Source organism: Platalea leucorodia (assembly GCF_965183815.1).
Source record: "Platalea leucorodia genome assembly, chromosome: 2".
In the NCBI taxonomy this organism is placed as follows: Eukaryota; Metazoa; Chordata; class Aves; order Pelecaniformes; family Threskiornithidae; genus Platalea; species Platalea leucorodia.
Window position 1 is genome coordinate 23,992,071 of NC_138824.1, and position 71,820 is coordinate 24,063,890.

General features: G+C 46.8%; 1 protein-coding gene across 1 annotated transcript; it reads right to left on the reverse strand.

Moving 5' to 3' along the window:
- Positions 1 to 43,701: 43,701 nt before the first annotated feature.
- HMGB1 (high mobility group box 1) lies at positions 43,702 to 52,544 on the reverse strand. The gene is made up of 5 exons (XM_082337876.1): positions 52,365 to 52,544; positions 49,318 to 49,480; positions 48,922 to 49,067; positions 47,720 to 47,894; positions 43,702 to 45,683 (listed from the first exon to the last, which is right to left on the reverse strand). Exons 2-5 carry the CDS (start codon positions 49,465 to 49,467, stop codon positions 45,507 to 45,509), a joined length of 648 nt encoding a protein of 215 aa, XP_082194002.1. The 5' UTR covers positions 49,468 to 49,480; positions 52,365 to 52,544; the 3' UTR covers positions 43,702 to 45,506.
- Between the last annotated feature and the right edge of the window lie 19,276 nt (positions 52,545 to 71,820).

Below are 71,820 nucleotides of genomic sequence, written 5' to 3' on the forward strand. Positions count from 1 at the left end.
CAAGGCCACTCTGCAGGAAGCAAATGCTCGCCTTGGCCATATGACAAGGATACAAACTTGTTGTGCTCTCCCACTGCTGTGTGGCTTTAGCTAGGATGTTAAGCTGTGTATTTCTCACTGGAAATAAACATACTGTTTTCCTAAAGGTGGTTGGTTTTGTTTCTGTGAGACACAAAGCCTGGAAGCAACAGCGGAAAAAGTGCTTGCTTTTCCTCTCCCCCTGTGTTTCCCCTCTTCTGTACTTTGCCACTCTGTCTTCTCTCTTCTTAGAAAGATACAGCTTTGATCATAACAATTTATCATCGCCTCTTTTCATACTGCCTGGATTTGAATAAGAAAGTCGCAGACTCTAAAACTCATTGCAAACTCCTTGAGTTGCCCCATTCTTTGTAAAAAAAAATGTGGTGTTAGTGCTTTTCTGTTTAAAAAAAAAATCAAAAAATCAGAGATTATATTTGTAAAAGCCACATTGCTTTCAATGGTAATTCAAACTATCAGAAACAGCAAATTTCAGGCTTCTTATCTCAGTGCTTAAGTAGCAAATCAGAATCATAGAATTCCTTGGGCTGGAAGAGACCTTCAAAGATCATCTAGTCCACTCCCCCTGCTGTGGGCAAGGACATCTTTTGCTGGATCATCCAACCTGACTTGGAACATTTCCAGTGATCCATCCACAGCTTCTCTGGGCAACCTGTTCCAGTGTTGGGGTGCCACTCAGCATACATCACACACTCAAAATATGTCTATTTCTGGATTGTTCAGTTTTGCTGTATTCTGGCCCTTTTGGTCATGGCCTGTGTGAGGACCCAGTTGCTTCTCTGGTGTCTAGATCTCTCTCCTATGGCATGTTTGTCTGAAATTCCTTCTTCTCTCCTGAGAATCTCAGGCAGCTCATGTCTGGTTTGCATCTGAGCTCTTGTGTCTCCGACACAGGTAAGGGTCTCCATGCCCCTTTGGTTTCTTTTTGCTGAGCAGGAGCCTGCAATTTTTTAAATATCTTATTCCCATGGTTGGAGAAGGTTCTGTTTTGCCAGATCACCAAACCATCAGCATGGAAATGCCAATTATCCATATGTCCCTAAGTAATTAGCTGGATAGGGTTCAGTATGTGGTATTCAAGAGTAGTCAGTATCATTCCTTGGTTTTGGCGGATTGGTGTAGCTTGTTGTTGCTTGTTGAAAATTTTTTTCTGCTCTTAACAACCATCTCTTCTCAAAACTCTTCTTTTTCCTTAGTTTCCTTACCAGCAGGAAACACATGTATGATGGCAGATATGAATATGAATAATAGACCTTCAGCTTTCCAAATTTCAACTCAAATGTTGTCTGCTTTATACATTTCAACAAAAAGATATCTAAAATGTTGTGAGAAGGTCTGTCATTTTCTTGAGAAACTCTGTTAAAAAATAATTTTCAGTTCCTCCCTTTTCTCCATGCCAGTATTCTCTGGCAGGCGGGGTTTTTTTCTGGCAGGGGGACACAAGAGTCACCTGTTTTCTTTCTAGCCTGCAAGGCCTATGGGCCAGGGATTGCACAGACTTTTAAGCTAGCGAAGGGAGAAGCATCAAAGATGCTCCTCGGTCGTCGTCAAGATTAACCTGAAGCTGTTAGCCAGAGCTGCATTTCATGAGCCCAAAGCTTTGCCGTGCAGGAGGCTTTAGCTGCAGTGAGAGGTGCTGCTTTAGAGACAAGCTTCCAGACTCTAAACAGCAAGTCTGTTGCAACAACTCTGTTGATCAAATAGAATTTCTAGTCACAGTGCAGAGCCAAAAACAGTTTTTGATTGCAGCCTTGAGGGGTATTTCTTGGCTCGTGATCGATGTTTTAAGCAATGTGCAGCTCTACAAGTCATTACCAATGTTTGAAATCTCTTCCTTCTTCTTCTTATGCTCAGAGATGTGGAATGAAGACTATTTACCTTCCCCTCATAGTTCGTTATGATTATTAAGCCATAGGAATGAGGACATGTGCATGAGAGTTGGATATAGCAGGCCTGTTCTGGCTTTCTATCACTTTCCTCTCCTAACTGTATTTGTGTACAAAGATTTCAAGATTTCACAATGCCATGTTATATATGCACTGTTTGCTGAAGCAATAATATGAAGTTTCTCATTGCCACAGTACCAAGAGGCTTAAACAAGTCCCTTCCTTAATAATCTGTTGCCTTATACCTTCAGATTGCAGTGTCTGGTCTCACCTCTGCTGGCTGTATCTCAGCTGCCTTCCTCTCCTCACTGGATGCAGAGCTATTTTAGTTTTCCCACCCGCCCTGCTGGGCCCTACCAGCTCCTCTGTCCATCTCTGTGAAGTAAGGAGCGACCAAGGCCCCAACATAGATGGGGTGGTATGAGCACTTGCAGATGTGTCCACACGCTGTTTCCAGCTGGTACCACCACAGGCTGCGGTGCAGTGCCATGCAGAGGTGCTAATGAGGGTAGGAAGGGGAGTATATTTGCATTAACACTGGCTTACGTGGTAGCAAAAGACCAAAGCTTGTTCAGCCAGGCTTTGACCGACCTGGCTATGCTGATCCTAGCCCCGGTGGCAGCTGGGGCCCTACAGGCCACCTTCAATTGGTGCAGTGTAGGTAGGTCCTGAAGTCCTTCGTGGCTTTCTAGCTACATGGTTGGGCCCTGTTTCCAAAACAGACTCGTTTCTGTGAGATTTCCACGCACTTACAGTGACATTCAGGCTCCTCCATGCCAAAATCTCTTTGGAAAATGCAAGTTACTGTTACAAATTGCCAGAGGCAGTAGATGGGTTATTGTCACATCTGAGGTCTGCAAGGGTTATTTCTTTTAGACCCTTTTTCAGAGGATGGGGAGGTCGCAGTGGTGAAGACGCTGCTGTAGATGGCAGTGGGAACAGAGAGCTCAAGCTGCAGTGGGTGCAGAGCCTGAACTGTCCTCTCCTTCCCAGATCCTTTTAAATTTAGGCTTGGTGGATCACCGTGGAGGAACATGGCCACCTGATACTTTTGTTCTCTAGATGGAGAGGACTGAAATTTCTTGGGCTATTTATCTGTCTCATTTCACAAACACTACATCCACCTTTAAATATAAATGAGATGTCTGCATAGCCCATGTGCGCTTTCATGCCACACAATTTTTCTCATGAAAAGCAAGGTTTTGCCTACTCTGAAGAATGTGCTTTTTTGCTGGACACATCAATTTGCACCTTCTCCCCATTGTACATATCCTTTATGCTCTGCTTCCAGGTCGCTGTGACACTACATTGGAGTCTGCAGGAGCAGGGACCGTCTCATGACTTGTTCATGTAGCACCTACAAGAATGAGGTTTTAATCTAAACGCACATCCCTAGTACATAATACGCAATAAATTGGCATAATGAAAATGGATAAACTGGGAACACAGCTCATTGTGGAAATAGTACCTAATATGGGAATAATTCCTAACTCCTCAGGGTTCCAGTGCTCCTTTCTGCTTTGCTCTGAGCATTCAAAAGCATGCTCACCGCAAGATGGTTTGTGTTAGGAATGATGACATTTGCTTAATTAAATTTCAAAAATATCTAAGTGGCAGCCGTACTGGGCCAGAGTCAAAAACTTTTCTTTTCTATGTTTTCTGGTGCTTAGACAATGTTGTTGATTGGTGGCTAGTGAGTTTTCAGTTCATAGATTTACCATTACATTGTTGACGGCAAATATAATTTAACTCTTCACTCTAGAAGCCTTATCAATATAAACCTATCATTATATCCCAGTTACGCTACACTAGCAAAAGAAAGAGCAGCATTAACTAATAATTCTATAGATATGTGGATGGCTTTTGTTAATAATATAACCAGGTGTTTTGTCAGAGGGATTCTACTAACTTTGCTAATGTCACTGCTACGGTCCCCAGGAGCCAGTACTCATAATCAGGATCATGCTGCATTGGACTCTGAACAAGGAACAAAACACACATGCTCCAAAGGAGTTGACTGTAAGAAATAACGGATGGATATGGGCAGGATAGTGGCACCAGGAGCAGGTAGAGCCAAATGTAACATATAATGCTCACTTGCTCACTACTCACTAGTAGCATTGCATTCTGACCTATCCACTGCTTTAAAAAACAATACCCAAGATCTTCTCTGTACATAAGTCAGGACTGAGTTGTCTCTTAAGCAGTAGCAGATGTTCAGATACCAGTAAGACCATGTAAAGCTGTGTGTACATATAAAATGTTGTCAGTTCCCAGCATTGACTGAGTACTTCTCCAGCTCCAAAGCATGCATACAACCCATCACGTGTAGCAGCTCCCCCCCAGCCCTCATGCTAGTCTTCCTGCCAGCTGCAAACGTGGTACATGGAGGTGGGCTTTCTAATTGGAGCACATTCCAGCGAGGTGCAGTATTTGGTGCTAGTGCAGCCCTGAGGGGACTGTTGCTGCTCTGCGTCACCCTTCCATGATGCCATCTCTTTTGTCTCCGTTCAGTTTGTTTTAATTAGGACAATCATAGCTACCACAGTACCGCTGCTGCAAAGAGCTCCTCAAAACGGCTGGCCCTATACCTGGCCCTGTACCTGGCCCTGTACCTGGGACAGTGAGCAGAGGTTGTGGGGCTGCTGTCAGCCAGGTGAGGAGAAAAAAACGGAGCTGCCAGGAGCAAGTCATTGTTGGGCTGAATATAGTTTGGGGTGAGAAGGCTAGCACAGGCACCTGGGCTGCCGGCATGCTCTTGGGTGGAGAGAAACCCCGAGGCAGCACTTTTGTGCCATATCTTCACTTTGAGGTTTGCATCTGGCCTTGAGAGCATCTCAGACCCCTGGGAGGCATTGAGGGAGGTATTGGGCCTGTGTATGCGTGTGCTGTTAGTTCAATATGGAATTCAGAAGGCAAAAGTAAAGCTTTTGGTCAAGGAAACAGCAACTAGTGAGGAAGTGCTTAAAACTGGAGAGAACAGACAGACAGAACAAGTAACCCAGATGCATCCAACTGGACAAAGCAAGTTGTGTATAAACAGTCCATAAAACTGTTTACATAGTCCAAAAGAAAGAGAAAATACAGATTTTTTTTCTGCCTGAAAGCAGAGGACACAGATGCTAGTTCTTTGTCCCCTCCACCAGCATTGGGCAGTTTGCGGCTGGTGGTGACATGGTCTGTGCCTGTGGTGCTTGGGGTGCAGGCCTCCCCATATTCTACAAACACTTCCATTAGTCATCTAGCCATTGCTGCGGTCTCTGCCAGATGCATCAGGAGAAGCATAACCAAACACAGGCACTGACTCATTTGACTGACTTCTTTCTCTTCGGCTCATTTCCCTGTATTAGGAGCACCGAATCCTCCACTGCCCTGGAGCAATCAGTCATTAACAACCACCTTGCTACTGCCAGGTGCTTCTCAAGTCATTGCAGTCAAGGATACTGCTGGGAAAGACAGAAAACAAATTTGATTTTTAGCTGCTGCAAAAAAGGATGAATAACCATTTGAAAACCCTATGTTTTTATTTTTACCCACTACCTACATAGGGCAGCACTGTAGGGCCGCAGAACTGCAGAGGGATGGCTTGTCAGAATCTCTAGCCACTGCTGTCATGAGGAGTTGACTCTGCAAATAGGTCCCCTTTTCCCAAAAGAGGGGAACTTGGCAGGGGATATCCAGAGGACGCAAGGGGCTAGCAAACATAACAAAGTTTGGGGTGTGGAGTTACTAACCTCTTGCTAAAGAGAGCAGTTGCTTCAGACAGCCAGAGGATGCTTCACGGTCCTTCTGTCAGCAGAAAAGGAGCCTGCTGAAGTGCCTGTGGAGTGGTGTGTATGGGTGGAAGCAGTAATAAAGTCACTATAACCAGGAACCTCAAGTGAACAGAAGCTGCTGCTAGGAGAAATGGTCTGGGTTAGTTGACGACAAGCAGAAATCCCTGGAGCGATTGCCTCCTGCCCTGGGATATCTCTTCTTCTACCAGTTACCTCTGAGTGAAGCAACTGGACTGTCAACACTCATGGCTAGACCATGTTCACTGGACCACAAGCCACGTTTCCGAGGTGAAGGGAGGGTTGGAGGAGAGCACAACATGCTGCTGCTGGCTGTGGGAGGCAACATGGAGGAGGGGCTCGGATTTCTTAACCTTTATTGTTAGTTTCTTGGAAGCTGCCAGCTTATTAAACCAGCAGAGGAAACCTTGCTTGCTTTTTTTTCCCCTCTGTGCATGGATAATGACGCCCATTTTAAATTAACCTCCTTAGAAAGGTAGGGGAGTATGCCAAGAAAAGAAAAATGTAGTGGAAGAGTGGGAGGTGAAGCATGCAGCATACAGCAGAGCTGCTTTGCCTTTCCTTGCTGCCCCTGATTCACTAGAACCAGCCTCAGCTTTGGTTTCTCAGGTTGCAAAGGCAGCTTTTTTGAGCTCCCTGGCTTCCCAAGGCAGGTGTAGGGCCAGCAGAGTCTTCTTTGTACTTCTCACTTGTGTCCCAGCGTCCTCCTCAGCGTGCAGCTCAGAGACACTGTTCTGGGGATCCCATGACATACCTTGCAAGGAGTCCATAATTAGGATGGGTTGGGGTGATTGTCCTCACCTCTGATAGCACATTCTGTCCTACAGGAGGAACATATGTTGGAGAATATTTGTGCCACGGGCCAATGTAGTGATACAACTGTCAGAGGTCCTTTGCTTGACTCTGCTGCTTTTTACCTAGCTTGTCCGCTTTAACTTTTGTTACAGTCTGGTCCTCACAGTCAATTCTCCCCTTGAAGTTAAAAGAGATCCTCTTGCTCTAGGTAGAAGCATGGGACTTCAGCTTGTGCATGTGCACATCTCCTGTGTAACTATGTTTGTCTTCCTGGAGCCCAAACTCACCTGGTGGGGTTCAAAATTGTGGCCACTGTGGCCCAATGCAAGATGTGGGATTGCCCTGAGAACTGGTACTGCCCGAAATGTGAGGGACTGTCCAGTCTTGCTTTCTGACCCTGGGTGACTGAGAGCTTGCATCTGCCAAGCAGATGGTGGTTCACAGCTGAGAAAAATCCTGCGCTTGCTTTTAATTTTTTGTGAAGCCAGATGTTTGAGAGAATTTGTTTCCAGAGCTTTCTGTAGCAGACCACAGCTGAATGTGTGAGCAGAAGAAAGAAGGTTTCCAAACCAATTTTCTGAAATGTTTTCTAAACATTGTTTCAGGACTTTCAGACTGCAGGACCAAATCCTTAGCTAGCATAAAAGGACACGGATCCACGGAGCTGAACAGCATTCATCTCCTTCACTAGGAAAAGCACAGAAATGTTGGTTGGGAGGGTCCTCTGAAGGCCCAAGATCATCCAGGCTCCCACTTAACAAAGGACTATTGCGCTAGGTCAGGTCAGCCTTGGCGTTGTCTGCCCAAGTCTTGAAAGCCTCCAAGGATGGAGAGTCCCACTCTCTGGGAGATGTTTTCCCTAACATCCATTCTCATCTCCCAAGCTCCAGCCTGGGCTTGTTGCCCCTCATTTTCCCATCTGTGGCTCGCAGGAGGCGTTGGGCTCTGTCAGTCATGTAACTCCCATTGAGGGAGGCGTGATTTGCAATAGGGTCCTGTTAGATCACCCCTCCACCTCCCCATCTCTGCACTAAACCCACCCAGCTCCCTCAACCTCTGCTCATAGCTTGTGTGCTCTGCCCCGACCATCTCGGTATCCCTCTTACTGGGCCTGCTCGCACCGAGGGGTGCAAAGCAACAGGGTATGTCACCGGCGGCCTCTGGGGAAGAACAGCCTCCCTTGCTCTGCCGGCTACGCACCTCCTCCTGCAGCCCGCCAGACACTTTGTCCCGTTGGCAATGCCAGCACACCCTAGGCTCAAACAAGGTGTGACCCCTAATTTGTAGCAACGTGAGTAGGAGCAGAGGTTTCATTCACTGCACTGGAGATAGTACAGTGAGCAAGCATTTTCAAAATCCAATTTCATAGACACAGAGATTACATTAATCTCTTTTAATAGCTAAACAATTCAGTTTTCAAGATAGGACAAAGCACGGGATATTCTTGACAAAACTGGTGCTTCAAAGCTGCCTACATCAGATTTAAAATCCTAGCTCCTAAGCTCCTAATGATAGAACTGATTGTATCTTTTCAGACAGTAGCACTGCAAAACTTGTGTTTAATCTCTTTTTATAACACGCTGTAGCTGCCTAGGCTTGCCTGTTGGGAAGCAAATGTAGATTGACTTTGCCTTCAAATACCATATGAGGAAACTCACTTAGCCCTCACCAACTGATCGTGGGGGCCTGTGGAATGATAAAAGCTCAAGTTATCAAAGTATCTGTAAACTGTCTTCTGATTTCTAGCTGGAGCACCTCCCTGAATCTGGACCCTTTGATTTAAGGTGGCTGCTTTCTTGCACCATGTCTCAACAGGCAGAAAAGGGCATAGCTTTAATTCCTGTTGGCTCAGTCACATTATCTCAACATGACTGAAAAGCCCTCTTCACCTCCAGAAATGCAGAACTGAATGTGGATTTACATTAGAAACTTCTGCCCATGTAGTAAGTACCTTGTAATACACTGGGATGTTTCCATACTGCCAAAAATATCGGTGTAAAAGTGCTTTTCTTGTTGACACTGTTTTGCTTGGAGAACCAAAATTAGCTCTCCTGGGGAAGGCACTATTTATTGGGCTAGACTGCATGTTTTCAGAGAATTTGCAGGTTTTGTGGTCTAGGCATATCCATTTTGGGCTGATTTTTAGTGTTTGTGTTGTGATTTAGGGCTCTGACAAATGAGCTCTAGCAAATGATGGTGAGGTGACTGAAGAGGTGACCCACCCAGCTGTTATTGCTGCTCCGATGGCAAAGATTACTGTCCCTGCAGCCGAGCTGGCTGAAGGCAACGTATGTCCAGGGCAGAGCTGCTCCAAATCGCATTTTAGTTGAAATCTCCAAGGAGGTGGGATTACACTAGACAGAAGACTGTGAACTAGAGATACTGAGATGTTGTCCGTAATGGTTTATGCCCATCAAGACCAGCACTGCTGCCATGCCTCATGTCCTTACGGCTTCTGCCCCATGTTTCTGTCCGCTCTTTGCACCAGAACTGGTGGTCGTCTGACTGGGATGTCAACCAGCCAAATGATCTCCTCATTCACCTAGAAGGAGTGTGGGGGACTAAAACACCACCAACTTCTATCAGCTTAATCATGATACCTCTGTCTTGGGCAATGGTACAAGTGTCCTTCTGGTATCTCAGCTCCACTCTAGCCTTTGGTGGTAGAGTGGTATCAAGCAACAGCAGGTGAGAATGTCTTCATCTGCTCATCTGTTTTCCAACCAAATGGTAATCTGAGGCCAGAGGCTTCCCCGATGCTCCTGTATGGCCAGCTAGCAAGGCCTCTGCTGCCAGGGAAGTTATCCCTTACCCTTCAGCTGTAACCCCCGTCTTGCTGTAGGAATGACCTGCTGTGGTAGGTGGCACTGCTGTCAGAAATAGAGCTGCCATTAGCTGTTGTCTCCTTCCTCTCCCAGCTTGGAGGGCGGCTAGGCAGAGACTGCCCTTGCACCCTGATGCCACAGCAAGCAGGATCCACCACAGGAGCGAGTCAGGACTGGCTCTGATCTGAGCAATATTGCCAGGCTAAAATGCACGAGAGTTTTCCTCTCCCTGGCCCGTTACTCACACAGAAAAAATCAGTGGGAAAAAGACTGGGCCTTAAATATACAATGAGCCTTTCCCCACCCATTACCGCCTAACTGATAAGCTACTCCAGGCTATCTTGTTTATGTTTATGCGTGTTTAATACCTCTTAGCATTTGCATTTGCCTTGAAGCTACAGGCAGCTATGTGCTGTAGTGTGCTAAATATTTGTGCCATAAGTACAAACAGATGTTTGAAGATCTGCTTTGAAGCAAATCTTTAGTCTCTAGATTCTCCCCCAACACTCCTCAGGAACAGTACCCATCACTATGTTCAGAGCAAAGCCTTGAAGGGCAGGGAGAGAGGAGATACACTGGAACAGTCAGCAGTGCAGCAGGAACACATATATCTCTATTGCATAAATCCTTCACAACAGCAGTTTGGGTATCAGAGTTTTCATAAACAATTCATTTGCAGCGCCTCATTCCTATAAAGCAGTCTCTGTGCATGCAGGTCTTTTAGGCTTCTTTTGACTCACTAGCCAGGTTCTTGTCACACTCAAGAGCTATTGCCTGCAACCTAAATAATCTCCCTAATATAAAAAATATCAGAATAAGCAGAGATGGTAAAACCTGAGCGGTGTGCACAGATGGCTCTTGCTCACACGTATTGCTTCTGTCAGCTGCTCACAGGGATGGAAAGGCTTCACAAAGCAGATACAAGTGGCATTAAATAATTTGACTCTCAGAGTCAAAAACTCAATTCAGAGTCAAAAAGTGCAAGATACCCCATGATACTGTGTGCCACATGCAAAGTAAAGGGGAAGGTTAAACAGCCTCTGCCTCAGGCAGCTCCCAATTTATGTCAAGATGCAACAGAAATCCTGAGAGGGGAAAGGTAAGATGGTAGTGGTGAAGCCAGCCAGGATTGTGCGGTGATTGCTGCGTGGGAGGTTGCAGCCAGGACTCTCAAACGACTTAAACCACTGTGGTATGGCTTTGGTTTTGTTTCTTCTTTTCTCACGTTTTGGGGGAGAAGAGGGTGTGTCTGGAAGTTCAGGTGCTAGCTTGGGACTTAGATGATCCACGTCCAGGTTTCTGCCTTGCCACTGACTCCCCGGGGTAAGCTGCTCCCATCCCCTCTGCCTTTTGCCCCTCATTCTCCAGGGAAGAACAGCACTTCCACACCCCCGAGGCGCATGAGATTAATACTTCAAAGCCTGTGAGGCGCTCAGGTATGGTATGAGACAGAACCATATCAGGCCCTGAAGAGATTCACTCTGCATTACCTTTAGACTGTACGCCTTGGACAGCAAAGGGAATCCTTCAGAGCACTCAGTGTAGCTGACTTCCACATGCAAAGCAATGTTTGACCTGAGCTACACAGGGAACTGATGTTCTGCTGTAAATCTAATTCACTGTGCAGAACGCTTTCCCTTCACTCTGCTTCGTTTCACCTCTCTCACATTTCTTGCTTCTGAACACGAAAACTATTCGTATCCATTTTTCTATCATTCCTTTTCTTTTCCTAGTAACTACTCTTTTGTCTTGCATAATTCCACTTTATCTGAAACTGTTCTTCCTCCCTTCCTCCTCTTCCTCATCCATAAGCTCAGGCAGGAGCCACCCATCGCTGGGATACCTGCTAGGACCATGTGGGCAGGTAAATCCCAGGATTTACAGACCCTTTGCAGTGAGGAGTGGCTGGCTGGGGCTGGTTGCAGGGTATACTGCAAGAGGGGACTGCTTCCCGGCTCCTGCATCCCGCTCGGTGCCCGGGTGAGGCTGAGGGGAGCGGTTGCTCTTTCCCTCTGCGCCGGGCTCGCCATGGGCAGGAGAGGCCGGTGTGTGCTGAGCAAGGAGTTGGGGAGCAGCTCCTTGATGGGCTCGGCCTCTGAGAAGTGCTACGGTGCGAAACAGGAGCTTGCTGGAAGGACAGCTGGGGAGAGAAAGGGGAAAAAAAAAAAAAAGAGCATGGGATTGCTGTGGATTCAAGCCTTTAAAGGTACTGTCTCTGCCTTCTCCTTACCTTTTTTCTTTTCCCTACTTGCAAGAAAGGAGGTCTAGCAGCTAAAAGATACTAGCGTGGTACTCAGGAGACTTACTTGGTTTACAGAGTTAGTTTTCTTACGTTTAGATCCCTGAAATGGTGTCCTCAGGGTGGGAGCCAGCAAAGTGCAAAGGCAGGAGTGGGAGCACGGGACCAGAGCCAGAGAGAAGCCCGTCCACGTCTACAGCAAGAAGCTGTTAGACTGACTCAGCTGTAACGTGAAACTGCACCTTCCAGGCGGTGGGGCCAGCCGTTTTGTCATCCTGTGCTCCTGTGCCCTCGTCTTGAGAGAGAACAAGATTTTCTTCCCGTGTAGGGATAAAGTTTGGGATGATGAGAGAGTCTAGTAAGGACCATAGCCGTGATCACAAAAGGGCCTGGCTAGGAGCCTTGCAGCCGCTCTCTGTACCCCTCTTTACTCAACATCCCCCAAAGTGGCCCGAGTGGGGAAAAAAAAGATGCCATTTTGGGGGACGGCTGACTGCTGTGCCTTCCTGTGAGGAATATGCTGCTTACATCAGTGCTGTACGTAACAAATATTGTCAGAGGTGGTGGACCCTGCAAGTCATTTACAGCAGATTTCCTTGAGGTAGCGATGAAATCCGTGATGTTTTTGTTTGACATCTGCAACCCCAGCGGAAAGAAAACAGCTTGACTCTTGCCTTGTGTTTGCAGCTGAAGCCTTATCAAGGACAGCAAAGAAGATACACCTCTTTTTTTTTTTTTTTATCTTGTGCAGGTACAAACAGTGTTTTTCTGGTGTAAATTGAGAGGCATAGGGCTCTGTGGGAGTGATCTGCTTCTAGGAATTTATTGTGAGCAGCTCAGCGAGATAGGATGGGAAAAAAGAATCGGGCCCAAACCTCCAAATAACTCTGAAAGAGTGAAAGAGCCTAGCCATGAGTCCTCACATCTCCTGCTTCCCCAAGAGAATGGAAACTTTTCCAAGGGAGCTGATATATCTACTGACACTGTTAAGTGTTTTGTGTTTTGTTTTTTAAAGAAAAGGCAAGTTGCACTAGGAAGTATCACCTGCCCAATTTTAAGTTGACACAAAAAAATAGTCTTGGGTTTTGCCTTTAATTTCCTGTCCAGTGCCAGTTTTTTGGGGCCCAACATGGGTCTTTTGTGAAATGCTCTGAGAATTTTGGGGCCGGGAAGGCAGCTCCCTGGCAGCTGATAAAACACAGAAGAGCTCCAGCAGACAACGAGCCCGCATCCAGACAGGTTGGCTCTCCTTTTTTGCCCACGCTGACTGCTCTCAGCACAGGTTTCCCTGCTCAGTCTCACCTTTCAAGGAGGGACTATGTCCAGTTCCCTTTTAGACGAGGCATTTGACGACGAGGCATGCACTGATGTGACGAGGCTGGGCCATGAGTCCCGCAAGTTTTGCTCATTTCTCTACCATGTACTAGTAAGCCGGCATGTACGGTATTTTTCCTTTACCCTAGAGCTTCCTCCCAGGACCCTGCCAGTAATTTGACCCTGCTTTGATAAACCGTCATGCAGACACAACATGGAACCTTATTCCTAATGACCTGTGTTAATTAAAAATCAAATGACACTTTCACAGGAGAAAGTTCTTTAGTTCCAGTGTTTTCCTAAGATAATTATACCAAGCCAGCCTATTACCCTCCCCTGTAGTTTCATTTATTGTTCACTACATCTGAACTACTGCATGCCGTTGCACCGCATTATTTTGTCACGTTCCACCCCATCATTTCAAAATAGGTTTCTTTGTTTAAAAGTACAGCGAAAGCTTTAAAGTCTTGAGGAGAGAGATGCCATATCTTTACTGCGATGATGTACAGTCTGCCGGTTCGATTTCACTGCCTCGTAGCACCAAATTGAGAAACGCTTTGACTCTTTGTCTCCCCTGGCTTCTAAAATAGCAAGAGATAAACAGGAAAAAGGGGAGACACCTTCTGTTTGATATTGTTTGACTCTCAAGTCAGTTCAGGCTCTGATATTAATAACTTCCTGTTTTGTTGTAAGTCCTCCGACAAGCGAAGAGCCTCCATGTGCGTTGGCATTGCAGCCTGAACTTGGGCAACTACATGACTAGCGCGTTCCTGGGCTCTGGGCTACAAATTCCAGTTTTCTGCTTACCTTCAGGCCAAAATTTTAGAATTGGAAGTCAACTTGCTAAAAATCGGGTGCCTAAAACCACAGTTAGCTGACAAAATAAAAATGACCTGACTGTCGCAACGGTTGAACACCTGCAGACCCTGTAAGTATCATGGGACTTGAGAGGGCAGAATCTATACAAATCAGACTAATTTTATGTAGGAACTCAAATAAGGATCCCGATTTGAAATTCTGGACTCCTGTTCATTGCTAAGGATGAGCTCCGTAGCTAGAAACAGAAAAGAGGATCTGGAAAAATGTGGAGAAAGGTGCATTTGTGTAATATCACTTGTGCAAGATGCTTGTGAAACGTGGTGCATGCTGCATTGCATCATTTTTCACATACGCTTAAATTAGTAAGACTCTTTCCTTTCCAGCTATCCAAATAACTTTCCCTGTGAACTGAACTATTTCCTCTGTATAATAGGCTGTTTCGCTAGCTGCTGGAGAGGTGGAGCCCCCCGGGCGCCTGATGCCTGTGTACGGCCCATGGCTGCTGCTCAGCGTAACCAGGAACCATCTCCCAGTCACGGTGTGCCACAGGACAGCTTGGACTTAGCAGTTCCATGAGATTTAAAAATCAAACTGGCTAATCGAGGTTTAAAACAGCGCTGGATTGAAAAGACTAGCAAGTGGTCCAGCCACGAGTTAATTCATTAGTTGCAGTAAATATCACTAGAAGAGCTTGTCAAAGGGAAATGTGAAGCAGCTGAAAAGAAACATCCTTAAAGTGAACGTCAAAGGCTTTTGTAGCTGTCATCCAGTGGACTGGGAGACTCTGGGCTTTGGAGAGAAGATGAGGGTGAAAGAAAGAAAAATTTGAGTTCAGAGGATAAAGTGCCAGTTCCCACTGAGTGATTATAAAGGAAACAATCTTATCACTACAGGGACCTAATTAGAGACTGAATCTCAAAACTCTCTAATATCTCCTCCAGGACACTGAGAAACCCAAACTAGCTAAAGCAGTCCGTTCAGAGCAGTGCTGCTATAGGGGCACACTGAAATGCCAGGTTTATGTAGCTGTGGTCACTTCCCTTGTTCTTGAATCCGTAGTCTGTTCAGCACTCACTTCGGACCCGGGGAGCAACTTCATTTTCTTGCCTGGCCAGCACAGCATCATCCTGGTCCTCGAGAAGGCAACAACAGGCTCCCACCGCTGTGTACCCAGGCCTCCTGGAGGAAAGGCACCAGGACCTGTTTTCCCAGGCAAATGTAAGAATTAATTGTCAACATTAACAAGAGAGAATTTCACATTTCTATGACTGATCTGATGAATCACTGCTTTTGTTGATCTCCGAAACGTGCACATCAGGTGTGGGTCCTCAGGCCTCAGTGGTTGCGTGCATTGGTTCGCTTAAGCCTTGGTGCACGGCTCAGCTCTCCCACCTCACTCCAGCTATTGACCGTCTGAGACACTGTCACCCTTCTCTCCCTCCTATTGGAAATGTGGAAACACTGGCCATAGTTTGAAGCTAACCTTTGGCAGCAATGCCCGTCCCTGCCCTAGCTGCTCACTCCTACCTCTGAGCTGCAGCGCATCACCTCTCCATCGGTACACAGAGCAGGGAACTCGCCCAGTGAGGTTTTTTCTTTGTTTGGTGATTTTTCTAGGCCACAACAAGTTTTTGCTGGATTTTGTTTAAGACTGGTGGGTTCTGGGCCCTGGTCCTCAGCACTCCCCTGCCGGTGCCAGGAAGGGCTGTGTCAGCAGGAGCCGTGCTCTGGTGTGAGTGAGCAGCAGGGTCAGCAGGAAGGAATTATTTTAGCTGGTATTGCCATTAAAGGCACTTTTTATGTATCCCTGTCCCCACAGAGTGATTCTGTGCAGGTGAGGCTTCAGGGGAGCGCAGGGATTTCTTCCAGTGTCGCTGCTACTAGCAGACATGTTTTTCTCTAGCAGATTTTCCAGGCATAGGGAGCTCAGTGCTCCGGGGAAAAGTGGGGACGACTGATCAGGATGGGTAAATGCATCGTGTATTGGGGGGCAATGGTTTACAGGTCTCCTCTGGAGCGGGGAGGAGGTAAGTAACCTGCCGAGAGAGAGCTCAGGGCTGCTAAGATCTGACAAGGACATTTTCATAACCGAGATAAACAAACAGATGCCTTTTTTGCTCTAGGGAGATAATTTCTTCTGTGCTACTAGCCTGAGACCGTTTGCTTGGCTTAGCCTGCATTCCTGCCATATGCAACAAGACTTAACCACTTCATTTGAGGCTGTTATTCATTTGGGGCCAATATGAAACATTTCTGGCATTTCTTTTCCATTTTTCTGGCCCTTACATGTTGCTAATGTCTCCACTTCTGTAAATATGTTTTCTTCTCTAACATTTCAGTTCTGTCTTGTGATATTTTAAATCCTTAATTGCCTGATGCTGCAGATGGGGAGTATTAGTTACCTTCCATCACCACTCTGGCCACGATGACTTCCTTTGCTTGACAAGTTGATTGCTTTGTCAAGGTGAATGTTAAGCCTGTCTGGAGTATCTCTGTGCGCATTGTGCCAGATTGCAGTTGCAAGCTGGTTTCTTATCGGACATGCTGTTTCTCCAGACACAGAATACAGGGAGTAAAACTGGGATTTTGAGGGGCTTTTTTCCCCACTTCCCTACTGAGATTGATGTTGCTCAGTTTGTACCAATAGGATTTAGACGGCTGTATCTCTAAATATGACAAACTAAGGCATGGCAAGCAAATCCAACTGATGAAATTCCATTGATAAAGAAAATTCCCGTCCTGGAAACCACCCAGCAAAGTCCACAAGCAGCGATTAGGAGTTAATAATAACTGCACCAAGTCTGCCAAAGCTGCTGGAGATGTGACTAACAGACACCTCCGCGGAGCCAAGGAATTGTTGCAGTGCCTGCTCCCTGCTGCCCTGCATCAGCACGTCCAAAAGGGCAGCGTCCTGGGTGAGCGGTCAGGCTGACAGGCTCCCCAGAGTGCCAGTCATGGGCAGCAGGGACCAGAAAGGAGGCTTTGCAAAAGCATTGCAAAAATGGCTCAACACTCTGTAGGCTCATTAAGGTGGGAAAGAAACTCCCTCTCCATTGCACAGTAGGATATTGCTGGGGTTGGTGTCTCAGATCTTGCCATCAATATGCGAGTCCATAGCTTCACAGATCCAGTGCACGGCGCGGCATCCAGTTATGTCTCTGCTTGCGAAAGCGGCTACACACAGCACCAAACCTTGCCTCCTTATGCCATGCACGTGCTGCCCAGGCCTCCAGAGACCTTCAAACGGTCATATTCTGCATGACCTCTAAAAGAGGGTAGACAGCAGTTGCAGCATCGAAGCTGTAGCATTAACAGTGCTTTCAGATTGTCCAGTGGATATAATTGAGGCAAACCAGCAAAACCCAAGTAAATTACCTGCATTTCATAGCAGTTCCTGAGGGAGAACAGGACGCATTGTTTGTGAGATGCAAGCCAGGTCAAAAGGGCTGGATCTTCCACAGAGAAATTGCTGACATTGGTCCCAAAATGTCATCGTTAAGGTAAAAAAAAAAAAAAAGTATCTTAATTTTTCCTAGTTAATACAAGGAAATGGCATCCAGACCGCTATAGCTATTAAGAAATTGGGAAACAGCACTAAACCACAAAGAACAAAAACCAGTGGGTGCTTTCTGAGAAGATAGGGAAACTGAGGCCTGTGCCACTGAATGCTTCATGAGAATAAGTCCTAATAGCTACAGTAGCCAAATGTTACCTGGGACCAGAGTGTGAACAACTCTTTTGTGATATTACTAGCAAACGTATCAATTTCTTGAGCTCGTTGCAGAAGATAAAAGAAGAGGTTGGCCAGCATTATTTTCTGGTGGTACAGCAACATTCGTTTCTCTAACCACGTGTGGTGGTATCTGACTGTCTTGGGTATCTGAGGAGGCACGTCAAAGGAAAGAAGTGTGTAGATTTGGTTTTCAAAGGCACCTATTTCCAGTAATTGTGAACTTCATTTTCTTTTAGGAATTCATTTTTCTTGGCATATTGTAACATAATAAGATAAACAAAATCATGGTACACTTGTAAGATGAACCTCAGGACCATACCGTCTATAGCCAAACCAGCTCTGGGTGCAGCGTGAGCACTGAGGGCAGATGTTGGCTGCTCTTCTCCCTGGCAGATGTGTTCCTGGGGTTCCTCTCCTCACAGGATCCCATATTGAGACCTTAGTGAAGAGCAGAGACAGAGCTTTTTTTGTGTTATACCATACATGACAAAGCAAGGACGCGTTGGTGCACCTATGTATTGACCTACCTCAGATCAGCTTCATGCAAGAATAGAAAAGCAACATGCATCCACCTCCTTTTTTTTTTCCCTGGTGTTTGTGGAAAGGAGGAAAAGCACCTTTTACTGTCTGAGTTTATGACATTCCTGCTCCCCCTGGGTGGAAAGGAAAGGGACCTCTTCTCTCTCTCTGCCTGTGAGGGAAGCACTGACTATTGGTGTGAGTGATGGGCAAGAAGCTCTCCGAGGGCAGACCTTGTTCTCCCCCGGGACCTGCACCCCAGCCACTCCCTGCCCTGGGCTAGTGTGCTGGGAGCCCCTGGCCTGTCCCCTCCCAGGCTCTCTCCTGTCCTCTAGCTCTGAGCCCTGCCACTTTCTGTCCTTGGAAAGGCGGAGGTGGGGGAGCAGGCTCCAGGGAGTCCAGAGGAGCAGAGGGTCTCTATCAGGGGCATCTCCTTGCAGAGGATGAAGAAGGCGTCTCCGCCACAGGGGCCGCAGGCAGGAGCAGTCACGCGCTTCCCTCTGCAGCCGGCAGCACTCTGCTTTTTCCCGTCATTTATTACCTGACGAATGTTTTCATGTGTTTTCCTCCAGGCCCGGAGCCAGGAGGGCTTGCGCTCAGGACACCTTCTCCTGGGGCACTGCCAAGGACGGTGGCTGTGTCCTCCCTCCGAGGGCGGTGTCCCCCGTTCCTGGGCACACAGCATCCATCCCCACCGCTCACCCGGCCCTCCCCTCGAGACCTACTTTTGCTGGGAAAGGCAAGGTAACCTCACCACTGAAAATAGCTGGGACGGCAGCCAACGGAGATTAATGGCATCATTAACGTCCCCAGTTTATTTATAGGCTTAAAAATGCCTCAAACCTGCAAACTGAGCTGAGTTGCTCTGTGTAGCGCAGGGACTCCCAGGTCTCCTGCTTCTGCCTTTCCCCTTCCTGCTATTTCATCCTGGTCACTGGGACTGTAAAACCTCTGGAGCAGGGCCCATCTGTCATTGTAAACCTACTTTGTAAACTTGCCTAACCAGGGGGACACACATGGATTTTTTTTTTTTCCATGAATGCTGTATTTATCTGGTCTCCTTCCTCCACCCACCTCTTTCTGTGCCTGTGGCCCCTCTTCAGGAAAATTCTTTTTGACAAATTCCTGAGGCACAGGCTGAGCAGTCTTCACGGGAATTAGTGATTTTCTGCCTTGGATTTTAAACCGTGAGCTCTGTGGGAGGAGGACTGGGAATCTCATAGCTGTGGAGAGCACCTAGGACATGTGGGGCCCTAGTGAGACATGCAGATGTAATTAATGACCGTGGATGTCTTCCTACGGGAGCCAGCCCAGCTCCCAGGTCCTCCAGGAACCTGACGAGACTGGCAAGAAAAGAAAAAAACACCCCAAGTGTGTTGGCTGCAGAAGAGGAGTTTTCGGCACGTGACCCGTGGCCGCACCACCTGGCCTGTTTCCCAGCGCTCGGTGAAAGGTAAGTGAGGAAGGAAGTTTGTTGTCAGCAGGCACAAATCCAAGGGGTCGGCTGTGCGACGGGGGGATGGCTCCATGGGTGGGAGAAAAAAAAAGTAAAAATGCCAGTAGGGACCCCTCCCACCCAGAAACACGGAGAACCAGCGTGGCACCTCATGGAGGTGAGGTTGCTTCCGAGGGCAAACGTGCTTCACTTTGCTGTTGTTTTTTTGTTGTATCAATCTGAGATAAACTGCCTCAGTCTCTCCTTGGCCCTCTATCTTCTAGGGGCTGAAATAAAGAACCAGCAGAGAACCACTCAAACCGCTGTTGTCTTTTTTTCCTCTGGGCAACAAGACTACTTCAGGGCAGAGTAAAGGAGCCCAAAATGCTAGAAGGATTTCTCTGCCGTGGCCACTACAGGTGAAACCACAACCCTGGGATCCCCTCACACCCACAACGTCTGGTGGGTTGGAGACATCTCAGTGCCTTGCTTTCCCCTTCCCCTCCTTCCCACTTGGGTTCTGGGCTCCAGGTCCCCTCCATCCCCTCCTGGCCAGGACCCAGCTTTCCGCTGCGATGGGGAGGACAGTGCCTGCTCAGCACCTCGCTTCCCATGTCTGTTAAATGGGCCCATGACACTTAACCGGCTTTATGTAGTCCTTTGAAGGACAAAAGCATAAGTGCAATTATTCAGTCATCCAAAGATCATAACTGGGAGAGTATTTATTTCCATGTCTGATATATGTGAGATCCTGTATAATTTAAAAGGCTTCAAGGAAAAGGCAGGTCATATGCAGCATCTGAGATAAAGGGGGAAAAAAAGTAATGTTTTAACTTTACTTACCCTAGAAAAGAGACACCTCTTATATAGTTGTTTCTCATCTAAATTCCTGAACATCTAATGGGAAAAGTCAGCACAACTTTCTCTCTAGAGTGATGTCAGACTAGAGGAGTGAGTCTTGTGACAAAAGAGGCCATCTACATCTCAAACTGATTACCTGCTTTGAAAAGTGAGTATGAAAGGTGGAAGATTTTTTTTTTAACGAGACACCTAAGCCACATTTCAGCTGCGGGACGACTGTCTCCTGGGCCTCCGTGCTGCACAGCTTCTGTGGAATTACTCTCCCCTGATACAGAAAGCAAAAGCAGGAATTTTTTTCCTGTTTCGCTAAGCTACACCCAGTTGTAACCATATTTAACCTTCCTTTTTCTAGCTGCCAACACTGGGTGGCACTAAGTAACTCCTTCAGACATTTTACAAAATTGACTCTAAAAACTTGAATCACACTGACTTGGCTCCACTCTGTCCTGACAGCAAATGGTTTTGTTTGAGAAACTTCGGATCAGATGGTTGTTGCAGTAGAAACATCTGACTTGCGTGGCACCTTTTGTACTTCCTCGGTTTGTTAGGTTGTTAAAGCTCTCCTGAAACTCTGGCCTCACAGGTTTGGTAAAGGTTCAATGTGCTGTTGGGCTTGAAAGCCAAATTTCCTGCACTGAGGTGAGAATTGATGGAATACTTTGTGGTGGAGATTTAAACAAATCTCACAGAATCAGAGCATGGTTGAGGCTGGAAGGGACCTCTGGAGATCGCCTAGGCCAAGCCCCCTGCTCGAGCAGCGTCAGCCAAAGCAGGTTGACCAGGGCCGTGTCTCGTCAGGTTTTGAGTATCTCCAAGGACAGAGACTTCACAACCTCTCTGAGCAGCCTGTTGTTCGACCACCTTCACAGTAAAAAAGTGTTTCAGTTTGTGCTCATTGCCTCTTGTCATGTCACTGGGCACCACTGAGATAAGCCTGCCTCCATCTTCTTTACTCTCTCTCAACATCAGGTATTTAAATACACTGGTAAGATCCTCCCTGAGCCTTCTTTTCTCAAGGGTCAACAACCCCAGCTCTCTGAGGCTTTCCTCATATGTCAGTTGCCCCAATCAGTCGTCTTCAAGGGAGTCACTCCAGTACGTCTGTGACTCCCTTGTACTGGGGAGCTCAGAACTGGACACAGCACCCCAGATACATCTCACCAGTGCTGAGCAGATGGGAAGGATCACCTGCTTTGACCTGCTAGTGACACTCTTCCTAACGCAGCTGAGGAGGCTGTTGGCCTGCTTTACCACAAGGGCATATTGCTGGCTTATGGTCAGCTTCTCCACCAGGAGCCCCAGGTCCTCTCTGCAAAGCTGCTTGTCAGCCCAGTCAGCTCCCAGTGTGTACTGGTGAATGGGGTTATTCCTTCCAAGGGGCAGGACTTTTTCCTTCATTGAACTTGATGAGATCACTGTCATGCCATTTCTCCAGCCAGCTGAGGTCCCCCTGAATGGTGCCACAGGCAACTGGAGCATCAACCCCTCCTTCCCTCCTCCTTTGCAAATTTGCTGAGGGTGCCGTCTGTCCCACCATCCAGGTCATTAATGAAGATGTTTAACAGTATTGGACCCATTATTGACCCCAGGGTACTCCACCAGTGCCTGGCCTCCAGCTGCACTTTGTGCCACTGATCAGCACCCTGGCAGTTCAGCTGGTTTTCCATCCATCTCACTGTCCCCATATCTAGCCCATACTTCATCATTTTGCTCATCCAGATGTCATGGGAGATAGTATCAAAAGCCTTGCTAAAGTTGAGATAAACACCACCTACTGCTATTCCCTCATCCACCAAGCCTGTCATCTCGTCATAGAAGGCTATTGAGTTGGTTAAGCATAGATTGCCCTTCATAGAAACATAATGACTTCTCCCAATCGCCTTCTTGTCCTCACTACCTAAGCCTTTTCCATCTCCTGTATGACCAGGTCCCCTCTTCCCCATTCATCAGCAGGCCCACATTTTCTAGCCATAGAAGTCCTTCATGTTGCTCTTCATGTCCCTCACCAGATTCAACTCCAGGTGGGCTTTGGCTTTCCTAACCCTGCCCCTGCACGCTCCAACAGTGTCTTTTTATTATTCCTAGGGTTACTTGACTCTGCTTCCACTCTTGTGTGCTTTTTTGTGTTTCAGTTTTGTCAGGACCTCCTTGTTCATCCATGCAGGCCTCCTGCCACCTTTGTTTGACATCCTGCATCTGGGCATAGACCATTCTTGAGCTTGCAGGAGGTGATCCTTGAAAATCAACCAGCTCCCCTGGACCTTTCTTCTTTCCAGGACTGTATCCTATGGGATTCTCCCAAGCAACAATTGGAAGAGGTTAAAGTCTGGTCTCCTGAAATCCAGGGTTGTGGTCCTGCTCTTTGCCATGCTTACTCCTCTTGGGATCCTGAACTACAGGATCCATTGCTGCATCCAAGGCCACCCCAGCCTTCACATCCCTGACCATTTCTTCCTTGTTTGTGATTCTGAGGTCCATCAGATCGTCTCCCCTTGTTGTTTCTTCAATCACATGTGTCAGAAAGTTATCATCAGTGTACTTCAGAGGCCTCCTGGATTGCTTGTGCCTCGGTGTGTTTCCCGTCCAGCAGATATTGGGGTGGTTGAAGTCTCCCATGTCCTCATTGGCCTGCAAACATGAGGCTTCTTCCAGTTGCCTCAAGAAGGCCTCAACTACTTCTTCTTCCTGCTCAGGTGGTCTACAGCAGACATCCACAATGTCACCCATGTTTGTCTGCCCACTTATCCTGACCCATAAGCTCTCAGCTAGCTCCTCATCCATCCAGGGCAGAGCTCTGTGCATTCCCACAGTTTCCTCAAACCAAGGGAATTCCCCCTTTGCCTTCCCAGCCTACCCTTCCTGTAGAGCCTGTATCCATCCTTGGCAGCATCCATAGCAGTGAGCTATCCCACCACGACTCATGATCCCAATGAGACTGTAGCCCTACAATGGCATACAGACCTCTAATTTCTCCTGCTTTTTCCCCATGCCGTGTGCATTAGCGTACAGGCACTTCAGAGAGGCGCCTGGTTGTGCTGATTTCCCAGAAGAGGTATGAGAGCTTCCACCATAAAGTTGTCCCATATGCATTTCCTTGTCTATGTGCATACTTGAGGTTTGCCCCCTTCAGCTCTGTTTTGTTGATTATGATGTCTCTCCTGTCCACATCACACTGAACCCTTTCCTTGCCAACCTGGTCCAGCACATCTTCACTTGACGGTGGGTTGCCAACTCCCTCCCCTATTGTTCCTATCTTGAAGTTATTCCCCAGCAGGTTGCCCAGCATGCTGGACCACTTTTGTCCCATTTGGTGAGGTGGATCCCATCCCTTCCCAGCAGTCCTCAGTCCTCAGAGGGGGTCCCACAGTCATAACAACCAAATCCTTGTCGTCAACAGCAGCTGCGCAACCAGTAGTTGCACTGCAGGATCCACCCACTCCTCCTGAAGCCTTTCCCCGTCAACAGCAGGACTGAGGAGAAAAAAAGTTGGGACCCCATGTCCTTGGCCCTCGCCCCCAGAGACATGTAGCCATGTTTGATGTGCTCCAGGTCTCCCCTGGCTGCTTCATTGGTGGCCTCATGGAAAAGTGGAACCAGAGCCCCAGCAAGCAGCAAACCTCCTTAGATGCCAGGTTGGGTCAGCAGATGGGGGTCTGTGTCCCCCACAGCAGGGAGTCTCCCACTCGCCACCTCCTCCTGGTGCTTCGGGAGGGCTGGGGCAGCCGAGCATCTCCCTGACCCTGGCAAGAGGTCCCCAATGTCCCTCAGCCCCAAGCTTGTGAAGCTGCACCCTCCTTCGGGAGCTCAACCTGGGCTGAGGCCGCTGGCACCACAGGAGCTGGCCAGGCCCCGTTCGAGGCTGCAGCATCCTCAACCACAGCAGCACCCAGGTGGTCCCCAAAGGGCTCCAGGAGTCCTCTCCCAGCCCAAGAGGCTTCGTGATCTTGAAGCAGGGGCTGGACACTGCCATGTCTGCTGGCCACCACTGCCAGCTGCACACTGTGAAATTCCTGTTAAAATAAATCTGCTTTAAAAGGAGAACAACCGCAAACACGTGGCTTTCACCCCCTGCAGGCAGTGCTTACCCTACAAGTGCCAAGGCTGCCATTTTAATGGCCTGTAATGGCTCTGCTGGGCTTTGCGGGACCTTGCTGACTGATGCTGGTGCGTATGGTGATGGAGGTGGCAAAAAATCAAGGCCAAGTAGTGTGTCCTTCAAGGACATGTGGCCATTCTCAGCTAAGCCACCCGTGGAGACCCATCGTCGTGTTCTGATAATAAAAATTAGCACTGCTGTCTTTGTACCTGTCCCTAAGAAGGTGTTTAAAATATAACAGACAAGAGATGGTTATGTTTAAAATATAACAGACAAGAGATGGTATAACCAGATGGGATCATAAAGATTTGTGTCCTGAAAGCAAGGACATAGAAACACCAATGATAGCAGCTAAAAATCCTCAATACGGAAATTAAGTTCGATAACCCAGTCTTTATGCGGCCATTCTTATGGCAGCAGGAGAAGTATAGCTGAGGAAGAAGCTTGCCACAGCAAGAGATGGAGACTACTGAAGATCCTTGATGTCTCCAAGCAGAAGAGCTGGCAGAGGGTGAGACCAGCTGGTGGGTGCATTAGAGCCAGAGCAGAGCTGATCCGTACACTGAGCATGACCTACAACGTCCCTGCTCTCTCCTGTGGCAGTGGGAAGGGGGGTCCAAGCAGAGCCGATGATTTCTGAAGAACAGTTTAGTCACTGAAAAGCGCAATTTCTGGTTGACCAAAACTATCTGCCAATTGGTGTACAATCCATTCATCAGATTTAACCCGTAAAATTAGAAACATCAAAATGGTTTGCTTTGATATTTCTGAAGAGAAGCATTTTGACTGTTTTTGAAGCTGATCTCACAAGAAAGCCCAGACAAGTCACGTTGGGAAGAGAGGTTTGAATGCCCTCTCTGCCTCACCTGGAGCAAGGCTTTAACTGACGTGTGCTGTATCTTAAGACTGTGGCCAAACCACAGGCTGTGGGACAGCCTGCAGCAGGGCTCTCCTAATCCCCCTTCTCGGAGTATAATGTTGTATAAATTATTTACACTGTTTATTGGACCAGATAGAGCAGGAATATCTACAAGGCTAAATTGCCTGCCCCAGAGAGCTCACCTGGGAGCCAGGAGGTAGTGGCTGAGAGCAGTTGTGTCCACACTGCTCAGGGCCAGCCCACATAAAGTAAGTTGGCCTTGGCACTTGACTCCAGCTCAGCTTGGCCCTGTGTGTTGTGCTTATGGACCTAAGAGAGAGCTAGTATTTTTGTAGCTTTTTTTAATCCCAGCTCAAAATGCCCAGGATAATGAAGACAATGCTGTAGCTCACCAGCATTGGGTTTCCATAGTGTGTTGCACGCCCTGGGCTGAGGCATGAGAGCATTCAGGAGAACTGGAGGATGGGAAGGCTGGTGGGACCATGCTGGAGGAGCATCATGAGGGAAGGGAGTAGCTATGCCCAGAGCAGTGCTGCTTGGCAGTTGGAGGAGAGCATAGGCATGTGCTAACCAACATGAAGGGGACAATCAAGGATGAGGACCCACAAGTCAGCTGGGGAGTTGTTTCTGATGATGTAGGCACATCTGACGGGCATGTCTACATCACCAGCAAAGCGGGGATGGACTCCAGGCCTGGGCTTCTGCTCATTCTCGGCTGGACTCTCCGCTAACTCTGAAGCTCAGGTTTGGATCACTCCAAGTAGCTGTTTCCAAGACAGATTTTTCTCCTCAGGGAGCAAGTTCATGGGCATGGTGCCCGTGAACCCAGCACTGCCACTCTGCCCTGGCTTGCTTTTGTTGAGCAGCATAGGGATGGCCAGGCTAAGCCAGCCTCCTGCCTTGCTGTGCTCCAGCCCCAGTGTGCCTCTGGCACTGCCCGGCACACTAGGTGCGATACTGCTCCTAGGAAACCTTTTCTTAAACCTTTTTTCTGTATGAGAAAAAAAAAGAAGGGTTTTTGAATTTGCATCTTATGTGTTTTGAGCCTATGTCGTAGGCAGTGGAGTATAGTGGATGATAGGTTTTCTTCATAAGCCTCGCAGCTGAAGGCAAGGTCTCCTTGGGAATCCACCTTTCCATTCCTGTGAGGGTTTTGGCGTTGATCTATAACGTGTATGTTTAACTTTTGGTTTGACTACTGAACAGAAATATCAACTATTGGCAGATCTGCCTTGTCAAATAGACAAAGACTGAGAAGAAGCAGAAGCTCTTTGGAGAGAGGACCTGGCTTTGCAGGGATCACGGGGCTTTGGGCAGAATTCAGGCAGAGGACAAACCCCGCTATCCAAGGGGATAACTTGGGGAAAGGGAGTTGCACAGGGTTTCTCCATTGCTGTAGGAACCTTTACTGTAATTTAGCTCATGTTGATTAACCCTGAATACTAGATTCTTAAAGAGTAATTAGCGAGATCATACTGGAAATAGAAAAAGATGCACCATCTCTTACGCAGTGTATGGGGTTTAGAGGGAGGTTTTGCTGAAACACAGTTATTCCCGACACTGACATGAGACTTCACTGCTGTCACCTTCCTGTTACCCCCCAGCAGCTGAACACCCCTTTGAACGTACGAAGTGAACTGGTGGGATTTGCTGTCGGTGGACTGGCGGTGTAATTCTGGCCAGTGACTGGGTTGAGAGCTGAGCTATGGTGGCATCTCAGCCTTTAGGGTAAGCCATGGTGTAGGACTTTGCCTCAGAGATGCTTTTCCAAGTGCCTGAAATCCCAGAATGGGTAAATCTGGGCTTCAGTCTGAATTTGTGCCTGTGCCTCAGAGCATCTTTTCCTTCAGTGAAATGTAACCACTGAAAGGTTAGAGGTGGTTTTTTTTCAGTGCTTCTGCAGAGTTGTTCACATACTGTATCCCTGCCCCAAGATACTCTCTGTTTGTACTGTAGTCACACGCTGCAGGTCTCAAGGATTGTCAGAAGCACTAAGCAGCTCTCAGAAAGCAATTGCAATTATGCTTCTACAGCTATGATTGTCCACAGCTGTGCTTTCTGTCTTCATCCAGAGCAACAGAGGATTTTAAGGAACGGTGCAAGGCCAGAGAAGGCAACGCATCCGTATGTGCTTCCCTAAATCTAATCTGGCATCCTTCTGGCTTTCATAGCATCTGAAGAGCAAAGTGCACATTTGTGCTGTTCGTAGCGTTGCTGCCTGATAACTAATATCTGGTCTAACAGGCGAAGCATCGCGGCACCTGGGGAGAACAGGAGCGGGTTCCCTTTGATCCGCAGGGCACCTCTTTCAGCGCAGCTGCACAGCCAGGTAGAAAGCTGTCAGGGTTCTTGTTTTCTGCTTCCTTTTTCAGAGAAAACCTCACGTCTCATACTCAAAGTCTCTGGCAGGCCTCCGTTCACAAATATAACTACTATTTATTATTTATACAGAACCAGAGAAGGGCCATTGCTTTATGACCGTGTAATAAAATGGGTCACTGCTCCCTGCGTGCTTTGAAGCCCAGGACCTGATCCAGTGGAGGCACAAAATGGGACTCCAGGCACAGGAAAGGGATTGCTGATTGCTATAGTGGATCCCTTTGCAAAGACCGGACTTAAATACACAACACACCTACAAAGCACAGGTACAGGTTCCCCGCTATAAAAGGGGGGAAAGGAGCCGAGCAGCTGGCTGCCCTCCCTCGAGCAGTGGCGTTGCAGGGGAAGCTGAGCACAGTGTGCTCCAGCAGCGCCCTTGGGGATCTTCTGAATGTGGGACCTGCTGGCATCGCACGGGTTTTACCTGGGTAAAGCCAGGTGCCCCTTAAAAGAAATGACCTATCTGCCCCTGCTATTGCTCCTCTTGCCCCACCACTACCCTCCATTAGCTGTCCTTGTCCCTGGGGTCTGCACCGGGACCGGGGAGGGGGGGCAGAAGGTGATGTGCCATGAGGAGGAGAGTGACCAGATGGAATCAGGACGTGGTTGTGCTTTACGTTTCCAGTACGCAATCTCAACCCCCACTGCCACCCTCAGCTCCAGCCCTTTGTGGCCATCCCCACAGCTTGTGGAGTGCTGGGAGGAGCTCGGTTTGGGATGCCAGAGGGGGAGAGGAGAGGGCCTGGAGAAGGCCACTTGGTAACTCACCTCCTGGAGGTCAGAGCACGTCCAGGGGCAGGTATAATCCGCTCCAGCTGAGCCTCTGTCTCCTCCCAGCACCACCTGTGTGGTGAGGGACTTGGGTGCACACCACCAGCTCCATCCACTCCAAAAATCCCCCCTGCAGAGGACACCCATGGCCATGATGCTGAATGGAGCAAAGAGGGTGTACCAAAGACTGAGCAGCAAGACACGTTAAATTGGCTATTTTTTTCCACATGATTACCTGTTTCTCTTGCTTTCTGCCTGCATCCTGGGGCATGCTGCTGCGGTCACCCTTCAGGGTGCTGCAGCAGGGCAGTGACTCCCCTGCCAGTGCCTGCTGCTGCCCAGCCGGCTTGAGGTTCTGCTGCCTGTCATGCCACATTTTTTGGGAGATGCAAACTGGTGCAGGAGAGGAATTTCTGCCTTTGCTTCTTGCCTTTTTGCCCAAGGTTTTCTCTGGGGTTAGGGATTTGGGGACCTAAGCATGTATGGTGAGTGAGGAGGGCTCAGTTTTGCTCCTTGGTTCGCTATAGAGGTATTTCGATGCCTCGCAGAGGGATGAGGGGACAGGCCAGCACAGGGCAGAGGGAAAGCAAGGCGACGCTCCCTTGGCGGTGGCAGCCCTCCATCCCCCATCCCCACGCAGAGCTGCCGCCCGCAGCTCTCCTGCAAGGACAATGCAGTTCTCCTGGGCTCTCGCTTGTTCAGACAGGGCTGATTTGAAAAAGATGTTGGCAGAAGATGTTACGGACCTTTCAAAAATCTCTCTTCATACCCCGGCACTTCCTTCTCTCCATCCTCGGGCAGGAATCGCACAGGTCTGGACCGCATCCCCTGGCCCCGGAGCCCCAGCAAGCAGGAGCCAGTGCCTAGCAGCCAGTCCTCTCGATTACTTGTTTTAAAAACAATTTCACCAAACAGGTGATTAATCCTACAAAGTGCTCTCCCCGAGCGCTGCGTGCCGTGCACAAGGACCGTGCATCCACCGCCCAGGAAGAGGAAGGGGTCTGGGCTCCTCACGCAAGCCCTAACGGCTGAGGAGAGAAGGGGTGTTCTCAGGAAGGGCACGTGCAATGGTTACCCTGGGGAAAAAAGTCACATAATACAAATTTTCTTCCCTCCAGATTCCTCATTTGCAAGCCACGGAAACAAAAATACATCCTTACTCTCTTTTTCCAAGGAATTTTTGACAGAAAAATGGAAAGCATGTTAAAAAAAAAAAAAAAAAGAAGGATGTGGGGAATGTTACTGAAATGGTGTGAAATCTCTCAGCGTGCCTGCCCGGCTGCATTAGCACTGCTGGGCTGCCTGGGCTCAGCCCCCAGGGACCCCACGCCCTGGAGCTCAGCCATGCTCAGGGCCCGAGGCAGCTGCGTCCAGGGGGGCTTTTCCTCCGGTCGGTGCTTGCACAGCTCGAGCAAGGACACAAGAGAAAGTGCTGGTGGTCCTAAATGCTTTGCCTGAGCAGCTGAGAGGAGAGTTGTTTTCTCCCACTGTTTATTTGGAAAAGCAGGGGAGCAGTACGGCTGCCAGCACAGCCACAGGGTCCTCGCTCGGTGACGAAGGTCTGCACCCGATGGGACGCCGGGGCACGCTCTGACATGGCAGCCCAGCCTCCTCGGGGACAGAAACCACTCAGCACTGGACCTGCAACAACCCACGACAACCTTGACTCTGCCCCTAGGGCCTGCCTGCCCAAATAATTCAGTAATAACTTACCCCGCCACGCACCCAACTATAACCAGGTATTTTTCACAAGTGTTTAGCAAATGTAACCTCTGTGGTTTATACCTTTCAGTCATTGATCAAGCTGATGTGTGTCCTTTGGACAAATAGTCATTACATCTGAAAGTTTACGGCTGGGCTTTGAAGTTAATGTTCTCTGAGATGAAGGAGAAAGTTCACACTTCTTCTATTGCTTCCAGCCCCTCTGGCTGCAGACCAGATAAGACAGCGATGCCTTCAATTTACAAGTGATGACTATTTTTGCAGGCAGAAAAGCCAAAAAACTTCTTAAAATAATAATGGCTTGAATCCTGTAGTACTCAGCAAAATGCTGGGAAAGGAGGGAAATGAATCCAGGAAACCTATGGATGTTTCAGAACTGTTATTTCTCTGTTTACTGTCTCAGCTCCATCTGAGGCTGCGTCTCCCTTCCTCCACTTGTGCTGCTGTTACGGCCACATTTCCTTAGGTTGCCCACAAGCTGCTATTTTCCACCAGCAACCCATGGGGAAGAATGGCCGCTGCGGACAAAAAGTTTTTCCCCGGGTATTAACAGGTCCCTCCCTCTAATTCTCCCTGATAAGGTAAAGGCAATGCTAAATTTACAGCATACTCTGTTAATAGCTACGACCAAGTGTTTAAGCTGGAGGGTGTTAAGGCATGCAGTTCCTTCACGCTGGTTTGGAAATTGCAGCCTTGGTGTGACCTTTCCAAGCCCTCCTTCCTACCACAGCGTCAGCTAAGCCGCGGCGAGCCCTCCCCTCCGGGCTTTGCTGGGAGAAGGCTTTCGGCATCTCTTGCCAAGGTGCTCAGAGCCAGATTGTCACTGCCTCCAACTCCAGGTAGAGTAACTGAGGTGGAAAGGGCTTTGGAGAGGGATGGGGTTTTCCAGGGCCTCACCCAGCGAACTTTGGGAACCCTGCAAAGACGGCGGATCCACCAGCTGCCTGGGCAGCGGTGCCTGTGCTCGCCCGCATCCCGCTCCCCTCTAAGCCTCTTCGCTCAAAAGTGGTTTTTCCATTTGACCCCACTGGCCATGGCACTGGCCAAAAAAAGGGATGCCAGGAAGATCCATGTGTACCCCCCAGCTGGGGCTGTCTGAACCCATGCTAGGGAGATAGGAAATTTGGTTATGTCAGGTACTCCTGCAGAGCGTGCACAGGTACCATTAGCATTTTGATACAGCTAATGAGTGGATGCTTGTATGAATAAAATACCTCTGAAATATGATTTACAAAATGGCAAGATTTCCAATATACTCCGTCTAATTTAAAACTGCATTACATTCCTGTTGTAGTACATTAAAGGAAGGATCAGTATACTGCAGCTCACAGCTGGGCAGCATGTCAGCTATACCAATTTATCCCTTTCAATTAACTGTCTTCAATTTGTTTCTCCTAAATATTCAGCCGAAATTCAGCTGAAAGGCGTCAGCAAAGTTCAGACCAGTAAGATGACATCGGATGAACACCGGCGCTCCTTGTAAAGTGAAATTTGGTACCCGACTGGAGGGGGGATGCCCAGGGGCTGCTGCAGCACAAGGTGGCAGGGGTCCCCTCCAGCAAACCCCGGTTCCCTCCCTATCGCGGGGGACAAGCGCTGTTGGGGACCAACGGCTGAGCAGCGCAAGGCTCTCGAGCCACCCTGGCAAAACCACAAGGACTGGTCAGAAAATCCCCCCTGGGAGGTGACAACAAACCCCAGGGTGTCACCAGCATCCTCCGCACCAGCCAGGAGGGTCCCTCCATCCCTACAGACCTGCAGCATCCTTGGCCAAAAGCAGTGGCTCCCTTTCGCTCACACCTGCGCTGCTCATGCGGCTCCCTTAGCGCGACCAAGTGACTGGACGGGCTCCGGGGGATTTTTGCTGAATCTCCTCTGCGTCTTGGCAATGGGATCTGCCTCGCTGAACACTCAGGAAACTCCCTCCTCCTTTATTTTACCCCCTTTAATCCTCCGCTGCAATGCTAAATAAAATCTGCTTATTATTACACACACACACACACACACACCCCCAGTACTGGTTATGTTTGCTGATGGTTTAGCTTCCAAGTAATTTAAATAAACAACTGAACCATAAGGAGAAACTATTAAACATCCTCTTTCCCTGACCATCAGGATGCGCCACGCCATTAATATTTCTTTATCGCCGCAAACTTTGAGGCTTGAAATCCACACCTTGGTTTGTCAAATGGGATAATAATTAAATGTTTTCAATTATCCAGGTAATTAGCACTAAATCCTGCCTTGAGGTGAATGCTACATTACGCGATGTTTCTTGCAGTAATTTCTTTGGAAGTTTGGGCCCGTAATTTGGTGCAGCCCTCGCAGCGGGGAGGTATTTCCTCTTCTAGGACGACATCACCCATTTGTGCCCTGGCTTTAAAAGGCAGCCAGTATCCCTTTCAGCTTTCCCAGGCAATCAGCAGCCAGAAAATCAGTGTTGTGCTTGGGAACGTCAGTGTCAGGAGGCGCGAAGGCAGTTGTTCTGCTGCTGATCTCGGGGGGACCTTTTGGGAACAAGCCTCACTGTAACATCCCCCTATTTCGGTGAATGCCCAGTCTTTCCTTCAGAAGCACCTGCGAGCGCCCGGCGATGTGGTGCCGGGCCGGGGACACGGCGGATGCATTGTCCGCCCGGGCATTCGGGGATTGGAAGCTGTTTTAGGGGCTTTGATGCTTTTCCCTCTGTTCCCCTGGGGAAGGCAGGGCTGGCAGGAGGGGGGTCCCAGGTCCTGGCGGCACTGGGGCATCCCTCGGGGTACCAGCAGCACCGGGGCATCCCTTGGGGTGCCAGCAGCACCGGGGCATCCCTCGCAGTACCAGCGGCACCAGGGCATCCCTCGGGGTACCAGCAGCACCGGGGCATCCCTTGCGGTACCAACGGCACCAGGGCATCCCTTGGGGTACCAGCAGCACCAGGACATCCCTCGGGGTACCAGCAGCACCAGGGCATCCCTTGCTGCGGCTTCTGCTCTGCTTTTCATGCACTGCCCACTTGCTCCCATTTTCGGAGGATGGCACGGCTGAAAACGAAGCTCTGTAGCCCTCAGAGAAGACACTCAGGAAAACACCAGCCTGTTCCCCAGCTCCACTGCAGAGTAATTTTGTTTCACCGTAAAACAATCTTACTGCCCGACACGGAGCAGGTCTGGAGCAGCCCCCGAGGGGTGCAGGGCTCTGCATCCCATTAGGGCTCCCCGGAGGAAGCCGGACAGAGTTTTTATTAAATCAAGCTCAGAGTCGATGCTTAAAGAAGGGCTTTTTTGAACTGGGAGCTGAACCTCATGTCTGGTGCCCTGCCAAGCTCAGGATAGTGCGAGGAGGAAAAGGAGATGTATTTTTGGACTGCATGTCTGCGAACAGGCTGTTAGATAAAATTAAAGAGGCTGTTTATAAAGAATCCTCTGGTGGTGAAGCAGATGTGGAGGCCTGAGTTTATGACAAGATATATTTCTGGCATTCACATGAACAATCATTTTCATTCAGGACTTTCCTTGTGCTGTAATAATTTGTTGGTTTGAGGTTGGGTTTTTTTTATTTTATTATTTTAACTGAAACTGGCACAATGCCCTTGTCACTTGTGATAAACTTGTTTGTTTACTTCTGTCGTGGTAACTGGAGAGCCGGACTCAGGCTCTGCTTCCTTGGATGTTGGTTGTTTCCTACCAGAGCACTCGGGGCCATTTGACACAGGTAGCGAAGCAGAAAAACAGCATTTCTTTATTTTCTTGCCATGTTGCTTGTGGATGATGACCGCTTCGGCTTCTGCAAGCCACCGAGTAGGCACCCATGAGGCCTCTTCCTCAAACCCCACGGCACCAGGGCCCCAGCCCTGCTTGCCCCTGGCCTGGTGCAAAAGCCAGATAACTTTGTGGGAGGCAATGGAGTTACTTCATAGAATCACAGAAAGATTTGGGTTGGAAGGGACCTTTAAAGGCCATCTAGTCCAACCCCCCTGCAATTGGCAGGGACATCTTCAACTCCATCAGGTTGCTCAGAGCCCCGTCCAACCTGGCCTTGAATGTTTCCAGGGATGGGGCATCCACCACCTCTCTGGGCGGATTCCCCAGAGGAAATTTTGGGTTTGCTCTGGTATAGAACGGGAGCCGAGTTTTCTTCTGAACCGATGTTATTCTTTACTGAGCTATGTTTAGCATCTAAGAAAATACTTCGGTTTATGCTTAATGTTATATAAATACATGGAATGTGTTTAATAGACACTCCTGCAGCTCTAAATGTGTTTTAAAAATACGCTGCTTTCCTGAGTGTTGTAGGCAGCAAAAGCATCGCTGCGCTTTTACAAGAAAACTCGAGAGCGCAAGCGCACGTTTGTAAGTGAAGACACATTATCATTAATTATACATGGTTTGAGTTTGTGCTGACTTGCCGTGCCTCCTTGGATCCTGCAACGCGTCCAGCCTTTCTTATGGCACAGATAATAACTTAAAAGAAAGAAGCCCATCACAATTGCCATGATCTGTATCTACAGCAGGGCATCGCATATGGAAGACATAATATTTGATGGTAAATTTTTGCTTTGACATTATAGTAGAAGTTAAGCGAAAAGGTGTCAGCCTTGGCCTGGAGTTTCACGAGTGCCACAGGCGGAACACGCTTCTTCGGGCTCTTTTAAACCTTCTCCTCCTCTTCCAAAAGGAGAAAATCGCAATCTGGACTCAATTGAACCTTAAACCGTAAAATTCCAGGTTCCAATAAATCTTCGTTTTATAAAAACACATCCAGCATATATCAAAACAGAGACTGTAAAAGAAATTAAACATGTGTGGGTCACCTACTCTGCTGGATGCTCCTTAACAGTATTGCAGAACGAGTGGAATAACGAGGTGCAGTTTCGCTATGAAGTTTTGGTACCTCCGTGTAGCTGCCCGAGGCGCCCACCCAGAACACGAGCAAACGCGCGGGGAGGGGGCTGGCGGCTCCGCTCCCGCGTCCCCTCCGTCCTCGCCCGCTGCGGACAAGCCGGGCTCCAGCCAGCGTCCCCATGGGCCCAGCGCCTTCGGTGCCTGGGCGAGGGGATGCACCAGCCGCAGGACGCGGCCCATGGGCATCCCACACATCTTCCCTTCAGGAGGGACCCAGCAAAGCGGGGATTTGCTCCTCCAGCCCCAGGGAGTGCCGAGGCCACGGCGAGCAAAAGCGCTGTAAATCAAAGGGAGAGGAAAGTAGAGCGATATTTGGGGGGAGGATTTGCCTGCCTGTTCCCGTAAAGTTGAAATACGAAGCAAAAACAAAACAGCTGGGACCACGCTGCAGAGAAATGGGCTTTTAATAAACTCATTTTTCAGGGCTTTAAAAAAAAATTCTGCCCGTGAAGTAATCGTGACATTTCTTGGCTCGCTGGCTGTTTCCTGGGATCAAACGCCCGGAATGCCGGGGAGCCGTCACCGCGCGCAGCTCGCGCTGCTGGGGACGCCCCAGCGGAGGCGGGAGGGGAGAGGCGCGGGGCGCGGGTGGCCGGGACGGGGGCAGCACCCTGCGCCCCTCTCCCCGCGCTCCTCCGCGGGCACGCACCGGGCACGCACCGTCCCTGCTAGAGAGGCTTCTTCATCTGGGCAGGGAGGCTGAAGGCTCCTGGCCGGGGATCCTGCGGGCCAGCAGCCTCGCCAGAGAGACTAAAGCCTGCGAGGGTCTTGGCAGGGACAGGCCCTCAGGCTTTATAACAAGATATAATCTATTTTTTTAAATCCATTGTATTATGGCAATTATATGAACTTCCAGGTGACTTGTTGGAGCATTCACGACTGAGTCCAAAAGCAGGCAAAGCCCTATAGACGTTGAGAATCTTCCTATCATGAACATTCATCGAGTTTCTGCTAGCAGTGTGCTCAAACTAGAAAGCTGGGGAGGAAAGGGGGAAAAAAAAACCCAGCACACTTTCTTTATTAGCATTTTACAGAAGTATTTCAGTAAAATGGGGCCATGGGAGTGATGGAGCCGTGGGGACGATGGGGCCGTGGGGACGACAGGGACACAAGGGGCCAAGGCCCAGGGGCCGGGTCGTCTCGCATGGTCGTTCCTTTGCAATTCCCTCGGTATCCAGCACCACGAACATCCCTGCAGTTTCCATCAGCCCCTAGAGAAGGAATACATTGGATTTGGCAGCTCGGTTACAGCAACGCAATACGAAACCACAGGACTTCCATCACGCTTTTAGTGCAAAAACTCCATGCGGTCTCACTTATGCCCCACTCCGGCCCCCCGGCAGCGCCGCTGGTTTAGGTAACATTTTGCGACTCCTGGTCCCCGCTTCGAGCCGGCTCCATCGCCATCACGGCTCCTCCCGAGCGCAGCGATCCACCGGCATGTGATGAAAATAATTTTTCGGGGCTGTAAGTCTTCTTGAAGGAGCAGAGGCTTTCGATTATTAAAGAGATGAACTATTCAGTCAACCTAAGTATTGCACCGCCTTGAGGAACTGCAGCTTTTGGGAAAAACGTCCTTTTAAGAGCACTGTGTTGGCAGCACGAGGCTCGGCCAGCCAGCCATCGCCACACAGCTCCCACGGCCTCCCGGGCCTGTCGGCGTGTGCGTCCTCATGGGATAATGTTGGGACAGGACCAGTCCCCCCAGCTCAGGGGATGCCACGGCAGCGCGGCCGGAGCGGGGACCCAGCAGGGCACAGTGGCCAACCCCCATCCTGACGTGAGAGCCTCCAACGTCTGCTGTAGCGGGTGGAAGGAGAAAAAACCCAGACTCTTCCCAAAAGTTGTTATCTGGATCTCCAAAGACTGTCCGAATTTGGGTTGCTCAGGACCTCTCAATTACTAATTACCCTGAAATAAATAAAATCAAAGGCAAGCAATGAAGGACCCATCTGGGAAGCACTCGTACCATGACCAGAGACCCCAGGCAGCTCTTCCCCACCTCTTCTTCCTCACCAGGGAATCACCGGCACATCGAGCTTCTGGAGATGAGTCACCGGGAGGCAGCGAGCGCCGGGGGCTCGGGGCGGTGGGACCCGCGGGGGTCACCCCTCTCCTCCCGGCCAGGGGCACCCAGCCGGCTCCGGCTGGCATCGCCTTCGCCGTGTTTAAACATGGGAGCTGCAGCTGAGGGGTTAATGCATGCGCCTCTTTCCCCTCATAAAAAGCATTCAGAAAGGGCATTTCAAAGGCTATCACCAACTAATTTAATGCAGCACCAGCATGGCTTTAGAAGTAGTATTAAAAAAAAAATCTTCTAATATGAAAAAGAATTTCTTTTTTTTTTTAATGATGGCCACACAAACAGTGTAAATAATGGACGGAGGTAGCCGCAACTCCATCCTGCACAGCAGAAAGAGAAAGCGAAACGAATCCAGCCGTGCAAGCTATAAAAACAGGCGGGCGGGCAGGGAGGAGGTAAGGCCAGGAGGAGCCTTCAGCAGGGTGCTGCCTGCCGGAGCGCCGCTGCGCCGGGGTCCCAGGCCCCGGCAAAGGCTCGGTAGCGGGGCTGTAGCAGGGATTAGTGAGGCAGCACCGCAGCTTTGGCTATCTAGACTTTTATTCATATAATCCTCCAAGTCTTGTACTAACACAGATGGGTTGGGTTTGGTTTTTACCTTAATTATATCGCATGCTCCAGCTTTTGATATTCGCTTACAGGCGTATCGCGGCATTTTCAGACTTAGGTCACTTCACTTTTATTATTGCAGGTGGCTCAAATAAATTTTCATTAACTTTTTCATGTATGTTTTGTAAAGAGAACTGTAAAAGGAACAGTTTAGCATTCTGTTTGAGTTTTTGAATAAGGATCGGGAGCAATTTCCCTATTAGTTTTCCAATGATGTTCTCCATTTCGCCTCAATCCTCGCGTTCAATGCAGCACCCAAAGGCCAGGAAAATCGTGTGTACTTACGTGGCAGGCGCAGATATTCAGATACACAAACCAACTTTTTATTAAAGACATTTCAGGCAATGAGAATTGCCTTACACATCCCCATTTTTGCATTTCTTTCCTACATTTTGCTTCATAAAGACCTTCACAAAGCTGCATGCACATAATCTGCCTCACAGGCACAGCTTGAAGCCACGGCTCTGCCGCAGCTTCTCCCAGGGTTAATTTATTACCAATTAATTTGAGGTGCTCAACACCTTTGCAAAGGCTGGTGTGAATACTCTCACTCTACAGTAGGAAATCAAATACGGGTAAATGTCTAATTAAAAAAATAAAAACAAATAAGGAACATGATTAGTAATCTATCAGATACCAAACCCAAAAGCAACAGAAAAAGGGCACAAGCCTAATGCCCACAAGTCCCTTTAGGAGCAAAGCTACACACCGAGCAGCACAGTAGTTTCAAGCTGAAGCATTTTTAAAAGTCTTCTGTGGGATAGTGGAGTTGTCCTGAACTTTTATTGTTTCAAAATTAATGCAGAAAAATAGGAAAAAAAGGGATTTCCCTCTGCAAAAGTTGCTGGCCGATGATTAAGCACTGGGGATATCAACTTGAACTCAAGTTTTGAGAAAAGTCCATGGAAAATTCACATTTTGCATGTTTGCCTTTGAAAAACCACCTGTCGAGTCTCCTCTGCCTTCTGCCCGTTCTCGTTAAACCCAAGACGTCTTGGTGCTGTGAGGTTTCTCTGCGCCGCGGGTACGAGCCATCGCTCGCAGCGGTGCTCTGGGACTTGCAGTCTCCGTGTTTCTATTTCAGCGCTACGCGTGATTAATCCTCCATCTCATTCATTGTCTTTTTACTTCTCTGCTACTGGGAACAGTAAATAAGAGGGAAGTTGTAACAAGAGCCTCCTTTTTATTCAGAGACCTTCTGTTTCCTGCAGGCTGGCAGCTTCAAAAAAAATCACAGCTCCATTGTGCTCCCGAGTCATGTTAAATGGTTCAGATGGAAAGAAAAACCCACGTCAGTAGGAGCAGGGGACTCAAAGAGGAGCATCGAGGCCGGTGGGCCAGGGCCACCGATCCCGGGCGGTAGCACATCCTGAGGATGCTGCACCCTGTGGCAGCACCGACATTATGTTTTCTTCTCCCTATTTTGTGGGTCTGTGGAAGGCAGGAGCTGCTCCCGGCATTAGGGGTGCTTTGGTGGGTGTCCCCCAGCACCCCTGGCACCACAGGAATGGCATCGATTGCCTGGGGGGGGGGCAGCAGGACAACCCTCCTGTCCAACCTGGGGAGCACGGATCCAGCCCCCAGCAGCCAGGGGTAGGTGGACTGGCTCCTGCCCGCCGGAGCGGGGCTGGCAGCGGGGGACGCCGGGCAGGGCAGGAGGAAGGGGCAGGGGCACCGCCGGGGGAGCCCCGGGCACGGGCAGGGAGGCAGAGCCCAGTTGCTCCTGTGCAGAGGCAGCGCGTGCGGTGCCCGAAACGGCATCGGCGTCGCTGAACACCTGGCACAAACGCTCCCCAAAAATAGATCATTTCCTTCTTCCACCTCAAAGCAAACGGCGCTGGAAGGAGGCTCAGTCGCAACCAGGCCGGGCCGGTGCAAGGAGGGGTCCCTGTGGCAGGTGGGCTCACTGGCAGCCTCCCGCTGGGAGCCGGTTACACATCCCGGAGCGCGGCTCTGGGACAAGCCATCCGTCCCAGGCAGGACCCAAGGGGTCAGTGCTGCCAAACGCCCCAACGCCCGGGCGGGTGCTGGGCCCATCAGCCGCCGCGAGCAGAAACCCACCAGCACTTTGCCATCGGCGGCTGCCGCAGCAAAAGCCTCCTGTCCCCAAAACCTGCCGTCAAAGCTGCTCCCATGCTGGGGGGCTCAGGCTGAGATCAATCCTCACCTGCGTTTTCCAGTATCGGTTTTACAATATAGTGCTTGTTCGTGGCATCTTCCTTATTGGAAGGTGTCAGTAGAAACCTGTGTCAACAAAACCAAAATGAGCGTAAGCACCGCTACAGTCGGGTCTGATAATAAAACATGAGTCACTGTTATTCAATCATTTACTAATGCATGTTTTGCAAGAAAGTTATCTCTTCTAGGAATCATCACCACACAAATTTGAGAGGTGGTTTTTTTTTTATAAAAAGAGCGCCGTGATTTTGCTTTTTACTGTGTAGTTGAGTCTTCGCAGGGCTGGTGCCTGTGATCCCTACCTGCAGCCCGCCGCCCCGCGCCCTTTGCAGCTCCATTGCAAAGCCAGGCACGAGCCCCTCGCTGCCATCGGTAGCCCCGCACTGCTGCAAGCCTGCATCATCTGCAGTACCGCTGGCTGGCATTCAGGAGACGGGCATTTTCCCTGTGGGCAGGCTGAGGAAGAGCGTGGTCAACACCAGCACTTCAGCGAGGGAGACTTTATTCCCAGAAGGGCGTTACTCACGTTGCTTTCTTGCGGTTCTGTTTGTGAAGGAGCAGGGGGGTGTCAGGGACGTCCCGTCTCGGCTGGAATTTCTTCCCGGCCATTGCTTCGGAAATGTTGGTTTTAGTCTCGATAACAAATGCACTCGCCAAACGTGGCAGCACACGTCCTCAGTTTCCCCTCGATAAGTGTAATTTTTTGAACGGCGTCTTGCAAGGAGCATTTAAATGGTGACCTCTTGCTGCTGTAAGGTGTGCGGGGAGCTGGGTCCCTTCCAGGCGTTCAGGCTGCAGCGTTTGGTCTTTCCTGCTTTTATTGAAGAACTTTTGGGAGCTCAGAAATGTGTGATTCAAGCTTTTGCCGCCGTAATAGATGAAAGGCGGCTGGAAGCATTGGGATGAACTTCCTTTGTACCAAATGCCCATCATTTAAGTCAAACACATTTTAACAATGTAAGCAAGATTTTAAAAGGTGTAGCTAAAAAACCCACACTTGCCTATCTTGCTTGCTCCTCGCTGCTCTGCTGCCTCACCGCGTAGCTTGATCCCGAGTACTCCTGCTGCAGGGAAGGCTTGAGCTTCCGATGTAGCAAACAGGTAGACTAAGCTAATTTATAGCTTAAGTCTTTTATTCCATCATAAAGTACCAAAAATGAAGGCTTGTCTCTCTTGCGGGTCACCTCTAATAGCAATCGCTTCAGCAAGATGGATTTCAAAATTAGGTGCTCGCGAAGCAGAAGCCACGCTGTATTTTTCAAGAGCACAAAGCAGCTGTAAGAGCAATCTGACCTTCATTCTTAATAATAAATTCATTGGGGGAAAAAAATCCATCTTTGTTTTTCTGCTTGAAGTACTGTCGAAAGAAAAGCCGGGGCAGAACATATATGAAATAAAAACATAAGACAACTTCTGCAAAATGATACAAAACTCTTGGAGATTTACTTTTCTATTGTTTTTACTCAAACATTGGAAGAAAATGTGAGAGCTTGCCTACAAATACATTACTTTGGAATAAAGGATGGTGTTAATTTGAACTAAACGTATTCTAGACTAAATACCGTCTCGAAGCGTTTTTCAGATGTAGGATGCACTCCAGTAGCAAAGGCTGGGGAAGAGTTTATTGATAAACATCCACATTTGGGCACTGCATTGGACCAGCTCATTTGTAAAACGCCCCTTAATGTATTTCAGGGGCTAAAATAACGTCTATCGCAGCCTGCCAAAGTCAAATGTCACACACTCTTCTGTTCTTCCAAAGCAGCCCCAAAAAGGTGTGACCTGGAGTCTGTAGTCAAGTACAGCGTGACGGTAAGCGAAAGAACGTAACGAGGGACGCTTGCTTGAAAATACTTGGCATTTTACTGTTATTAGTACATTTGTGTCCTAAAAGCCTGTAGCTGGTCAGCTACTACTGGCAAAGCCTGGAAATGGTGAAAATGAACCACCTCTCGTATTAAATACTATCTTTGTATCTTGCCGTGTCTCTGTTACAGACTCGGTATTGAGTACCGCGTTATAACCCAGCGCAGTGCATCAGCTTTATTTCTTTGATCAGGCATAGCTGGGAAGGCAGAACGGGAATGTTTATTCTAACCAGCAGGTTTCACCCTTAGGCCAGCAAGAATTAGGAAAGGTTTTTTCAAGCTCGGCTTGTCACCCACCTAGAGAGCCTAACGCTGCTGCTGCGGTCCACCCGGCCCCTCTCCTGGCGGAGTTACTCAAACCCATCTTCCCGCTTTCCAGCAAGCCTAAACCCAGCTGTTACTCGGCCTTTTCTCCTTCACGCTGGGCTTGTTACACCAATAAAAGGCGCTGTAAAGGGGCTCCGTGTCAGCAGTGCCCGCATCACCCTAATTAACCTGCAGAAATCTTTTTGGCCGCTTGATACCTGTTACTTCACGTTTCCAGGAGCCCCTCTGCCTGGACAGAAACATTCGGTTAAATAAGCTCAGCTTTTTGCTAGAGCTGGCGCGATCATTGAAAGCGCGGCAGAAGGGATAAACGCTGTCTGTATGTTTAGTTAAAACCTGTTTAAAATTACAGAGCAAACCTAGAAAGCGGGTGGCTGCAACTGCGGCTCCCTTCAGGACCAACTGAGATCAACAACCGTGAAATGGGTATGGCTTCATTTGGCATTCAAGACGTCCTAACTACCACTTATTAACATTCGAGTTCTCTCCAAACCAAGCCCTGTTCTTGTTTAGAACGGGAAAAGCCTTTTTGCCTCTACACCAAGCATTCACGTGAAGGTTAAAGCCCTAGGAGACGCTCTTGGTTTTCACAGCGAGGCCAGTGCGGCCCAGGTCCCCTGCAGGGAACCGCTGCCCGACGGGTTGCCATCTCACCACTCCCTGTCCCTCCGCAAGCACCAACTTCCGACGATGACGGGGAGGCAGAGTCAAGGAAAAGCATCAGCAGCAACCGGCCTCGGATCAAGCAACCTTGTAGTAGTCAACTCTGACGCATCGGTGCTGAGCATCGGGCGGTTTCGACCAAGAGGGTTGTTCAACTGCTGGAGCTCGCAGCCAGGGAACGGGAAGGTCCTTCCCAGCAGCAACTCTCAGCAGCTCGTGTTTTATTTTAGAAGGACAATTAATCTACTTAACTATGGTATTCCCCCCCGAAACAGCATTTCTTTTTTTATTTCAAGACAGTTTTCTAGCAGACACAAGCGAAGACCTCAGTCTGATACACGTGTGCAAGCTCAGCTGACCTACAGGCGCGTACCAACTGCTCATGACAAAATGGCGGCCGTGGCGGAGAGCCCTGGCGCCTCGGGTACGCCTCCCAGCCACCACCAGCCTCCGCTGTCGTACCGCCGGCTCTTTTTCTCAGAGAGTAGCATTTATAACTATGGCATTACCTACCCTTTTCAGCCCTGAGCATGCTCTGTTTATCGATGTGCTAACCCCAAAGATAAAGGCAAAGGCCACGCCTGGCTGCTGGGTAAGCGCTTGCTACTCATCGCGTAAGATCAGCTCAATCCTCTAGGTTACTTCTGCCAACATCAAGCACCGAGAACAAAGGCGCAAGATTACAGGATCTCATTAAGCACGTTTGTTCCAAGAACAAGAAATGTCTCTACTTTCCTCTGATGACCTGGGGAAACAAAAAAGCCCTTCAGCACAGAAAATTTATTTGTAATCAGTTACGAGCATTTGCATGGGTAATATCCAGTTTAAGAAGAGAAAAAAAAAAAAAAAAAATCTATCTGTCCTAAGCTTTCTCTATCATCGTTCTTCTGTTTGAAACAGAAAGCAGGGATGTCCATACCTGAAAACACCAACACGCACACACAAAATAAACCCTTCAGATATTAAGCGAGCCGTTTAACTAAGTATTTAAAACCTCTGCAATTATTAGTTTATTAGTATCATCCAGGATTCAGATGTTCAATATTTCTCCTGAAGTTATACATAAATGCAAATTGAAATAAGAATCTGAAAGTCAAAATTGTATAACAAAACAATACTCCATCACAAAAGCGTGTAAAATTACAAGAATGCTATTTTTTTTTTTTTTAAACACTGGCACTTAAGAGAACCATAATTTTGTAACCACAAAATTGCCAAATTGTCCCCCAAACTGGTAAGCAGGTATATGTGAAAATAGTTACAGTTGCCAGCACTTGAAGTTTTACTAAATATGCAAAAAAACCCTTAGCTTTGGTTTTGGAAGAGAACTATATTTGACCAAATTAGACATTGTTGGTATACCATAAACATTTCACTTTTTAATGCAAAATTTAATAAAATGTACTTTTCCATACAGCTATATTTAACTTAAAAATGGGCAAACATCAAGAGTGCGGTATAAAACCTAACAGGAAAAATACATCTTATCTCATTTTCAATTTGAGACAATATACAACTTTGTTTAAAGGGCTAAAACTAGAATTTCAAGAATACAAATATGAATTTACATAGATTTAACAAATAATAATGGTACCATTTATAGAAATCTTAGAAAGAAAAATCATTTCTTGTGGGCCATTTGCTACCAGGAGAGTTTCATGGTATAAAGCCCGTGGCCATCACCAGACCTGTCACCAAAAAATAATATGGTAATTTCATGCTTTTAACTTTACACATTTTAGGTACGCTCATCGCTCGCAAGTGTTCAGAGATTTACAAATACAACTTCCATTACATGGTAATGGAGTCACACCTGTAAATTTCTCCACACTGGATGGACGCACACTCTTCCTATGGGTCCTTCTAGGACAAAATTTAACGCTCCCTCCCTCCCCGCCCCCCCTCCCCAAGTATTTCATTTCTGTAAAATTGAACTCTATACTTCTCAACTCTCCAAGACTGGTAAACTCATGCAACTCAATAGAATATTACATTTCACAAAAATCTGAACAAATATCAGTTTGTTGAGATTGAATTTTTTGTTTTGTTTCCAGTTACGGAAGAATATTCTTTCATCATATGCCTATATATTTCTTTTCTTACCCTATCATGATTATGCAGGGTATGCAGATCAAAGCTTTGTTTATCAGCTGGTTATATGAAAGATGAAAACTGTAATATTCCCGTGATCCCAAACGGGCATTCAATAAAGCAAAAGATGAGTTCCCCTCAAAAAAAAAAAAAAAAAAAAAAAAAAAAAAAGAGAGAGAGAGAGAAAAGAAAAAGTATGATTTTTCAAGGGCACCTATTAAAAGGACAACAATACTAATAAAAAAAATTGTATTTACTTAGAAGCATTCAGAATGTCAACAAAACAGCTGCAACTCTTTTTTTTCCTTTTTGCAATTACAGAGTGGTATTCAGTTAACAGAACGACAATTATTTTTAGGATGCATCGGAGACAACTGAAGATGAAAAAGGAACTACATCCCCATATATAACTAATTTGTGCTGTGCACCAACAAGAACCTGCTTTAAAACTCCCATGCCAATTTACAACCCCCACACTGTACCAGGCAAGGTTAGTGGCCATTGAAATACCACTAAGGACAGGGCTATCTAAAGACACATTCGGTAGTGTGTTAACTATACAAAAAAAGAGACACTGTACAGTTTAAAAACAAATCTTACACAGCCTTACATTTCAATTTTTTTTTCTTTAAAAGGAGTGAGTTGTGTACAGGGGGGTTAAATGCTTTATAGACAAGAAAGAAATTGCTCTAAAAGAGACTTATTCATCATCATCATCGTCTTCATCCTCCTCCTCTTCCTCTTCTTCATCATCTTCATCCTCTTCGTCTTCATCCTCATCTTCCTCCTCCTCCTTCTTCTTCTTGCTCTTCTCAGCCTTGGCAACTACTTTTTTGCCTGCATCAACCTTCCCTTTGGCCCGGTACGCAGCAATATCCTTGGAGGAGAAAAGCAGGAAGAATCTCTCAAAGATTTAACCAGCCAAGAGCTCTCAGCAACTTCCGAACGGCGCTTGTGAAACCAGAGCCACCCAGGTGTCCGCCCCTTCTCCCCATCCACGGGGGCAGGACCGGGAGCTGCAGCTTCAGTTCAAGGTGAACTGAGGCCCAACGCCAAAGGAAGGGGAACCCTCTAACACAGAAATGATACTGGCACGCTGCAACGCGCCGCTTACGGCTGTTGAGGAATCTCCGCTGTTAGGCTTCTGGGAACAGGTTGGAAAAGCTGCTGCCTCGGATGGTAAAGGCACAGCTGAGCCCACCATCCCATAAGGAAATGAAGTAGGGAGACCTCTTAAGGTCCCTTTCTAGCCCTACCCTCTACGATGCCTACAGAAACGCACAGGAAAACCCTTGTTTGAGGCACAAAATTGCAATTAGCCATCCAAAACACATTAGAATGACACGACCTAATATTTGCAACGTTATGCATCAGCAAAGTGCAATTATACAGAATTCTGCCTAACTGAACTTTACAAAATAAAAAGTTATAAGAACTTGATTAAAGGGTAGACAGTGCCACCTTCTGCATGCAATAAATTTATTCTAGTGGTTTATAACACAGAAAATTCAGTTCCTGTTATAGGGAAGTCAAAAGTGTACTTGGGAGACCAAGCCAGAAAACCAGTCAGACTTCCTGACTTTGTGCCAAAATAATAAGAACAATTACGTAACAGAATTGATCTACAGGACTTGAACATAGGAGCTACAGAGAAACGCCAACACCTTTACGCGCAATGGTCCAAATCTTCAAATATTCCCCACCCAGTAAACATGATACCACTAAGCTTACAGTTCCCTCAGGCTCCCTGAAAGCTTAGCATGAAATTTTCAGAAGATACGATATCCACTGCGTCAAAGGCCAAGCAGCGAAATACCGTGATTACTGCACCTTTAAACCCCACTTGTAAGCGTAAGAAATAAAGACAATACCACTGAAGACTAAAATGCCTGGGAATAACGATTAATAATTCTACCATTTAAAGAGTCTCTTATGAGTTGCCTTGGCTGTATGTACAAGCAAGTAGCGCACTGAAGAGTTTAAGTTGCACAGGAAGGACGCTATGGGAAAGCTTCTAGACCTGCAGCTCCTCTCCAGCACATAATTAGGACTCAAAGAGGCCACCTTGCTCACTACAATGCCACCATTTTAAAGTGGTTTTGTTTGCCAGCAGGAGAGAAAGGTCATGGCACACAAATGGATATACGCGGTATACGTTAGCCATAGGTGGTTGCCGACCCATTGTAAAGCATCATCAGGGGCTGCTAACATGCATCCCCTCCTCCCGTGGTTTCCTTGCACTGGGATGGGAATCTGCCTCTGGAAACAAAATCAAGTGTAGCACTACCCTGTGCGTGCAACACGTTTCTACAGCTCCAATAATGATGATGGGATTTAGCTTTAATAATTGAAGAAATTGTATGACATGCTGCTTCATACGTATTATTAACTATGTTAATTACTAGAAAGGAGATGGACACAAACTAGGTAGAGAAAAAACACGTGTCTAAAACTAGCGTCTCGTTAGTGTTCCGACATTATCCCAAGAATAAACTACAAAGAGCACCTACGCGTATCAATTATCCCCATGTTCAGGGATGTTCATCAATACTGAACACCTCCAAAAGCAGGGACAACCATCTTATTCTTTACTGGCGTTACTTAATACTACCAACTTAACTCAGATACTGCTGTGACCTATTGTTTTAATAACAACGGACACCATGGTATCTATTAAACCGTCACTGATGGTCCTGAATTACAGATGAATGCAAATAATTCAACACAAAGGATGGCAATTTAGTGTTACAGTAATAAACCGCATGCTCCCTTGCGTGATATTTTCCAACAAATATCATGACATTTGTCATTATTATAATTTGCAACATCAGGTATCGGAGTCCACGAAAAGAATAAAACCACCTAAATTGAGGCTTGACCTCCCCAAACCATCTCCATAAATGTCGATGTTACCTTTTCATACTTCTCCTTCAGTTTAGCAGCCTTTTTTTCGTAAGGCTGTTTATCATCTGCAGCGGTGTTGTTCCACATCTCTCCCAGTTTCTTTGCGACATCCCCAATGGACAGACCAGGATGTTCTCCTTTGATTTTTGGACGAAACTCAGAGCAAAACAAGAAAAAAGCCGAACTACAGAGGGTGGGGGAGAGAAGAGAAGAAAAAAAAAAAAAAAAGATAAGGTTATTTTAATTTTGGACTTTACTATTACAGAAAGTTTTGTGACCTTTGTTACTGTTTCTTAAGAGTGTTTTGGAAAATGTTTTGCATTTTGCACCTAAAAGTGAGACAAACGTTAATTACAAGGGAAGGTATTAGAACTAAATAAACTACTTTGAAAAGAGAACACATCCTTGTCTCTTAAGTAATGCCACTTAGTGGTCCCATTTTTGGCAGGACCCCCAGAAGGGCAAATTTTATATACCATATGCAGAGAAAATCTTAAAAAAGGAGAATGAATGAATGATATCAGGGGAGCAAATGTTATGTCAGGACTGTTAAAGGCAGAGAAGCTGCAATATTTGTTATGAAAATTAGGATTTAGAGATGACAGCATCAGCCCAAATAAGAACACTGACTTGTACAGGAACTTCCCTGTTCCCTTCAGCATTATCTCCATGTAAAAACACACACAAAAATCTACTGCTCCCAAGTACTAGCGTCTAGTACCAAGCGAACCTGAAGTCAGTAGTCTTTGCGCAGTGGCTGAAGTTTTAATTCTCCAAGCTGTTTTTTTGTGCAAGATCATCCTTCTAACCCGTTCTGTGCAAAAGCCGCCTCATCTTAAATGGACCGCCAATCAAAAATTCTGCTCAAGCCAACAGGTGGGGAGTGCAGGGTCTGCAATATTTCACTGCCATTTTACACTAGAATTACCCTCTTAACAGAAATTGGGAACATGAGTCAGAACTGCACGTCACCGATTTTTGTACCCACTTTTGAAGGCTGACATTATTCCAACTTAGATAATGAGGGCCAACCTGAAACCACAAACCTGTAATTCGTAACTAAAATTTCAACCCATCGTTACGCCACTGGTCAGGAAAACCATGTAGTCTTGTATTTCTGAAGCTCCTAAACCTGGATAAAATGATCGTTTTATAGATACTCTCCAGTGCGATGCTCCCGAACAAGATAAACTAACTAGAAATCTACTTACGGAGGCCTCTTCGGTGCATTTGGATCCTTGAACTTCTTTTTTGTTTCCCCCTTAGGTGGTACATAGTTTTTCATTTCTTTTTCGTAACGAAGCTTGTCAGCCTTTGCCATATCTTCAAACTTCCCTTTCTCCTTAGAAGACATAGTCTGCAAGGCAATTAGAATCACAGAATATCTCAAGTTGGAAGGGACCCGTAAGGATCAAAACGGTATTTTAAGACTCAAAAGCATATCCAAGTCCATTCCAAAACTTCAGCTGGGGGAGCTAAAGGTAAGGCAAGAACAACAGATTTATCTAAACCCTGAACTTTTAAAGAAATAATTTACAGTCCCGCATAGTATTTCACACAAAGCAATCATTTAATGCTTTGTGGGTTTTTTAAGCGGTTATTCCTACCTTCCATCGTTCTGAGCATTTTTTTGAGAACTCTGAAAAGTTCACTGAAGCATCTGGATGTTTCTTCTTGTGCTCCTCCCGGCAGGTTTGCACAAAGAAGGCGTATGAAGACATTTTACCTCTCGGCTTTTTAGGATCGCCTTTGCCCATTTTTGATGATTTTCTGTAACAAAGCAAACAGGACACTTTTATAACTTTTACTTTTTACAAACCCATGTGGGAAGTAAGCCACAACAAATGATGAGGCCAAACAAGACCCACTGGAGCAGCATTCCAAAATCATAAAACAAGAAGAAGTTTCGCTTCTGGAAAATTTACTGAAGACTTCTGCCATCGCTGTTTGAGGTGACCTAGACACAAGCAACCCGAAATCTCAAAGGGCCTTCAAAACGCGCAGTTCTGGTCTCCTGCGAACAACAACATCCCTTCCAAGCAATCTGAAAGGAAGTACTAGCACCAGTGCAGTGGAGACTGCGCTCCTTGATTACTGCTGGTGTATTAATCCTATGCTTGGAAGGAATAAATTATATTGAAAGAAACAGGGGAAAAGGACCAGAGTATCCTATCTCAGCTGGCTTTACGGGTTACTCATTTTTTTCTTCCTAAAGCTTGTATTTCTATTCCCCTCCCCTGTAGGCCCTGGGTGCTCATTTGCAAGAGGTATGTATTTTTTATTATTTTTGTATGCCATGTATTATCACTCTCCTTTAAGTGTACTGCAAAAAACTACTCTCTCTTTGTAAGTGTACCTAGATACACAGGAATGAAACACCACACTCGGTCAAACATGTTATAACCAAGCCAGGGACGCGAAAAGCATGACGTTTACATATGACTAGCAGAGCTGTGCTGAGCGTGAGGACTATCTGACTCTTTCAGGGACGGAGAGGGAATGAAAAATACCTTCCTGGAACTTTCACACCCAAGTCAGACATTCAGAGTATTTCTTTGTAATTCCCCGGAAAAAGCCACTTGCACCCTGACAAACTCTGGTCTTCAGCAGGAATTAAAAGGGGAGGAAAAAAAAAAAAAAGCGCACACACCGCCTGCCCGTATTGCCACAGAAGCAGTATTTCCTATCGGTTTGGCGGATAGACAGAAACAGATTTCTGCTCTGTGACTAAACACGTCCGGTTTGAAGTTTCTATCAAGTAAACAAGAGGGCTGAAGAACCAGGAGCCGCTCCTGCCTGCCATGGAGACGTTTCCAGAGCCAGCCAGCACCCGGGGCTCGGCTAGCGGCTGGGCTCTCCCCGCTGGCTGCGGGGGGAAGGCAGCGAGGGCCGGGGGGACGGGGCAGGGGCGGCTCAGAGGCGTGGAGCGGCTGTGGGAAGGATTAGGCGCTGCGACCGTGAGCTGGCGTTTAAAAGCCTCCTTCCCGCCATTTTGGACGTTCCCCTGCGAGGGGGGGGGCAGAGGAAAACTTCGGAAGTGCCCTACGAGACCTGCTGGGGGTGAGGGAGAGGCGGACAAAAAATAAATACGAGTCCCGTTATTAGGAAGAAGCTGTGAAGTTCTGTTTCGTGTTCACGCGAGGGCTCGCAGCCAGCGGGCGGCAAGCACATGCCCTGCCGCCGGCCACCGGGGCTGCGGCTTCCCGCAGGCGGCGACCCCCCGTCCCGGCCGCCGCTCGCGGCCCCGGGACAAAGCGCCCTCCCGGCCGCCGCCCCCGGCCCCCCGCGGCGGGGCGCGCCGTCCCCGGGCCTCCCCCGCTCCCCGCCGCCATGAGGCCTGGCCGGCGAGGCCTGCCCGCCCGCGCGGCCTGCGCCGCCGCAGCGGCGGCGGGAGCGGCCGCCATGGCGCAGGCTCCTGGCGGAGGAGGTCACCCGCCGCCGAGGCTCCTTCCATTTTGTGCGCTGAGAGAGCCAGCCGCTCCCCCCCCTCCTCCCGCCGCCACCACACCCCCCCGCGGCCCGGCGGGCGGGGCGGGGAGGCCAGGCCGCGGGACCCCCGCCGAGGGGCCGCGGCGGAGCCGGGCGGCGACCCCCGGCCCGCGGGGGCGCGGCGGCGGCAGCGGCGGGGCGGCGCGGAATGGCCGCTGCTGGCGTCGCCCGCGCCCGCCGCCGCGCAGAGAACATGGCTCCTTCCTCTCTTCCCTTCCCTTTGTGTGAGCGCGCCCGCTACCCTGGCGCACACGCTCAGCCATTGCAGCCGGGGGAGGGCGGGCGGGAGGGAGGGAGAGAGAGACGGGGGGAGGTGGGTGGGTGCGGGGGGAGCGGGGGGGTGGGGGGCCGGCGCGCTTCCAGCGCCTGCCCGAGCCCCGGCGGAGCGGGCAGGGCCCCGGCGGGGACCCCCGCTCGCTCCCGCGCCCCGCCGAGTTGCACGGCCCCTCGGCGGCGGGCCCCGCGCCCGGGCGAGCGGCGGCGGCTGGAAAAAAAAGTTCCCCCGAACTGCGCCCCCGCCCGCCCGAGCGCCTCTCTGCTCCGCCGCCGCTCGCCTTGTTTTCTCGCTCGCGGCTCCCGTCAGCCATGTTACAGCCGGGCGGCCGCGGGGCCAGCGGCTCCCCGGCCCGCGCCCCGCTGCCCCAGCGCTCCTCGCCGCCCCGGCGGCGGCCGGCAGCGCGGCGCGGCCCGCCCGGAGCCCCCGCCGCCTCTCCGCGCCGCGCCTGTGCCCGCCGGCTGCCCCGCCGCCGCAGCGATGGCTACGGCGAGGCACCGTAAGCGGCTTACGGCGGGGCACGGCGCGGCCCGCGCCCCCCGCGGCGGGCGACCCCCGGCCGCCCGTCTCCCCCTGCCCGGGCGGCTTCCTCGCCCGTCTCCCTCCCTCCCTCCCTCCCTCGCCTCCCGCCGCCCCGCTCCCGAAGTCTCGCCCGCCGCCCGCGCCCCCGGCGCCCCCGCCCCACCCCGGCCGGGGGGCTTCGCCGCCCGGGAAGGGTCTCCCGGGCGCAGCCCTGCTCGCCTTTGTGTGCCGGCGCCCGAGCCGGCGCTGCCCCGCGCTCCGCGGCCAGGCAGCGGCGGCGGCACGGCGGGCAGCGCCGGTTCGCCGCCCGGCTGCGAGCGAGCGGGCGAGCGCGCCCGGCCGGCCCGGCGGCCCCCGGCGCGTACTCACCCGTGTCAGAGTCGGCACGCAGCCCTCGCTCGGCCCCGAGCCCCCGCGACGCTACCCCGGCCGCCCGCCCGGCCCCAGCGCTGCCTGGGTCCCTGTGTAGCCCGGTGCACCGCAATGGCTGTGAGAGCGGGATCGATACGCAGCCTCCTCACACTCTCAGCGCTGGTAACATTACTCTCAACACAGCCCCGTCCCCATTGGCTGCCGCCAAGCCAGCCGCCGCGCCGATTGGCCCAGGCCCTTCCATTGTCCTGACCAGAGAGCTCCGGCGATTGGGCGCGGCGCGGGACACGTCACTGAGGATTGAAAGGGCGCGCAAATATAAAAGTGAGTGGAGGGAGCCGGGCGGCGGCGGGATGCAGAGTTCCGAGGCGGCGGCTCGGCACCGCGCCGCCGCCTGCGAGGAGCGCGGGCCGCCGCCGCCCCGCCCGCCGCCGCCGCGTCCCCCCCCCGCCCCCGGGGCCGCCCTCCGCCGCCCCGGGGGGACCCCACGCCCGGCCCCCGCCGCCCCGGGGGGAGCGCGGCGCAGGGCGCCGGCGCCGCGGACGCTCCCGCGACGCCCCGGCAGCGCCGCCGCCCCCCCGCACCGCCCCATTTCACGGACGCGGAAACCGAGGCGCGGGGCTCGGGGCGCAGCGGGGCGCGGGCAGGCGAGCCCGCGTTCTCCGGCTCCTCTCGCCCGGCTTCAGCCGTCGCACGGCGCTGGCTGCCACACGGGCGCTGCCTTCTGCTGCGGCGGCGTGCGCGCTTCTGCCTGCGCCCGCTGCGTTATCTGCTAGCTTGGGGTGGGCTTTTCTTTTTCCAGAAATGGGTAAATTATCTGCAAGAACAAGACTCGGAAGGTCTTGGCTCTCTTCGTAACCCCCTGGGTGACACGGAGCAGGCTGGGGTGGCCGGGCAGCCCCCCCAGGCCTCAGCGTCTCTGGAGCGATGCCCCAGGTGTCCCAGTGCAGAGGCAGGCTGAGCTAGCAGCAAGCTGGCAATCTGGGCCACATCTCACCTGCCCTTCGTTGCCCCTCCTCTCCCTGCTTTTTTTATAGTCCCTTGCACTGTATGAATCATTACAGAGGACCGTGGATACATCTGCTTCGCTGTTTACATCTACTTTACTGGTGCAAACAACGCTGGGAGGAGCCCTGTTGTGACAAATCCAAAACCACTGACCTTCCCTGAAAGGCGTTATCAGTGCGCTTACTGAAGTAACAGAAACTTGAACGATGAGAGCTATATAGGTGTACGTATTAAAACCCGTTCTTACCTTGTAACTGCTGTTACCACTGGCAATGTGAGCAGCAGGTAGCCTTAAGAGATGGTCCGTACGATCCTTAGAGTTTTGTAGGCCGCCTAAACCTGAAAATAGGACAAATCCTCATCTGCCAGACCACAAACCCTTCCGAAACTTCATGGATAAGAGAAGATTTTAAGAGGACGTGATAATTAAGTAGATTGTCAAAATCAACTATTTACACATTAACATTTGTGACTGATAACAAAATTTAAGTATTATCATCTGACAAAATAAACCAATTAATAAAGTCCCTATCTTTTCTTTGCAGTAGCAGGAATTAACTACAGTGAAAAGTGAACCCTAGGAAGTCATGTTTAAGGTCCCAAGCAAAACCAGCCCCTAAATTCAAGAACAATAATACCATGTGCCTTTTAATTTAGCCCAACTCTGCTTGGTTAGTTCTTAGTAAGAGAGAAACTTAGAGAATGCTAGTCTATTAACTTTAGGCCTATGCAAATGATAAGCTGTACAAATACCGAGAATTTAAAAAAAGTCCCAAACCCACATCTTAAATTCATAAGTGTACCAATTTCCAGTGCAGCCAGGCCTATGCTCAATAACGTAGCTTCCTCTTTTTTTAGATACGAATGTGATTAAAAAGAAACCAATATAATTATACTAGTATTAGCTCACTGTGGACACTTTTATGCTGGGGTGGCTCAATTCTCTACTTGCTTGCATCCATGTTAGGTGGATTGAATCATTTTAATTGTATCAGAAGAAGAGTCGTGATAAACTCCTTCACCCAAGTGGTCACTTGGCACGTTCGTCTTTAGGAACTGAGCCACAGAAGAGGCTGCAAGAGATTGGCTTTGCCACAGACTTACTGTTTGATGATCCTCAGACAAACCTTTGTGCTTGTTCCTTGTTCTTTAAGTGGGGTGGTATTTCTAAGATATTTATAAGACACTGTTACAACCAAAGTAAGTCTCAAACGAGCAGATCCCCTAGCAGAGGCCATGGGTGCTGATCTGCTAGAAAGAGTTATCATAGCGGATGGAGTGCAGCGACGACGCTCTTTAATTCTCAGTCCGGAGTGCTACACATCGATGACTGGTCTCAGTGTCACATAGACATTTGTGTTGTATGGGACAATGTGAAATAAAAAGTGCATTTTTTTTTTTTTCTCATCAGCTTACTTCTTTCAATATGCTTTTGCGCACAGTACCATTAAGTCCCACGGAAGTAATATATAGGTTCTACATATGATATAATAGGTTAAGATACGTCAAGCTGAGAGCTGTTCGGCCTCACAAGATGTAAACCACATCCCAGTAAACATCTGAATATGCAGCAGGGCAACTTTACCATTCAAGAATTTTATACCAGGGCTGCTTCTGAGCGTCGTTCAGACTTTCTACCCTTGTCCTCCGGCGACTCTCCCATCCAAGAAAGCTCTCCTCAAAGTCTTCCTAAGTTAACTGGGCCCCTCACGGCTGAGGAGCAGGCCCCACAAATCATACACATTTTTACGCATCTGCTGACAGAATATTTGTATCAGTATTCACCTGATCCCCTTAGTTAATCCAGAGTCCAGTAATTTCTGTTCCGGATCCAATGCCCAAGCCAGTTGCTGCTGCTTGGCTATGATTGTTGCCTCCTAACATTTCTCCTCCTCGAGCTGGTGCTTCTTTCAAGATATTGCCGGTGAGAAGGCAAACAAATTCCAAATCTGCTATCGCAATTATCAATCGTTTGACAAGGCAGGGTGCTTTATGGAAGTCAAAGATCCTTCTAAGTAATGACCCTAATTCAAAAACTGCCTCATTTGTGAAGATGTGCTGATGGACACATGAAGACAGCAGTTCTGCTATCTGAAATCATGTGAAAATACATGAACAGTAAGGAACGCTAATGTTTCTGTCTCAAGGAAAGTCTTTTTTTTTGGCTGGTTTGTATCTTAAAGTTTAAACCTTTACACAGAATATGGAGCAGAGGAAAATTGTAAAAAGCACATGTGTTTAGGTGGCCTAGTGTGCAGGAGCTGATAGCTTTACACATACTGAACTTCTTTAAAGTTTCTTCCGTGAAAACCAGACCTGAAAGGAAGGAAAAGGCAGGCATTTATTCCCAGCTGTTGTCTAGAGCCAACAATTAAGTAAAAGGTGAGCCATGAGGACGTTCTGATTACATGACATATTCCTGTAAAGGTTTTCCTTCATCTCTGCTAGTTATATGCTAAGGCCTGTACAGGTTTCCATATTCCAGTGGGCTTCTTCTGCAGCCCCTGACGACAGAAATAAAAAGAATTTACTCATCAGTTGCAGACGGTAGCATTTTTTACGGAAGCAGTATACGTTTCTTCTCTGGTTCATGCTGTGCCACATCCCTTCTGATTCTTTACAAACATGCCTTCTTCTGCAAACCTTACTGAACTCCAAATCTGTTTTAAATTACACTCCACATGACAGGTGCAGTCACTGAGATCACTTGGATAACACGAGCCACCTTCGACTTCACGCACAGAGGCTTTGCCCACAGAATATTTGGATCATAACAGCCCAATTTGACTGCTCTGGAAAAAAAAGTATGTAGCTACACAGGAAGTTTCAAAACCTCTATTTAGTAATTTTGGTGTTTTGCAAACTAGCGTATACTTTGGGAAAAGTCACATGGATTGGATGTTGTATTGCAAAGAAAGTAAGACTATGATTTCTATTAGGTATGTGTTTTCAAATGCTTCAATTTTTACAATTGCCTTTGTAGCTACTTACTTGAAAACTAGTAGAAATGTTTGTATGGAGTCTTCCGGCTCAATTTCTTTTCCATGCAAGGCAAGTTGAACTTGGGTGGAAACATCAGCTATATATTCTTAACCTTTTTTTAAAACATCCATTTTCTTTAGAGATAACAGGGAAAGGCCTCTCCAAAGACAGAACCGTTCTTCTAAACAATGTATTGCTGAGTAGGAACAGAAAAGTTCCAACTGAATGATGAAAACAGTTTTATTTTATTTATTTAAAATTATCCTCTCACTTCAGATCATCCCCCGTGTAGCTCATAACTGAAGACTTCTAGCAAAGACAAACAAGGATGGAGAATCCCAAGGAGCAGAGACTACAGAGACCACCTGGTTGGCAGTGAAGCCTGATCAAGAAATAGGTGCAGAGCGGGGATCTCCTTTCTCCCCAGCTCCCAAAATAACATTGTGAAACACCTTGGTGAGACTCCTCCAGCAGAATTTTCGAGGAAGTCACAGTATATAAAGAGCCAGACCTTAGAAAGTCTCTGCCCACTTGATCACTGTGGTTGCTGACAGGGGTGAGAAAAGGAACTTGCACCAATTCCATGAAACGCAGGATGCGGGGCAGCACACCTCCCCTGGGGCAAGGCAGCTGCTGTTCCATGCCACCACCTTCTCTTGCAAGTTTTGCTTTCTGTGAAGGACACTGCTTACTCTCCAGTGGTTTTGGCTGGAAGGCAGATGATTTCATAGCTTGCTTTGACAATGAAGAGATTCAGTGTCGTCACTGGACCTCTGGGTTTTGTCACTCTGTCCTCCCTCCCAAGGAATGAGATCATTGTTTCTTTGGGTCAAAATTAAGAGAATATTACAGTGAAAATGGCACAGCAAAAACTAGCTTGTCAGTCAAATCCAAAGCTACTATTAGGCTATTTTTAAGGAGACCTGAAAGCCTTTCTCAACAAAAATGTTACATGTTCAGCTCAAAACAAGAGCAAAGCATCTGCAGAGACAGGGCACCTGGGTACATGTACTTATGATGGACCTGCTGGTGATTTAGATTGTCACTGTTGCTTTTGAACACTTCCAGACGTACAGCGGGTAGGTTGTTCGCAGCGCATTTGGAAAAAGCACTGGCCATATTTGCCCTTTTCCTGAGGCTGCAGGGCCAGCCTGCACGCAGCCCAGATTAACACAATTCTCAGTTGCTTATTAGATGCAAACTCATAACCAATTTTTGCCTCTGATGTCTTATTTGAAATCTTCAGGACATACTTCAAATATTTCCTTAAAATCATTTCTGGAAGAGAAAGGCTCCATTCAAAGAAACGAGACTTAGCATGGCTGCAAATAGCAACAATGCATGGAATGTGCTTTGCTTTACCTTTCCAGCTGGATTTGCTCAGATTGCGTCAAGTTATCTGCGTACATTGCTGGCTCTCTTCTATTAGTGAGCACTATCCAGGGTTTCAGAAGGCCATTCATCCTTTCAGCGTGGATGAGTGGCTGGCTACTCTAGATGTGCGAGTAAGTGATAACTGAGGAGAAGTAGCAGCCAGACAAGGTAACCTCAGCTGACTAAAGCAAGTGGTCTGGGAGAGGCAGGCAGGGAGCAGGGATGGCACCGGTGCCACTGCAGCAATTTCCTTGCCAGGCTTCACGTGCGAACCAGCTGATTTTTGTTGACATGAGCCCTGCGGACAATTCCATCGTTTCTAGAGCTGATATGTTCTTAAATCAGGGTCAGCACTTACACGGTGCTTTTATCCATAGAATGGGTAACGTTTAAATTTGTACGCTTTTTGAGGAATTAACAGATATACAGTAAAATATCGAAGAAGACATATTTCCATAGAAAAAGTGCATACCCACACTGTTCAGCTCACGAAGTGGACAAAACCGATGAAGATACATCAGTATGGACTTTTCTTCTGACGACCAGTATGCCATGAACATTTTTTCATGGTGAAAATGTGTATAGAAAGTAATTTCATGGTAATGGAAATTATTTACTATTATGACATGTGATTCCTGTAGCGTCTTATTCCTTATGTATAAGTACATAACTTCTTTAAGTGCCTCTGTGAAGCTCTCAATGCAGAGTTTCAGACAGATGGGAACTGTGTTTAGCTTCAACAGCAAAAAGGAGTTCAAGAAATGTTCTTCCAGAACGGCACTATTTCTGAAATCACTGACCTGTTGAGATGTTTGCTTTGCTGAGAGCACAACATGCAGTGCAACATCCACTTATCTATCCAACTTTCTGGAAACATTGCATCAAATATTCAGTTCCTCTCCAAAATCTCCAGACCATTTATGTGATTGTACACTCAAGTCCACCATGAAGATAAGAGTTATCAGCTGCTTCTAATAAACCCAAAATACTGCTGTCCACCTTCACAGACGCTCTCCTCTAAAGGTACTCAGCCTCCCTCACTCCAGTCTAGAGGCAGGTAAGCATCTGATGCTGACACCACTATTAGACTTCTACACCTGAACAGGCAGAATGCAATCAGGCCTACGGTGATGAAAAATATCTGAGATTCCCTTCCTTCCTATTTTATCCAGCCCAGGAGATTCAACAAGATATGCTCTCGCATACCCGGGACTACTATAGGTAGCCCTCAGTCTTACATATTAAATTGGAAAGATTCCTTGAGCCAGGTATAGTGCTGGGACAGAGCTACTATTCCCTTATCTATATGTTTTCTGAAAATACACAATATACAAATATCACTCTGACCTGTACTCTGATCCTTTATACAGGACTCTGTCCCTATCTGCAACACAGGCTAAACCATCTGCTTCTGAATATGTAGAAGACACCTTAACACCAACACAGTCCCTGACATTAGAAATCCTAGCACAGTACAGGAAAATAATGTGAATTTATGGATGCTGATATCCAAAGAAACAGAGGATGCAGCACACATCACTATCTGGTAACTACACAGGATCTACCGCGATGTCTACACTGCATACAAGCAGTTACAGGAACTGCTGGAGGAAATAACCATTAGCTTACAGCTTCAAAAAGGAACTTGCACAGTTTGACAGGACAGTCTTGACCTTTCGCTGAATACAGGCAAGTATACATGGTTGTCACTGGGTAGTGTCCGTCTCATCCCTGGCAACGCAATGGTAGATAATAATTGTTTCTCATTCAGTCAGGGAATCGTCCACATCTTCAGCAACTTCATTAACTTGCTAACTTCCCAATGAGATATGATGCTCAAGGAAGATTACAAGTACTACAAGTTATCAGAGTGAATCACCTAAGGAGGGCAAAGAACATATCCCAGAAGAGCAGAAGCCGCCTCAAAAAACTGTTATCCTTTCTCCACCCTTCTCCTTTCTGTTCCCTTTCTCTCCTTTTCCTCACACCCCTGTGCAAAGGTAAGATGGAAAATGCACTGTGGCAGTTGTACCTGCACACCAAATACTCACCAGCAGCATTATTTAATGGGAAAGTAATTTTCTAGCCACCACCCCTCCTCCCCCACCCCCAGAATGGTTATCCAGTATATATTATACTCCAGTGGGTGCTGCATTGGTCAAACACCTACCATTACATGCAGCTGTCCCAATTTACTACTGATTCAGGAAGGAGGATCACCTTTTACACGGTTGTTCAAAGAAATTAAGTCATGCTAGTGTTCTTACGGAGACTGTCTCCAGCTTCTATCATAATCATCCTGTTTCTTCTACCATCTTCTTTCCCAGAGCCGTCATCTCCCTTTATTTAAGGGTTCTATTCCAGGACTTGGGAGACTCAGGAGAAGAAACTGAGGCAACCTAGGATGTAAGAAATGACATACTTTATATCGACTAAGCCTGTGATACCAAAAGGCGTTCAAGGGAATGCCCGCTTTTCTCATCTCTTTCCAACAACATAGTTGTTTTGAAAGGAGTTCTGTGAGCTCACCATCGCATGGGGACAACTTCTACCCCAAGTCACCCTGTGCTACCAAAATCTTAGCATTAACTTTTTCATTAACACACGTTTGCAGTCTAAATCTGTTTAGATTAGTACTTTCTTAACTAGAGGCCATTTGGCTTTCTATTCTGTCCTTGCTCACCTTTACTCCTTTTTCAGGAGTTTTACAGGATTTTAAGTCTTTCACATTATTTTAATTCTCCTTTTTTCCTTATTTACCACATTTCCATGAACTTTAATTTTGTTGAAACAAATTAAGTCCCTTATTGAATACGCCCCAAGTTTCACTGAGGGAATGTTGCCACAAAGGAAAGGCGTACTCTTTTAGAAGTCAAAAAGCATGACAGTTCGGACAGAAAATCAACGTGGTGACCTTCAGTTTGTGTAAGACACAACGTTAGACAAACTTGCATTAAATTGATCTGCACTGCTGAGAGTTTAAAGAGTCTGTAGTTCAATTTAATGAAAATCTGATGGTTTCCATGAGAGATAAGTGTGGATCTGGGAGTGCGGATTCTATTCAGATGCAGATATGAATAAAAATCATTGGGTAGGCTGAGACGCTTTGACCAGGCCGTGATCTCATTAGTCTCCTCCAGGTAAATTTAACTCAACATTTTCCTAAAGTATGGATAAAAATCAAAATGAGTAGCCACTCCTTTGGTAAGAAATACTGAAGCAGTAAAACTTTCAATAGTCTCTTTGAAGCTGTGGATTTTGATTGTTTGAACTCTTATATGACTTAATGGAGATAGCTTTTATAACAAAAGAAATTCTTGATACTATGTTACTTCTTCTATTACAGCATAACAGATCACATAACTGTTCTAAGGTTTCCAAATGTAAGCAAGCGGCTACTTATGAGATTAAACAGATCTAAGGGATGCATATGTTCGCATCCATTCACAGTCTCTATTTTCAGTGGCCCAGATAGTCGTGTTACTAACAAAGGGTTTGCATTCAATACTACAAAGTTTTGGCAAGTACGTATTACCGTGTTATCCATAGCACTTAAGGTTTTGATGTATTATTGTGGCTTTACATCTAAGATTATTATTTTTATTTCATTTCTATCTCCTTAAAAACCACAACACAAACACAAGTACTTTTGCAACCCCTCCTGCACACCCACTCTTGCTGATTTGATAGCCCTTTTGAAGTTTATGAAGCATTTAAATGTTTTTTAAAATGATCCATCTTTTTCTGTCCCCTAATAATTACATACTCAGATGTGCTGAAGTCATAGATGTTTAAATAGATGTTTATTTTATCTGACCTTGCAAAACCATCAATTTCTGACCATACTAACACAGGAGTAACTAGTGAAGTAATTTTACTTCTGTGTATGTGACCAGTGAAATACAGTTTTATGTCTCTCTTTTTTTAATAGAAAAATTAGAGAAGGAATAGAAAAGAGCCACAAAAATAATCTGAGAATGTGAAAAAATAATGAGAGCCATAAAAAGCTCAATCTGTTTAGCTTTTTTTAAAAAAAAAAAAAAAAACAAACCGAAAAGACAGATTGAGAAGTAACTTGATTACAGGGTAAAAGCACCTTCCTGGGGAGAAAATAGTGAGTACTAAAGAGCTCTTTAATCCATCAGAGAAAGGCATAACAAGAATCAATGACTGGAAGCTGAAGGCAAACAAATGCAAATGGAAATAAGGTAGAAAATTTTTAGCAGCAGGCATGATTACTACTTGTATTATCCTAGTACCTGGAAGCCAAGTCACGGATCAGGGCTCCCTTACACTAGGTGCTGGTAAAAAAAAAACCAACAGCAACAAACCAACCCCCCCCAAAAAAAACCCAAACCACCCCCCTCCCCCAAAAAAAACCAGAGAAGAAAAACAATCCCTGCCAAAAGGTTACAAACAATGCATAAGATGAAGTAACATAATAAATCAATGATAATATTATCTGATATGACAGGCAGCAGTTTCAGGCCATGGTTTCACAATACAAAGTGCTGAGTTGAGATACTGGCTTCAGGTGCTTCTGCCCTATCGAGACTGATTCTTCCTGCTCTCACAACTTCTCTACAGCTGTGAAACTTTGAAAACTGATCCTTATTAAAAAAAATAAAGTGGTAAAAGCAGGGGTTTAATTTTTTTCTTTGCAACAAAATGCCAGTGGAACTGATGTACTTTTGCAAGCATTTTGATTTTCATGAATTTCAGTGAATGGCTTGATCAAAATTTTCCTAACTACCCATATATCTCAGTATCATCTCCAGTGCTGTTTACAGGACATCTGAATTTGCTGCATTACTTGTGGGAAAAGACTGCATAACCCAGAGAAAAACATGCAAAAGCAAAGCATGAGGTTGCTTTGTTTTCCTCATAGTAAATCACTAGCCCAGTTGCCAATCTCAAGCGTCATACACGGACAAGGTAGAACATTAACAAAAACTGAAACCTAGCCATGGTCTGGCAAGATTTCTCTGAAAAAAACCCCTATCATCCCAATCAAGTCTAATATAAAAGATGAAGAGATGAGCTTGTGATTCCCAACACCACTGCTCTGGCACTGGAGTCTACACACCATCCTTGGTAGTTTACAAACACCACAGGCCACTACAGTTTGACTGGGAAGAAGATTAAAGGGGAAGCCAAGAGCAATATTTTTCTATTATAAAAGTTTTTGCTACATATTTTTGAGATCAAGAATCATATGGATTTCCCCTGAAATTCATCTGGGAGAAAACTGGGAGACGTGAGGAGTGCCTCCTCTTATTTTCCAACAGAAAAACATGGATAGGAAAAAATTCCACCTTTGATTTCCATTTCTTTATTTACACTATTAGCAGACTATAGCAACATACTGCACAACCCCAACATCTGTTGCACTGAGAAACTCCGGAGGAGCTAATTTCTTGGGCTAGGAATGGTGAACAGAAAACAAAAGCTAGGGTAAACTCTCCACAAATGGTCCCCGAGACTGAAGGCAAACCGGGTATACCCATGGCGTTTACTACCAAGCCTTCTTCCCTCCCTTCCTCCCTAGGGGTGGCCAGCCTCCTCCTACCGGCTGATGTTCTGTATGTCACTGAGCTGAATATTCATGTTCGGATGCTAGACAGGGAAACGGTTACAACCAGATCTAAAAGCATTAATTTTTTCTTGTTCCTTGTTAAAAATACTCCAAGCTATAGCTATAATAAGCTACATTAAAAGAATATTATTTCATTCCAAAGTTTAAATACTTAATAGCCTTAATATTTGGCCTCATCCACTCTGCTAAACTTTTCCACAGGACTGCAGCTGCCCTGTGTGTGCAGGACACACGCTGCTCAGGAAATGAATCAGGGTTGTGTATCGAATTAGATTATTTATAGGTTGGTATATGTGTTTGCTCTAGAAGTTGTGCAGAGAACAAGACAGACAACTACAGGAAGAGAGCAATGGCCATGTGGTTAAGGCAGTTGAACGCCACACAGGAACACTCAGTTCTGCCTCTGCCTTCGCCATCGGCTTCTGTGAATGAGGAGCGAGTCAGACCAAGCACCTTGGCAGATGGCCACCAACCTTGTCTTCCTCATTTTCTGGGAGTCCAAACCGAAACACCTTGGGCCTTTTACGTAGAAATGCAAAGCAGCTGATTATAATGGAAGCTTTGGCTTTTGAGGGAGAAATGGAGCTGGAGGCACAAGGTTAAAAGGCAGGAGAACCCAATTAATATCATCGACTTTACTACTGACTGAACGAGTGGCTCGGTTTTCTCCTTGGTCAAACAGGACAATGGTGCTTTTCTGCTGTTCTGGGAATACACGAAAATTCGTCAAATACTGTGACGCTCTTAGATGCCATTGTAATAAGCCTACAGAGGAAAAAAAATGAATGTATTTCTGATTCTCTACATACAGAGAAAGTTTTGGATCTTTTAATCTGTTAATTATCCTATATTGCTACATACTTGCTTTAAAAAGTCTATACAATATAAATACTAACATGCATAGAGATGGAGCATATCCATTTTTCCCCTCAAACTCTTATTTTTAATGTGATTTTGCAAAGTCCTTTCCAGCTTCTATCAGGGCTATTTAACTTGAGTACTCAGTGAAACTGCAACATAGTCATATGGAATAGGACAGGGAACAGCACTCAGTGTAAACAAAATACATTCTCTGGTTCAAAAAAATAAAAATATCCTCACTCTCAGCTGTACAGTATGTCATTTAACCACAGCCACAGAAATAGAAAAGCAACAGGAGAGCTAGTAAAAGTTAATGCCTTTTCCTACTTATTTTATTGGTCTACATCACAGTGTATCATCATATTGCAAGCTTTCAGTAATAGTAGGCTACTAAGAAGATAGCACATTGGAAAATAAAATAAAATAGATGTACTTTGTGTCCAATGAATAAAAAACAGATCTACCAACATCTTAAAAAATGTCCTGAAAAGGGTTCCAACAGTTACTCTGACTTCAAAATCTGAGCTAAGAGAAATACCACGACGACTGAAAACACAGGTGATGATCTCCTCCATTTTAGGTAGGAAGCCATTGAATGTAAAAATATAACACAATAATCACTGCAATCATGACTTTTTGGCACATGACACAACAGAAATATTTTAACGTTGCCTGACAGCATCCCAAGCACATGGTGTCTGAATGCTACTAAAGTAGATGTGCATGAGACTCAAAGACAATACCATTTTGTAGGATAATTTTCATGAATTAGAAGCAAATAGACAGGGGAATAAAATAAAAATTTAGGTTCAGGCCTACAATCAGATCTTCAGAGTAGAAACTTGCAGTCATCCAGAGTCCCATCAACTCAGTCAGGCCCCATGGCTATCGAGGTCCATTTGAACAAATCCAGTGGCAGAATTAGGGCCTAAATATGTAAACAGAAAAAGGATGTAATCAGGTAACACAGCACACAGCTCTAATTAAAGAGACACCAAACTAGTCCCAGAAAAATAATCTGAGTGTGTAGACCAGTACAAGATTTACATTTTTACCACAAAACGCTGCAGCTACAGGAAAGGCTACAGTGATATCTTACACCAAGAGGTTTATACAGCATTAATTGATTTCAGCATATTCCCCTTCAGGCAAACACAAGTACCTGCAGTGTGTTTTCTCACCTCCTGCCTGCTGCTGATTTTTTGTATTTATATATAACTTGGTTTATTATTTTAAATAAAAGAGAGTGGTCTAAAATCAATAAAGGTTACATTTTTATCTTCATCAACTCTTAATTTCTAGACACGTAGATTTTTAGCCTCTTAGTAACATGGTGGCAAAAACTAAAATGCGATAATCTTACCATATTTTAAAACACTGTAAAACTGACAGAAAGTAATATTATTGCTATAAAAACATACACTGTTATGCCCCTCTGAATGTTGTGAGACGTTCTAGTTTGGCAGTGTGTTAGACAAAGTCACTTTTTATGCTGATGTTTCTCCCTAACATACTAATAAAAGCTCATGGTAGCATACACCTAGTATCATACACAACTGCCAATGAGAAAGTGTACTGTCTCAAAAAAATGTCTACTTTGTAAGGAGGTCTGCCTACCGAAATACCGGCTTTAATACAATTGGAATGTGTGACAGCAGCAGTGAAGACATCATGGGAATATCAGGTTTATGGTGGAACAAGCATGCAGAGCCACAGGATACACTGTGGAGTATCGTGTCATCCGAACTTCAGCAGCAGCACTTATCATCTATCCCCGGTCCGTGCCTTCTGCTGCACCTTGCACCTTCCTTTTCCGTTGCTGCACCTTGCACCTTCCCCGGTACTACCTCTGACATAGCCAGACCAAAGACAGTATGAGGTTGTCCAGGAGTATGATACTGTTCTTCCCTCTACTATAGTAAAGGGAAGAACAGTATCATACTGTTCATATTGTCATGATCATACATTATCATATTATGCCTTCAGAGATCAGCATGTGACCAGACATATCAATATAAACACACTTTCTGTCAACAACAAAAAAAAAAAAGTTCAGGAGAATCAACTACCTCTGATTACTTTTATATCTCCTATTTGATGGCTTAAGATGCAGCAAGATTCTTTATATGAAATAAACTAATAAGTTTAAAAATTATTCCAAAATATGCGAGGACATGAACATCTGAAATTAATTGAAAGAGATGTTGATTTGTCTACAGCACTGATGGAGAAGTAAGGACTCAAATTGTTATTATTTCTAGGTGGAAAAAAACACTGTATACAAAGTTTTCTATTCACTATGTACATGGACATTAAGATGCCCTTTTTGCCAAGATGTGTCACTGACTTTACTCAGACGACATATAGGAGGAAACTCATAGATATGCAAAACAGATGTGATTTCCAAAATTTGTGGGAGAAGGTAATGGTTTTGTCTTCTTAGTGTTGGTGTTAGCTCAGGATAGATACAAAAACCTTTATTTCCATTTTAATGTTGAATTCCCACTTGTATGCCACGTGCATGTCAGAAACTGGTACATGACAAAGAACCTGTGCCACCACACTTAGAATATAGTGTCATATTTCAGCTATTTTATCTCAAGAAGTTACAGACTAAAACCTGGCTGCCGCTCAGTAAGCGCGGTGGGGCCGGGGAAGAAAGCGCGTCCCAGCCGGGCTCTGCCTCGCTGCGTGCAGGCGGAGGTCCCAGCCGCAGGGCCGAGCGGGCCAGCGGGCAGCAGAAGGACGCCTGACCTCCCGCCTCGTCTCTCCCCACCAGCTGCGAGCATCCAGCCACCAGGATCCTGCAGACATACTGCACTTTTTGCCTGCAGATGTCTGGCATGCCATGAAGTGCGCTTGCTCATGAATTCACAAATTCACGAATTTTTAGCAAGCAAAAGGTCATTTACTGCCTTACCTGGCCATCACTGCTCTTTCTCTGAATAACCTGAAACTATTGAAGGGCTATTGCTATCAAAATCCTTTCCAAAGAGTTATATTTCTGAGTAAAGGCAATTTTTAAATTTCTCTTCGCCCAGCACACTGCATACTTGAATATTTTAATCCGGACACCTAACTATTAGACACCTAGGACAATCCTTCTTCTCCCACTTGCAAAAACACATTAACAGTTTATATTTCCACACTGGGTGGAAATGTATCTATCATAAAAATAACAAGGAAGAAAATAAAAAGCTGTTTGTTTTTTTTCTTCCGGTTCTGCTTCCCTGATACCAAAGTTGCCTCATCTCTGATTAATCAAAGTGAGAAAAGCCTAGAAACAATTCTAATTCACACCTATTTGCTACCATGCCCATACGACTATATGCCAGTGGAAAATTAGCCAAGAGCAGATGCTATTTCCTCTGCCCTTTCTGCCGTCCCTCTTCTCAACCTGTGAGTTCTGGGACATGCTGAAGGGGGAAGGAAAGGATGACTGCGGACTGGTAGGGGACCTGGCTACAAAAGCCTCAAGCAAACTGAGAGCTTCTTGCTGCTGGGGAGAATTCTTACATCGTCAGGCAGGACCAGAATAAGGAATGGAATCAATTAATTTTATTACTGAAGTACTATGGAGTATAGTTATTAGAAGACTTAATAAGTTAATTGTAAAGAAATTACTGTACCCGGTGTTCATTATTACTATAAACCAAATGGAAAGATCAGTGCCTTGCCAGCAAATGCAAAATGCACCGTTTCATGCTAGCTACCCCACTGCGACATAACAAATCAAACTGAACAATTAACGTCCAGTCCTTGGTGGCAGGTGGGGAAATATTCTAAACAATATTATGTGGGAAGCAATTGTAGGAGTGAAGAACTCCAAACACTAAACAATACAATTATATTTGAAGATAGATCTTTAAGGTTTTCATATGAATGACTTAATTGCTGGTGACACACACAAAGGTGCACAGCTACACCATCATCCCGCCTACTGCTCAGTCACATAACTCTACCATCACCTTAGATCCCAAATTTACTCCAAATCCTAAGATTCATATTCATAATTTGCAGATACTTTCAGTGCAACATTTCCAAGATGGTATTTTTCTTAATTCTTCCAATCAACTGAAGCATTCAATCAGGTCATCATCATCATCGCATTTTGATTCAGCAACATTTTTCTCTGCTTTTGAGAAATGCAGCCTAATCTTACTTGCATTCATTCAGAAAACTGCTGCAAAGACCCTTTTCCTAGTCGATGACTGGGAGAACACGTCACTGTCTCCACAGCTCTCCCTGACTTCTCCTCTAATATTTGTTACTTGTCTTCACTTTCAAGGCCCTTCCTCGCTTATCACCACTGCACCTATTGTTCCTTAATCACCATCAGGAAGCCAGCTGTGGTTTGCTCACATTGGAAGCTAGGCTGATTTTCATCAAACATAAAGCTGAAAAGACCATTAGATCATACTGTCCGATTTATTTATTATTTTGTGTTGGGCTAAAACACTTTTAAAACTCCCCACTTATTACTGAAAAAAAATTCAGAGATGCTTCTTGTGTCTCTTCCCTTCATGTCTCCCACCTGTCATTCAGTGTCAGGAGTCCAGCTCCCAGCTCCTCTCTCACCCACGTTATATTTTCAAACAACCCTTTTACGCTTTTTCCTGTTTTACACCTTACACTTTAGGGAAACTCCCATAAATATTGGAAAACAGTTTTCATTGCTCTTCTTCAAAGTCTTCTCTGAAATTCAGCTTACTAAGATGCCGCTACAGCACCTATCAGCAAGATGTGTGATAAGAAGGTATATACACACCACCTAATTTTAAGTATCTAAAATAGGCAAGTGTGGGGTGTAGGAGATGGATCCTCCTATACAGTAAATGGAGAGAGGCTGCTGTTGAGAGCCATTTTGATGAGGGAACTCCTGAAGTATTTACTATATACTAATAGTATACACCATTTTACAATAATGCAAAAACAGTCTTACAACGCTATACAGTATTTTATTAAACAGTACCTGATCATGTAATTATCAGAGAATTATGCACACATGCCAGGTAGAAGATGCACAGCTATGCAGCAACTTTAACTTTGTTAGTTTCTAAATTCCTTAATGCTATAAAAAAGAGCTGGAATGTGTTCACGGCTGGCACCAGTTGGTTTTCTCCCCAGCCTGAACGATGGGCAAATCCTCAAGACAATTCAATACAGTGAAAGAGAACAGAGAATAAGAGTGATGGGAAGGTATATATGGATCCAGGACGCATACAAAATTTTTGGCAGAGGAAACATGGTGGGGGAAACAAACCATGGAAACCCTTGTCATGTGTGTGACAGAAGTCATAAGCTATTTTCTGAAACAATCGATGAGAAAATGGTAAAATGTAGGACTGGCAAGGTAAAAGTAAGAAGCATAAGGAGGCCCTTCATATATGCAAAGAGTTCATGCCCCACAATGCACGCTTCTCCCTGTTAAACGTATTGAACTTTAAATATACCCTATTAAAAAGGAGATTTCAGTAACATGAAGAAGGTCCCTAAAGCCCCAAATAAGGAAACAAAACCCCTAGATATATCTCACATGCTAAGAAAATCTCTGAGTCTCCAAAAACATGCTTATTGCTGGGAAACAGATAATAAAACATTATGAAGAAACAGTGAGCTTCGAGAAGTTATTTGAAATCAAATAGGACTTTCACACAAATTTGGAAATCTAATCCTAGTACAAACAATAAGCAGAAGTCATACCAGGCACCATGTACAAAAGAAATATAATAGAACAACTACTACTGCTGATGATCTAGTTCTTGCTCTCGGTCTATTCATCCAGATAACAGAAAAGAAGTTCTTTCAAAGCCTGAAGTAAAAGTAGAATTCCTCCTGAAGTAAGCAAACAAAAAAAATGAAGACACAGACAGTCATAGATCAAAACCTGATGAGAATAAACAAGGCAAAATATTGGATTAAATGATCAATTTAATTATAATAAATTTCATTAATGGCAAAGAGCTAACTGCAAAGTGTCTCAAAAGAATGGATTTGGTCCTATGTTATGGCGTAGTTGTTAATCATCCAAAAACTGGGGTGACTGAGTACCATGGCATAAAATCTGCAGTTATTTAGGTTACTCAGAATCATGGAAAACTGTTAATCTAACCAAAATTAATAAGTGGTCCCCAAAAATGCTGAATCAAGTTTAAATGATGATAGACAAGAAACACATACTAAAATGAACCCAAGAGAAAACAGTCTGTGTTTCATGAAGTTTCAAATTAAAGGGGCAACTGTAGGGAACTTAGTGTAATAAAACTCAGTATTTTAGGCAAGGGGAAGGTAACAGTCACCTACAAAATCTCCAGATAAGTTGATGTTACCCACTGGCATTTATTCTGCCACAGATTTAATTCAATCACACTCTTACGCTCACTTACTCACAAGCACCAACACCGATCTGTCCAAATGAGCTGGCCAGGATGACTTACGTGCAAAACAGAGGAGAAGGGCCATCAGCTATTAAGACCTCACTCCATTTCAGTTGTTGTTCTTAATTAAGAATAAAAAACTAGTTTTTTGAGCAGATCCTTTAGGATATCCTTCAGGAATCATCAGTTGTGACAAGACAGTCCTTTGCCTCAGGATCTTGCTTACCTCGCCTTCCGTAAATCTCAGGCCATATTGCTGCCCATTGTCTGTTTTTCCTCATTTGGAATATAGGTCTGAAATGTACGCCTGCAGTCCCTTCTCCTGTTCAGCTACCAGGAAAAAGAACGGTGTATGTGATGTACTACAACCTTGTTGCCATCCTCCTGCTGTTAGGATGCAAGGTCTTCTGCTGGCAAGTCATCTGTGCTGTGCCACACAGATACTGCTGGGAATGGTGTCCTGGAAACGGTGTCCTTCGTTATCAGTACAGGCCATTCCTTTAACTCTTTGTTTCACTCCTCCTTATGCCTACACACACATTTCCATCCATCCTGCATTCATACCAATCTTAATACTTGTGATTAAACTGATCTGATGCAGATCGCTGCAGAAGGGATACGTTCCATACTTCTACCTCCTCCTTCCTTTGCCATGTGCTCCTCTATTTTCCTTGCAACAACAGCAGCAGCCATCACTTGTAAGCCTGCTCAGGGAGCAAACCAAGAGAAAAATCAACCCTTTACTGGTAAGACTAGGACTGCTTTTCTAACAGTGTAGTTCCATGAACTGGATCACTGGGGCAGACAAATGCCAGTGTCAGGTGCAAGGGAGGTGGTAGGACTGCCTCTGTTTAATGGAAGTTGTTCATTAGATCAGGTATGCCGTAATGGGAAAGAACACCAGATGCCTTGGCCTCAGGAAGGAACTAGGGCACCACTTCAGCAGTTTAGTGAAAATCTCTGCTCACTATGTCGCTACACTCAAAATAAAAATAATAAACCAGGCTGATTAAACAATGGAAGAGAATTAGAAGCAAGCCAGTGTAATAGGTTTATAAAAATCAATGCCGCGACCTTACCAGAAAAAAGCACAGGAAGAACAGGTCACCCCTTCTCCAAAAGGATACTACAGAACTGGAAAGAGTTCAAATGTGAACAGTGATAAGCATTGAAAGTATCATCTGAAGAGAAACTGGCAAGTTTAAAATCAAGAGTGTTATGAGTGGACATAAAAAATAATAAATGCTCTGACCAG

Coding starts and splice junctions, on each gene's coding strand:
- HMGB1 (XM_082337876.1), bottom strand. CDS start 49,467: ATGGGCAAAGGCGATCCTAAAAAGCCGAGAGGTAAAATGTCTTCATAC. Junction 47,895..48,921: donor AATGCACCGAAGAGGCCTCC/GTAAGTAGATTT, acceptor CACCCTCTGTAG/TTCGGCTTTTTTCTTGTTTT. Junction 45,684..47,719: donor TGAAGGAGAAGTATGAAAAG/GTAACATCGACA, acceptor TTCTCCTCCAAG/GATATTGCTGCGTACCGGGC.